This window comes from Oncorhynchus nerka, linkage group LG22 (genome assembly GCF_034236695.1).
Source record: "Oncorhynchus nerka isolate Pitt River linkage group LG22, Oner_Uvic_2.0, whole genome shotgun sequence".
NCBI classification, from domain to species: Eukaryota; Metazoa; Chordata; class Actinopteri; order Salmoniformes; family Salmonidae; genus Oncorhynchus; species Oncorhynchus nerka.
Genome location: NC_088417.1, coordinates 54,504,400 through 54,568,215, shown reverse-complemented (window position 1 = coordinate 54,568,215; position 63,816 = coordinate 54,504,400). Strand labels below are relative to the sequence as shown.

Below are 63,816 nucleotides of genomic sequence, written 5' to 3'. Positions count from 1 at the left end.
AAACCTTCTCCAACCTATCTCCTGATTCTGCCTCCTCAACCCTCCTCTCCTCCCTTTCTGCATCCCTTGATTCTCTATGTCCCCTATCCTCCAGGCCGGCTCGGTCCTCCCCTCCTGCTCCGTGGCTCGACGACTCATTGCGAGCTCACAGAACAGGGCTCCGGGCAGCCGAGCGGAAATGGAGGAAAACTCGCCTCCCTGCGGACCTGGCATCCTTTCACTCCCTCCTCTCTACATTTTCCTCTTCTGTCTCTGCTGCTAAAGCCACTTTCTACCACTCTAAATTCCAAGCATCTGCCTCTAACCCTAGGAAGCTCTTTGCCACCTTCTCCTCCCTCCTGAATCCTCCTCCCCTCCCCCTCCTCCCTCTCTGCAGATGACTTTGTCAACCATTTTGAAAAGAAGGTCGACGACATCCGATCCTCGTTTGCTAAGTCAAACGGCACCGCTGGTTCTGCTCACACTGCCCTACCCTGTGCTCTGACCTCTTTCTCCCCTCTCTCTCCAGATGAAATCTCGCGTCTTGTGACGGCCGGCCGCCCAACAACCTGCCCGCTTGACCCTATTCCCTCCTCTCTTCTCCAGACCATTTCCGGAGACCTTCTCCCTTACCTCACCTCGCTCATCAACTCATCCCTGACCGCTGGCTACGTCCCTTCTGTCTTCAAGAGAGCAAGAGTTGCACCCCTTCTGAAAAAACCTACACTCGATCCCTCCGATGTCAACAACTACAGACCAGTATCCCTTCTTTCTTTTCTCTCCAAAACTCTTGAACGTGCCGTCCTTGGCCAGCTCTCCCGCTATCTCTCTCAGAATGACCTTCTTGATCCAAATCAGTCAGGTTTCAAGACTAGTCATTCAACTGAGACTGCTCTTCTCTGTATCACGGAGGCCCTCCGCACTGCTAAAGCTAACTCTCTCTCCTCTGCTCTCATCCTTCTAGACCTATCGGCTGCCTTCGATACTGTGAACCATCAGATCCTCCTCTCCACCCTCTCCGAGTTGGGCATCTCCGGCGCGGCCCACGCTTGATTGCGTCCTACCTGACAGGTCGCTCCTACCAGGTGGCGTGGCGAGAATCTGTCTCCTCACCACGCGCTCTCACCACTGGCGTCCCCCAGGGCTCTGTTCTAGGCCCTCTCCTATTCTCGCTATATACCAAGTCACTTGGCTCTGTCATAACCTCACATGGTCTCTCCTATCATTGCTATGCAGACGACACACAATTAATCTTCTCCTTTCCCCTTCTGATGACCAGGTGGCGAATCGCATCTCTGCATGTCTGGCAGACATATCAGTGTGGATGACGGATCACCACCTCAAGCTGAACCTCGGCAAGACGGAGCTGCTCTTCCTCCCGGGGAAGGACTGCCCATTCCATGATCTCGCCATCACGGTTGACAACTCCATTGTGTCCTCCTCCCAGAGCGCTAAGAACCTTGGCGTGATCCTGGACAACACCCTGTCGTTCTCAACTAACATCAAGGCGGTGGCCCGTTCTTGTAGGTTCATGCTCTACAACATCCGCAGAGTACGACCCTGCCTCACACAGGAAGCAGCGCAGGTCCTAATCCAGGCACTTGTCATCTCCCGTCTGGATTACTGCAACTCGCTGTTGGCTGGGCTCCCTGCCTGTGCCATTAAACCCCTACAACTCATCCAGAACGCCGCAGCCCGTCTGGTGTTCAACCTTCCCAAGTTCTCTCACGTCACCCCGCTCCTCCGCTCTCTCCACTGGCTTCCAGTTGAAGCTCGCATCCGCTACAAGACCATGGTGCTTGCCTACGGAGCTGTGAGGGGAACGGCACCTCAGTACCTCCAGGCTCTGATCAGGCCCTACACCCAAACAAGGGCACTGCGTTCATCCACCTCTGGCCTGCTCGCCTCCCTACCACTGAGGAAGTACAGTTCCCGCGCAGCCCAGTCAAAACTGTTCGCTGCTCTGGCCCCCCAATGGTGGAACAAACTCCCTCACGACGCCAGGACAGCGGAGTCAATCACCACCTTCCGGAGACACCTGAAACCCCACCTCTTTCAGGAATACCTAGGATAGGATAAAGTAATCCTTCTCAACCCCCCTTAAAAGATTTAGATGCACTATTGTAAAGTGGCTGTTCCACTGGATGTCTTAAAGTGAACGCACCAATTTGTAAGTCGCTCTGGATAAGAGCGTCTGCTAAATGACTTAAATGTAAATGTAAATGTAAAATACCAACACAGATGATTAGCCAACAGCTCTTTTAAGTAATGACAGGACAACTTGCTATAGTAATGTACAGGTAAGTGCCAGAATAAAGGAAACACCAACATAGAGTGTCTTAATAGGTCATTGGACAGTGGTGTGGGGGCTGTGCTTTGGCAAAGTGGGTGGGGTTATATCCTGCCTGTTTGGCCCTGTCCGGGGGTATCATCGGATGGGGCCACAGTGTCTCCTGACCCCTCCTGTCTCAGCCTCCAGTATTTATGCTGCAGTAGGTTATGTGTCGGGGGGCTAGGGTCAGTCTGTTATATCTGGAGTACTTATCCTGTCTTATCCGGTGTCCTGTGTGAATTAAGTATGCTCTCTCTAATTCTCTCTTTCTCTCTTTCTTTCTCTCGGAGGACCAGAGCCCTAGGACCATGCCTCAGGACTACCTATGACTCCTTGCTGTCCCCAGTCCACCTGGCCGTACTGCTGCTCCAGTTTCAACTGTTCTGCCTGCGGCTATGGAACCCTGACCTGTTCACCGGACGTGCTACCTGTCCCAGACCTGCTGTTTTCAATTCTCTAGAGACAGTAGGAGTGGTAGAGATACTCTTAATAATCGGCTATGAAAAGCCAACTGACATTTACTCCTGAGGTGCTGAATTGCTGCGCCCTCGACAACTACTGTGATTATTATTTGACCATGCTGGACAATTATGAACATTTGAACATCTTGGCCATGTTCTGTTAAAATCTCCACCCGGCACGGCCAGAAGAGGACTGGCCAACCCTCATAGCCTGGTTCCTCTCTAGGTTTCTTCCTAGGTTTTGGAATTTCTAGGGAGTTTTTCCTAGCCACCGTGCTTCTACACCTGCATTGCTTGCTGTTGGGGGTTTTAGGCTGGGTTTCTGTACAGCACTTTGAGATATCGGCTGATGTAAGAAGGGCTATATAAATACATTTGATTTGATTTGGACCACCACGAGTCAGAATAGCTTCAATGCACCTTGTCTCGAACTCTATTGGAGTGATGTGACACCAATCTTCCACAAGAAATGTTACAATTTGGTGTTTTGTTAAATGTTGGTGGAAAGCGCTGTCTCAGGCATCGCTCCAGAATCTCCCACGAGCGTTCAATTGGGTTGAGATCTGGTGATAAGATGGCCACGGCGTAGTGTTTCCATTGTTTTCATGCTCAACAAACCATTCAGTGACCACTCATGCGGGTCATATACTTGACCCGAAGCATGATGGGATGTTAATTGCATAATTCAATATACTTTGTTTCCATAAATTTCTCAAGTGTTTCCATTATTTTGGCAGTTACCTGTAGATAATCCATACAGTACATAATGACTTTCACCTGTACAATACATTTACAACCACCTGTTTATCCCATGTACATTATGTAGGACCTATGGACTGCAATCAAGTTGTAGAAACATCTCAAGGGTGATCAATGGAAACATGACGCACCTCTGCTCATTTTAGAGTCTCATAGCAAAGGGTCTGGTTACTTATGTAAATAAGTTTTTTTTTTTATACATTTGCAAAAATGTCTATAAAACAGTTTTTGCTTTGGCATTATTGATTATTGTGTGTAAATAAATGAGTTAAAAAATGTATTTAATCCATTTTAGAAATGGGGATAAATGGAAGGGGTCTGAATACTTTCCGAATGTACTGTATAATTCTCATAATCAGTGTTTACTGTTTGAACTCACCTGCCCTCCACCGACATTTATTTTATTAAATCATTTGGGGGTGTAGATCAGCTTTAAATTCCAGAAAGATTTACGCTTCTATCAATGTAATTGTCTCCATCATTTCCGATCCCCTATATCTTTTCTTTGTAAATATATACAGTACCAGTCAAAAGTTTAGACACACCAACTCATTCCAGGGTTTTTCTACATTGTAGAATAATAGTGAAGACATCAAAACTATGAAATAACACATATGGAATCATGTAGTAATCAAAAAAGTGTTAAACAAATCAAAATATATTTTAGATTTTAGATTCTTCAAAGTAGCCACCCTTTGCATTGATGACAGCTTACTTTCTATTTTATTTTTTTATTTTTTTTTACTTTAGTTTTAGTAGATATCTTTTTTGTCAATTCTATTTTCTTAAAACTGTATTGTTGGTTAAGGGCTTGTACGTAAGCATTTCACGGTAAGGTCCACACCTTTTGTATTCGGCGCATTTGACAAATAAACTTTGATTTGATTTTAGTAGACTACTAGTGTAAAGCAGGACATTCAACCCTATAGGGCCACAAGTGCCCATGTTAGCCCATTCCGGATCTCAGCTAAGCATTCGATCTGTTAAACAATAATGTCACCAACTATCATTTTAGGATATGCCCTTGAGAGAATTTTAATGGACTTTATGACTGTAAAATCCAGCCTCCAAAAAGTTGAACAGGTACCAGGCCAACACCAGTCTTAACGTCAACATGGAAGAGGCAACTCCAGGATGCTGGCCTTCGAGGCAGAGTCGCAAAGAAAAAGTAATATCTCAGACTGGCCAATAAAAATAAAAGATTAAGATGGGAAAAAAAACACATACACTGGACAGAAGAACTCTGTCTAGAACGCCAGCATCCCGGGGGAGCCTCTTCACTGTTGACCTTGACACTGGTGTTTTGCGGGTACTATTTAATGAAGCTGCCAGTTGAGGACTTGTGAGGCATCTGTTTCTCAAACTAGACACTCTAATGTACTTGTCTTCTTGCGCAGATGTGCACCGGGGCCTCCCACTCATCATTCTATTCTGGTTAGGGCCAGTTTGCGCTGTTCTGTGAAGGGAGTGGTACACAGCATTGTACAAAATCTCCAGTTTCTTGGCAATTTCTTGCATGGAATAGCCTTCATTTCTCAGAACAAGAATAGACTAACGAGTTTCAGTAGAAAGTTCTTTGTTTCTGGCCATTTTGAGCCTGTAATCGAACCCACAAATGCTGATGCTCCAGATACTCAACTAGTCTAAGGAAGGCCAGTTTTATTGCTTCTTTAATCAGACCAACAGTTTTCAGCTGTGCTAACATAATTGCAAAAGGGTTTTCTAATGATCAATTAGCCTTTAAAAATGATAAACTTGGATTAGCTAACGTGCCATTGGAACACAGGAGTGGTGGTTGCTGATAATGGGCCTCAGTACGCCTATGTAGATATTCCATAAAAAATCAGCCATTTCCACCTACAATAGTCATTTACAACATTAACAATGTCTACACTGTATTTTTTATCAATTTAATGGACAAAAAAATTGCTTTTATTTCAAAAACAAGGACATTTCTAAGTGACCCCAAACTTTTGAATGGTAGTGTATATACACACTGGCAAGAAAAAGTTTATGAACCCTTTAGAATGACCTGGATTTCTGCATAAATTGGTCATAACATTTGATCTGATCTTCATCTGAGTCACAACAATAGACAGTCTGCTTAAACTAATAACACACAAACAATTATAATTGTTCATGTCTTTATTGAACACACCGTGTAAACATTCACAGTGCAGGTGAATGTAAGAAAGTCTATATACAGTGTGTGTAAATGGCATGAGGAGGTAAGGCAATAAATAGGCCATAGTAGCAAAGTAATTACAATTTAGCAGATTAACACTGGTTCACCAACTACTTCGCAGACAGAGTTCCGTGTGTAAAATCGGAGGGCCTGTTGTCCGGTCCTCTGGCAAAAAAAACATTTATTTTTATTTTTTATGTACAGCTGCAGCGATCGGTTAGCTGCTCAGATAGCTGATGTTTAAAGATAGTGAGGGAAATGTACGTCTCCAGCTTCAGTGATTTTTGCAATTAGTTCCAGTCACTGGCAGCAGGGAACTGGAAGGAAAGGCGGCCAAAGGAGATGTTGGCTTTAGGGATGATCAGTGAGATACACCTGCTGGAGCGCGTGCTACGGCTGGGTGTTGTTATCGTGACCAGTGAGCTGAGATAAAGCAGAGCTTTTTTTAGCATAGACTTATAGATGACCTGGAGCCAGTGGGTCTGGGGACGAATATGTAGCGAGGGCCAGCCGACTACAGCATACAGTTCGCAGTGGTGGGTGGTATAAGGCTATTTGGTAACAAAACGGATGGCACTGTGACAGACTACATCCAATTTGCTGAGTAGAGTATTGGAAGCTATTTTGTAGATGACGTCGCCGAAGTAGAGGATCCGTAGGATAGTCAGTTTTACTAGGATAAGTTTGGCGGCATGAGTGAAGGAGGCTTTGTTGCAAAATAGAAAGCCGATTCTAGATTTGATTTTGGATTGGAGATGTTTGATATGAGTCTGGAAGAAGAGTTTACAGTCTAGCCAGACACCTAGGTATTTGTAGCTGTCCACGTATTCTAGGTCAGAACCGTCCAGAGTAGTGATGCTAGTCGGGCGGGCAGGTGCGGGCAGCGAATGGTTGAAAAGCATGCATTTGGTTTTGCTAGCGTTTAAGAGCAGTTGGAGGCCACAGAAGGAGTGTTGTATAGCATTGAAGCTCGTTTGGAGGTTAGTTAACACAGTGTCCAAAGAAGGGCCAGATGTATACAGAATGGTGTTGGTCTGCATATAGGTGGATCAGGGAATCACATGCAGTAAGAGCGACATCGTTGATATATACAGAGAAAAGAGTCGGCCTGAGAATTGAACCCTGTGGCACCCCCATAGAGACTGCCAGAGTTCCGGACAACAGGCCCTCCGATTTTACACACTGAACTCTGTCTGCCAAGTAGTTGGTGAACCAGGCGAGGCAGTTATTTGAGAAACCAAGGCTATTCAAATCAAATCTATTGAGTCTGCCGATAAGAATACGGTGATTGACAGTCGAAAGCCTTTGCCAGGTTGACGAAGACGGCTGCACAGTACTGTCTTTTATCGATGGCAGTTATGATATCGTTTAGTACCTTGAGAGTGGCTGAGGTGCACCCATGACCAGCTCGGAAACCGGCTTGCACAGCGGGGAAGGTACGGTGGGATTCGAACTGGCCAGTGATCTGTTTATTAACTTAGCTTTCAAAGACTTTAGAAAGGCAGGGCAGGATGGATATAGGTCTGTAACAGTTTGGGTCTAGAGTGTCACCCACTTTGAAGAGGGGGATGACCGACCGCGGCAGCTTTCCAATCTTTAGGGATCTCGGACAAAACGAAAGACGGGTTGAACAGACTGGTAATAGGGGTTGCAACAATGGCGGCAGATAATTTTAGAAAGAGAGGGTCCAGATTGTCTTGCCCAACTGATTTGTACGGGTCCAGGTCTTGCAGCTCTTTCAGAACATCTGGGATCTGGATTTGGGTGAAGGAGAAGATGGGGAGGCTCGGACAAATAGCTGCGAGGGGTGCGGAGCTGTTGGCTGGGGTTGGGGTAGCCAGGAGGAAAGCATGGCCAGCCGTAGAGAAATGCTTTTTGAAATGTTTGATTATCATGGATTTATCGGTGGTGACCGTGTCGCCTGCCTCAGTGCAGTTGGCAGCTGGGAGGAGGTGCTCTTGTTCTCCATGGACTTTACAGTGTCCTAAAACTTTTTGGAGTTAGAGCAACAGGATGCAAATTTCTGTTTGAAAAAGCTAGCCTTAGCTTTCCTGACTGACTGTGTGTATTGGTTCCTGACTTCCCTGAACAGTTGCATATCGCGGGGACTATTCGATGCTATTGCAGACCGCCACAGGATGTTTTTGTGCTGGTCAAGGGCAGTCAGGTCTGGAGTGAACCAAGGGCTATATCTGTTCTTAGTTCTTCATTTTTTGAAAGTGGCATGCTTATTTAAAATGGTGTTGAAATTACTTTTAGAACGACCAGGCATCCTCGACTGACGGGATGAGGTCAATATCCTTCCAGGATACCTGGGCCAGGTCGATTAGAAAGGCCTGCTCGCAGAAGTGTTTTAGGGAGCTTTTGACAGTGATGAGGGATGGTCGTTTAACCGTGGACCCATAGCGGAGGCAGGCAATGAGGCAGTGATCTCTGAGATCCTGATTGAAAACAGCAGAGGTGTATTTGGGGTACAGGGGTATGGTGGGGTATGGTGGGGTGCAGGGGTATGGTGGGGTGCAGGTACAGTGGAGGTAAGCCCAGGCACTGAGTGATCATAAGAGAGGTTGCATCTCTGGACATGCTGATTATACTGGATGAGGTCACCGCATGTGTGGGAGGTGGGACAAAGGAGGCATGTACAGTGGGACTAGGGGCTCCGCAATAAACTAAAACAATGATAACTATCCTAAACAACAGTATACAAAGCATATTGACATTTGAGAGAGACATAAAGCGAGGCATAAAGCAATCACAGGTGTTGATTGGGAGAGCTAGCTAAGTCAACAACGGGTAAGACAACAGCTAAGTAGCTAAGACAACAACAACAGGTAAAATGGCGATGAATGGGCAGAGAGGGTCGGTTAACTACACACAGGGCCTGAGTTCGGGGCTAGGGCCGACAGATAAACAAAGGTAAGAGAGACACAGCGTTTAAAGTTAGCAGTCCGGGGTAAGTAGAAGTGTCTGCTCCGTTGTCCGGCAAAGGCTGGTTGAAGGCACAGCTGTTGGAATTACGTCTGCGGACCAGTTGTGGTGGTACGGCGGGGCACCATGTCGACGAAGGGACCGGGCCAGATGGTGAAAGAGGTATTGTAATTTCGTTTGCTAGTTGGAGATGCGCCTGGCTCAGGGCTAGCTTCGGGGCTGGTTCACTCAGTGGCAGCTAGCTAGCTGTGATGATCAATGGTCCAGGTTTTACGACAGGAATCTGGCGTTGTAGTGGAGATAGACAGTCCGAGGCTGGCAGGTATTATCCAAGCTAAAAAAAATGGCTGGTGCCTGAGCAGACTAAATAGCTAGTAACTTAGGTTGGAAAAAGTATGTGAGCCTTTGGATTTAATAACAGGTTGACCCTCCTTTGGCAACAATAACCTCTACCAAACATTTTCTGTAGTTGCGGATCAGACCTGCACCAAGGTCAGGAGGAATTTTGGACTATTCCCCTTTACAAAACTCTTGAGGTCATGCCACAGCATCTCAATCGGGTTGAGGTCAGGACTCTGACTGAGACACTTCAGGAAGATGTATTTTCTTCTGTTGAAGCCATTCTGTTGAAGATTTACTTCTGTGTTTTGGGTCGTTGTCATGTTGCATCACCCAACTTCTGTTGAGCTTCAATTAGCAGACAAATATACTTACATTCTCCTGCAAAATGTCTTGATAAACTTGGGAATTTATTTTTCTGTCAATGATAGCAAGCTGTCCAGGCCATGAGGCAACAAAGCAGCTCCAAACCATGATGCTCTCTTCATCATACTTTACAGTTGGGATGAGGTTTTGATGTTGGTGTGCTGTGCCTTTTTTCTCCACACATAGTGTTGTGTGTTCCTTCAAAACAACTCAACTTTAGTTTAATCTGTCCACAGAATATTTGACCATCTGGAACATCCAGATGCTCTTTCGTGAACTTCAGACGTGCAGCAATGTTTTATTGGACAGCAGTGGCTTCTTCCGTGGGGTCCTCCCATGAATACCATTCTCGTTTAGTGTTTTACGTATCGTAGACTCGTCAACAGAGATGTTAGCATGTTCGAGAGATTTCTGTAAGTCTTTAGCTGACTCTCTAAGATTCTTCTTAAACTCATTGAGAATTCTGCGCTGTGCTCTTGCAGTCATCTTTGCAGGACGGCCACTCCTAGGGAGAGGAGCAACAGTGCTGAACTTTCTCAATTTATAGACAATTTGTCTTACATGGACTGATGTACATCACGGCTTTTAGGTATACTTTTGTAACCCTTTCCAGCTTTATGCAAGTCAACAATTCAAACGTTGGAAGTGTTTTTTATAGGGTAGGGCAGCTCTAGCCAACATCTCCAATCTCGTCTCAATGATTGGACTCCAGGTTAGGTGACTCCTGACTCCAGTTAGCTTTTGGAGGAGTCATTAGCCTAGGGGTTCACATACTTTTTCCAACCTACACTGTGAATGTTGAAATTATGTATTCAATATAGACAAGAAAAATACAATAATTTGTGTGTTATTGGTTTAAGCAGACTGTGTTTGTCTGTTGTTGTGACTTAGAGGAAGATCAGATCTAATTTTATGACCAATTTATACAGAAATCCAGATAATTCCAAAGGGTTCACAAACTTTTTCTTGCCACTGTAGGGTTAAAGATCAGTAAGGGATCATCAAAGGAAAATATCTACAATTATATTTATTTAAACGAATATATAAGTTGGAAGTTGTATATATATATATATATATATATATATATATATATATATATATATATATATATATATTTAAGTTGGATATATATATATATATATATATTTTGTTTAAATATGTATAGTTTTATATATTTTCCTTTATTAATTTCCCCTGACCCTGCTACCCTTCCCCTAATTGGAGTACACTAATGGACAACAACACTTAGGCTTCCACTTCCAGCATATATATACTATATACATTTTATGGACACAGTATGTTTTTCATTAGGTATCTTTTTTGGTTTGTTTTTTTGTCCCTCCCCTCAACCCCTCCCATCTATTTCTGAACACCATCCAGTTTGGATTTCTATTCGCTATATATTTTTCAACAATGATGTGATGTTTCACAAAAGTTCTGAACCTTTCTATTCTAAAAGTTTATTTTACCTTTATTTAACTAGGCAAGTCAGTTAAGAACAAATTCTTATTTTCAATAGTGGCCTAGGAACAGTGGGTTAACTGCCTGTTCAGGGGGAGAACGACAGATATGTATCTTGTCAGCTCGGGGGTTTGAACTTGCAACGTTCCAATTACTAGTCCAACGCTCTAACCACTAGGCTACCCTGCCGCACCGGCAGATTGTAAAGGAAAGATTTTTGCTAAGAGTATTATTATATTATTGATCGATTGACAATGACTTTTCAAATCCTCCAGCAGTGCTATTTAGAGAGTTAGCTCCAGGTAAATGTTGCAATTCTTTAGCCATTCCTGAACCTGCGACCAAAAACAAGCTCAATACTGAATGGACAGTACCAAAACAAATGATCTAATGATTTGGTCTCTTTGCAGCAAAATCTGCAGAGCTGGGTTGGTTGTATCCCCCATATATATATATTTGAATTGTTTTTGGTATCTTTAGTTGTCACTGTATTAGACTAAGCATAGGTGATTAGATGATGTTGAAGTTGAAATGGAGCTGGAAGAGCGGAGGCAGCTCCTCTTTACTTTGCGACTTGCGGTAACTCTGCAGTTCTAAATTAATAGTTGTTTAGTAATATGAAAATGTCAGAAACATTACCTTGCTTGACCATGCTGTAGGTCATGTAACTGTTTGTTACATGCAATATGTTTTGTGGACTTCACCGGACAGATGTTGCTCTCCGGTTTCGTAATGAAAGAAATGTGTGGTTGAACATATTCTGCCACTGTGTCCTCTCATTGTCTCGGCCTTAGGCCTTTATATCACAGTGTCAAGGCATATGAACTAACAGGTTATAGGGTAAGCAACACAATTATCACAACACATAGGTTGTAATGTGGATTTTTGCTCACAGTTTAGAGATAGTTGGGATTGATCCCATTTTGAATGAGTTAAAACTACAGTTTGTGAACATTAGGAACAAATGCTGTGAAATATTTCAGCTTATTTGAACAATAAGTGAGTTTGGATTGAACTATTTGCACATTTTTATTTGTCGGATTCCAAAATGTTATTTTCAAATGTAATTTTACAATGCTCAGCTCAAATCTTAACAGTGATTGTTTCCTTAACTATTAGTGTGTTTCAGAGGAACACTGTGAATCCATGTGTTAAACCACTGATTAACATCTCAGTTCAGAATCCCAAAAATATGTACAGTGTATGAATATTGGATTGTGTTGAGGCCAATGTTCAGCTGGTGCAGACACATTGAACAGCAACACTGGGAGCAGGAGATTAGTTTCTAAACAAACACTGGACATTCTGCTCCCTAATAGTTTAGAAAATAACAGGAAATATAAGTAGTGTCTGTCTGTAGCTGGCTACATTATTTTATTTGACTAAAACACTTAACTATTTTAACAACTTGGTTTAACATCCAACTATGTCTATGATTTAATCACTTAAAATTCCTCCCTAAATTCAGAGTGAAATAATTGATGGGGTCAAATGGTTTTAGTGCCTGGTTGCCTGGGACACTAGCTTGCTGACACTGGATGTAAATTACATTTAGTACTGCAACCTACTATATAAACATGTTTAACCATACACTACATATACACTACAGGTATAGGTAATGTGGGACACAGAGGTTCTGTCCAAAAATAACATAATAATGAAAATATACACTGTGTACAAAACATTATGAACACCTAATCTTTCCATGACATAGACTGACCAGGTGAATCCAGGTGAAAGCTACGATCCCTTACTGATGTCACTTGTTAAATCCACTTCAATCAGTGTAGATTAAAGGTTAAAGATGGATGGTTAAGCCATGAGACACAATATCGAAGTGCCTTTGAACAGGATATGGTAGTAGGTGCCAGGCACACCGGTTTGTGTCAAGAACTGCAACAATCCTGGGTTTTTCACACTCAACAATTTCCGGTGTGTATCAAGAATGGTCCACCACCAAAGAACATCCAGCCAACTTGACACAACTGTGGGAAGCATTGGAGTCAACATGGGCCAGCATCCCTGTTGAACGCTTTCAACACCTTGTAGAGTCAACAGGGGCCAGCATCCCTGTTGAACGCTTTCAACACCTTGTAGAGTCAACATGGGCCAGCATCCCTGTTGAACGCTTTCAACACCTTGTAGAGTCAACAGGGGCCAGCATCCCTGTTGAACGCTTTCAACACCTTGTAGAGTCAACATGGGCCAGCATCCCTGTTGAACGCTTTCAACACCTTGTAGAGTCAACATGGGCCAGCATCCCTGTTGAACGCTTTCGACACCTTGTAGAGTCCGTGCCCCAACGAACTGAGGTTGTTCTGAGGTTGCAACTCAATATTGGGAAGGTATTCTTAATATTTTGTACACTCGATGTATAAATGCCGTTTAGCAGATGCATTTATCCAAAGCTTGCATACATTTTACGTAACATAGTAAGTAAAATATAAAGTAGTTGTTAAAGTCTTGGGAGATGGAAACATGAAATGTATATGGAAATAATTGAATTATCAGCCAAGTCTAGAAATATGTCATATTCATTTTTTCCCCAGAGAAAATCAGAACATGCGCACAGACCATCACACTATGGTACAACAAAGCTAACCTGAACATATGATGATTGTATAGCCGTTTAGAGAATTTGAGAAAGGACAGCAAGAGGTTCAGAAATCAGAAGTACAGCGTACGTCCCGCTTTTTCATAACATGAGAAATATCTGGATTCCTCTTACCTTGTGTAGTTAATGCACAGTGTCTCAGTGGAATGTCATCCCGATGTGTGTTTTATGTATGTGTGGCAGAGTGTGTGTGTGTGTGAGAGAGAATGTGTGTGTATCTCCTCTGTGGCTCGGCAGAGCACTGTGCTCACCCGGCTTCCTGACTCTGGCTGTATTGTAGCTGTAGATGATGCATTTTCCTGAGGAAATTCCCCCCCCCACACACACACACACATACACTCACATACACTCACAAGCATGTTCTGGGAGATTGCAAATTATACTAATTGCATGACTACTGGCAGCACATTCTTCTACAATAGCTCCTTCTTTTTTAATTCAGCACGTTTCTTTGTGTGTGTGCACGTGTGTGTGTGTGTGTGTGTGTGTGTGTGTGTGTGTGTGTGTGTGTGTGTGTGTGTGTGTGTGTGTGTGTGTGTGTGTGTGTGTGTGTGTGTGTGTAGATTCATCTCTGTCTGAGGGTCAGTTAATGTTGTCCGTTTTGTGCTTCTACATTCTGAGTTGACCTGAGTAACAGAGAATATTTCCAAGGGCTTCAAAGCTAATTTCCTATGTGAAGCTTTTCAACAATTGCCTTCACTACTCTGACATGAGGTCAGTCTAACATACAATACGCCAATTTTTTTGTTGTTGACTGTTTGTAATATAGACCTTGAAGAGAGCATGTGAACAGATTAAGGGCTGGTGTGTTTGATATCTTACATGACCAATCAAAAGTAGTTTGAGGTCCACAGTATGTCATGAATCAGAGATCTGGAACTAACATTTAGTTCATATTCAAAGATGCTAAGTACATTTTATAAGATGGTTGCTTTGCTTAGAAACCTTTACAGTGGAAAGAAGTTAACTTTAGTTTGTACTTACAATTTAGCATGACAAGACTATTAGGTTGATTCCATGGCAACTTGAACAGCAGTAAGCTTCAAACTCTTGCACCTCCAGTGATCAATTTTGTCCTCCTGCGCCCACTAGTGGTAGAATTGTGGACCATCTGGATAATTGCCTATATCCAACACAAGGGGGACGTCTTGAGGAAGGTGACGTCTGTTAGTTCAGGATGTTGATACACTACATGAACAAAAGTATGTGGACACCAGCTCGTCGAAGATCTCATTTCAAAATCACGGGCATTAATATGGAGTTGGTCTATGGAGCCAGATACCTGCCAAAAGGTTGAGCGTACAACAGGGAAGTTTCAGTTCGCTAGGTGTATCTCCACAGCATGGGCATATCTCTGGGTGACGTGGACATCCCTATGCATGCACCTTATCAAAATATGACTAATTCAATATTACACATCCCATTCTCTGGGCTCTGTCAGTAGTACATACCAGGAATAATGAAACATTGAATAATAATAATAGATGTTTGGTGAATCTATGAATTATGTATGAATCTATGCATTACTCCATACATTTTCCCTGATACTCAAAAGTACTCGTTACATTTTGAACGTTTAGCAGGACAGGGAAATTGTCTAATTCACACACTTATCAAGGGAACATACCTAGTCATCCCTACTGCCTCTGATCTGGTGGACTGGAAAACACATGCTACGTTTGTAAATGATTTCTGAGTGTTGGAGCATGCCCCTTGCTAGCTGTAAATAAAAAACAAGAAATGGTGCAATATGGTTTGCTTTATATAAGGATTTTAAAAAATTATTTATACTTTTACTTTTGATACTTAAGTATATTTGAGCAATTACATTTACTTTTGATACTTAAGTATATTTTAAACCAAATACTTTTGACTTTTACTCAAGTAGTATTTTACTGGGTGACTTTCACTTTTACTTCAGTCATTTTCTATTGAGGTATCTTTACTTTTACTCAAGTATGACAATTGGGTACCTTCCCACCACTGAGGAGGGGTTAATATGAATTTTAAACAATTTGACATGATTTGCATGAATCGGGTCATGAGCATATGGACTTGAAAAGAACACGGGAGAGGGCTCCCGAGTGGCACAGTGGTCTAAGGCACTGCATTTCAGTGCTAGAGGTGTAACTACAGACCCTGGTTAGATTCCAGGCTGTATCACAACCGGACGTGATTGGGAGTCCCATAGGTCAGCGCACAATTGGCCCAGTGTCGACCGGGTCAGGGTTTGGCCGGGGTAGGCCGTCATTGTAAATAACAATTTGTTGTTAACTGACTTGCCCAGTTAAATAAAGGTTTAAAATAAAAAGGTTAAATGTAGGCTAAGTCTGGCTTATTCCCACAATTTACAATAACTCTGTTGCAGTGGTTTTTAGGAAGTCTCCGTATAGGCTATTCCCTCCATCATTACACTGCTGCCCAGTTGAAGAGCTTGTGATCTCCATGCAGCACCATGCGTCTTCAGAAAAGCACCCCTCAGCCTCAGAAGATGTCCTTCTGGGGGCATGCAGTCATAGAGTTATATACCCTAATGGAGGCCTATTTGCCTGTTTGCCAAATAAAGTGCAGAGCATGCTTGATGTGTGCAACTTGTCATTCCAACATATTTGAACATTTAATTAATCCTCTTATTGGTCACACACACATTTTTCTTTACTAGGCAAGTCAGTCAAGAGCAAATTCTTATTTACAATGACAGCCTAGGAACAGTGAGTTAATTGCCTTGTTCAGGGGCAGAACAACAGATTTTTACCTTGTCAGCTCAGGGATTTGAACTAGCAACCTTTCTGTTCCTGGCCCAATGCTCTAAGCACTAGGCCACTTGCCGCCCAGATGTTATTGCAGGTGTAGCGAAATGTTCCATCTCCAACAGTGCAGGGTAGGACAGTCTTATCCATTTGTTTATTGAAATTCATGTGTGTTCAAAATGATCTAACATGTAATAATTCAATGTTTAATTTAGGCCTATCCAAAACTAAATAGGCCTTCAACTTGTAGGCATTGCAATCATTTTGGCTACTGGTGTCTTGTGGAATAATTTTAGAACTCTATTTGTGTTTTATAACTGTTTCTATTTATACGGCTCCAGTTAAAAAGAGACCCTAACTCACAGGCGTCTAAATATAGTCTCTAAATAAATGTTAAACAAAAATAGTTGAAGAAGCACGTGCAGTGGCTGATAGGCTAAACAGATCTGCCAATAAGAACAGGCTGTAGATATTCTTGACCATTTGGGACCCTTTGGCTATTTCGCTCAGGACAGGTTATAGCCAACACTTAATAAATATTTAGTTTTGTCTCATTCATTGAAATTAATTTAGCCTCTGTGTGATGGGATTGTGCAACACAAATTACTATAACAAGCCTACATACAGAGTGGAATTCGCAAACACAACAGTCAAATATACCTAATATAAAGGCCTACAGTCCATGCTCCCAAATACTGGAAAAAGTGTGATTCATTAGGTTACATTAGGTATAATGACTCCATGGATGCATGCCTCCAGAAGAGCATCTTCTGAGGCTGAGGGGTGCTTTTCCAAAGGCGCATGGTGCTGCATGGAAATCACAAGCTCTTCAACTGGGCAGCAGTGTCGCGATGGAGGGAATAGCCTATACGGAGAATACCCAAGACCACTGCAACATAATTATTATTAATTATTAAAGTGTGGGAATAAGCTCATGCCAGACTTAGCCTACGTTTAACCTCTCCCTACATTAAGTTCATATGTTCATGACTCGATTCATAGAAATCATGTCAAATTATGTTTCCCACAGAATACGTTTTGACTCGATTTTGAGTGATGAAATAAATTTCAAAATATTCTATAAAAGATTGACTGTCAGACTCCAGTGGTCATACATAATTCATAGATTTACCAAATATTATTCTGTTTCATTATTCCTGGTATATACTACTGGTTATGATTGCAGACAGAGCCCAGAGAATGGATTGTGCAATATTGAATTAGTCATATTTTGATTAAGTGCATGCATGGGGATGTCCACGTCACTCAAAGATATGCCCATGCTGTAGAGATACACCTAACAGACTGAAACTTCACTGTTGTAGGCATAATACAGTTAGTGCTATCTAGACCTGTGTTGGCAAACAAATCCATTGCATTAGCGACCTAAATGTGAAGTAAACTCAACTGAGGAGTAATAGAGAATGGAGACTTTTAACTTGAATACGTGCAGGATACCTCTTTCCGTTTTCCCTGACTTCCATCTTTTTTAAATACTGTGTTATGCTTGTTGAGTAACATTCCTCACAGACCGTTTCGCCGTACGTTCTTTTTTTGTTGATGAGATTAAAACTGATAAAACTCTGAAAGGTGTTAAGGTACATCAGAATTGCAACACAAGATTTGCCTAAAATGTTAGTCCGTAATCGTAACATGGTGATTATCTGTTCAAAGATAAAAATGTCAGGTTTACGTTTAATGTTTCACACATGACTTTTCTTACGACCCTGACAATAAGTACGTTCAACCTTTTGGCGGCTATCTGTCTCCATAGGAACCCCCTTCTAAAAGATGACATGCCTGACCCAGCCCTGGCCTGTCATGCAGACAAACCTGTACAAAAGAAGGACGGACGTACTGTAGGCTACGTCACATGCAAGAGCCCAGAGTAGTAACTCTGTCGCCTCTTTTTGAACTAGAGCCAAAGATAAACTACCTAGAACAGTGCATGTAAAGCATGACAACCATAGAAAGAGGAGTTGCCTAAACCACATACAGATCTCCAGGCCCATATTCATAAAGCGTCCCAGAGAAAGAGTGTTGATCTAGGATTAAGTCCCTCTCTCTATTTAATCTTCTTCATTATGATCTAAATGGCAAAACAATATCCAAGATCAGCAATGCTACTGAATTCAGGACCTGGGACCAGGCTAGACATGCTGTTCTGTTAAAACCTTGTCGAAGCAGCCTATCTACAGCGTCTTTTTGAATGAAAACAACGACAATACAGGCCCTATAGTGATTGACATATGTTTTATTTACCTCCATTTTAATATGATTAATTAATTAAATTAATTTAAATTCACTCAAAAATAAAGTTGACAGTACAAACAAGAGGGCAAACTGGCTGGGGGCCATCACTGCCAAGATGACTGGGATGAAATGGCGTGACAGGGAAACAAATTTACAGAAACATTCCCAAAATTCCCAGGTTTTCTAGAAATCCCGACTGTAGGATTCCCGGGAATACTTGGTTACTTGGTACCTGCTTATTCCCTCCTGATTCCAGAAATTCTCCAACCAGAATTTATGGAAAACGTGGGAATTTTGGGAACATTTTCAGAGTTTTACGATCCCAGTCAGAGGTCATATGTCAGGGGTTTGGTGAGCTCAGGGGGTCTGGTGGGTCTGGGTTCGGGGCCAGTGGGGTCTGTTAAAGTGGTAGGGCTGATGGTGGTGCTGGGCGTGGTTGTAGTGGGAGGGGTGTTCGATGCCCTCGGTAGCCAGCTCCTCCTGCTTGTGAAGGCCCTCCAGCTTGACCAACAGCTCTCCGATGAAGGCCTGGCATGGAGGGACATATAGTAGCATCATGTACAGTACTAGTCAAAAGTTTGGACACACCTACTCATTCAAGGGTTTTTCTTTATTTTTACCATTTTCTACATTGTAGAATAATAGTGAAGACATCATACTATGAAATAATCCATATGGAATCGTGTTGTAACCAAAAAAGTGTTAAACAAATCAAAATATATTTTAGATTCTTCATAGTAGCCACCTTTTGCCTTGATGACAGCTTTATACACTCATGGCATTCTCTCAACCAGCTTTATGAGAAATTATTTTCCATATGCTGAGCACTTGTTGGGAGCTTTTCCTTTTTTTTTGCGGTGCAATCTGAGATGCAGTTAACTCTAATGAACTAAGAGTTAACTAAAGCAGAGGTAACTCTGGGTCTTCCTTTTCTGTGGCGGTCCTCATGAGTGCCAGTTTCATCACAGCACTTGATGGTTTTTGTGACTGCACTTACCAAGTTCTTCAAATTTTCCGGATTGGCTGACCTTCATGTCTTAAAGTAATGATGGACTGTTTTTCTCTTTGCTTATTTGAGCTGTTCTTGCCATAATATGGACGTTTACCAAATAGGGCTATCTTCTGTATACCACCCCTACCTTGACACAACACAACTGATTGGCTCAAACTCATTAAGAAGGAAAGAAATTCCCCAAATTAACTTTTAACAAGGCACACCTGTTAATTGAAATGCATTCCAGGTGATTACCTCATAAAGCTGGTTGAAAGAATGCCAAGTGTGTGCAAAGCTGTCATCAAGGCAAATGGTGGCTACTTTGAAGAATCTAAAATATATTTTGATTTGTTTAACACTTCTTGGTTACTACATGATTCCATATGTGTTATTTCAAAGTTTTGATGTCATCACTATTATTCTACAATGAATCAGTAGGTGTGTCCAAAATTTGACTGGTACTGTATCTACCAGTGGAGGCTGCTGAGGGGAGGATGGTTCCTAATAATGTTGGGAAAGGAGCTAATGGAATGGCATCAAACACGTGTTTGATGTATTTGATACCATTCCACCTATTCCACTCCAGCCATTACCATAAGCCTGTCCTGTCCAATCAAGGTGCCACCAACCTCCTGTAATTTGTATTTTTCCCTTTCACATTAGATACATACACTGTGTCACACCTTGATCTGTTTCACCTGTCTTTGTGCTTGTCTCCACCCCCCTCCAGGTGTCGCCCATCTTCCTCATTATCCCCAGTGTATGTATACGTGTTCTCTGTTTGTCTGTTGCCAGTTTGTCTTGTCAGGACTTACCAGCGTGATTCCCATCTCCCTGCTTTCTCAAGTTCTGTTTCCTAGTTTCCCCGGTTCTGACCATTCTGCCTGCCCTGATCCCGAGCCTGCCTGCCGTTCTGTACCTGTCTGACTCTGACCTGTTTACAAACCTCTGCCTGTCATAAACCCCGAGTCTGCTTGCTGTTCTGTACCTGTCTGACTCTGACCTGTTTACAAACCTCTGCCTGTCATAAACCCAGAGTCTGCTTGCTGTTCTGTACCTGTCTGACTCTGACCTGTTTACAAACCTCTGCCTGTCATAAACCCCGAGTCTGCTTGCTGTTCTGTACCTTATTGAGTCTGCCCTGGATTACAAACCTCTGCCTGCCCTGATCCCGAGCCTGCCTGCCGTTCTGTACCTGTCTGACTCTGACCTGTTTACAAACCTCTGCCTGTCATAAACCCAGAGTCTGCTTGCTGTTCTGTACCTGACTCTGACCTGTTTACAAACCTCTGCCTGTCATAAACCCCGAGTCTGCTTGCTGTTCTGTACCTGTCTGACTCTGACCTGTTTACAAACCTCTGCCTGTCATAAACCCTGAGTCTGCTTGCTGTTCTGTACCTTATTGAGTCTGCCCTGGATTACAAACCTCTGCCTGTCATAAACCCAGAGTCTGCTTGCTGTTCTGTACCTTATTGAGTCTGCCCTGGATTACAAACCTCTGCCTGCCCTGATCCCGAGCCTGCCTGCCGTTCTGTACCTGTCTGACTCTGACCCGTTTACAAACCTCTGCCTGTCATAAACCCCGAGTCTGCTTGCTGTTCTGTACCTTATTGAGTCTGCCCTGGATTACAGACCTCTGCCTGCCTTTGACCTGTCTTTTGCCTGCCCCCTGTTTGGGTCAATAAACATCTGTGACTCCAGCTGTCTGCATCTGGGTATTATCCTGAGTTCTGATACACTGAACAAAAATACAAATGCAACTTGTAAAGTGTTGGTCCCATTTTCATGAGATTAAATAAAAGATCCCAGAAATTATCCATATGCTCAAAAATCTTATTTCTCTCAAATATTGTGCACAAATTTGTTTACATCCCTGTTAGTGAACATTTCTCCTTTGCCAAGATAATCCATCCACCTGACAGGTGTGGCATATCAAGCAGCTGATTAAACAGCATGACCATTACACAGGTGCACCTTGTGCTGGGGACAATAAAAGGCCACTCTAAAATGCCACAGATGTCTCAAGTTTTGATGAAGTGTGCAATTGGCATGCTGACTGCAGGAATGTCCACCAGAGCTGTTGCCAGAAATAGCCATGTTAATTTCTCTGCCATAAGCCACCTCCAACGTTGTTTTAGAGAATTTGGCAGTACGTCCAACAGGCCTCACAACCGCAGACCACGTGTATGGCGTTGTGTGGGCAAGTGGTTTTCTGATGTCAACGTTGTGAACAGAGCGCCCCATGGTAGTGTTGGTGTTATGGTATGGGCAGGCATAAGCTACGGACAATGAGCACAATTGCATTTTATTGATGGCAGAATGGACAGAAATACTGTGACGGTATTTTTGCCCAGATGCTGTATTCCTGATATCTGTATTCCAGGTCATGTGAAATCCATAGATTAGGGCCTAATAAATGTATTTAAATTGACTGATTTCCTCTTATGAACTGTAACTCAGTAAAATCTTTGAAATTGTTGCACGTTTGCATTTATATTTTTGTTCAGTATATATAATACATAGATAGGAATTAGAGTGGGAGACGGAAAATAGAGAAGTCTCAACCCCGCCGCTCTAGGTTTGGTGTCCAGAACACCTGGATTCACCTGGTGTGTGTGTGTGTGTGTGTGTGTGTGTGTGTGTGTGTGTGTGTGTGTGTGTGTGTGTGTGTGTGTGTGTGTGTGTGTTTGGAAGCGTGTGTGTGTGTGTGTGTGTGTGTGTGTGTGTGTGTGTGTGTGTGTGTGTGTGTGTGTGTGTTTGGAAGCGTGTGTGTGGAAGCATGTGTGTGTGCATGCCAGAGTATGAGAACGGAGCGGAGTTGGAGCGTTCCCAATTTGACTGGGGTGGGGAGCGAGATTCCCAAAGGCTGGAGCATCGGCTTTCTCGCCTGCTCCAATTTCGCTCCATTAGCACTCACTTCATGAACTCAGGGCATGCCCGCCCCAGCTTGTATTTGTAGTCTGCTTGTCGTAGACTACAAATGCATGTGCTAAATCAAGGTGCTAAATCAAGGTGACTTACAAAAAGGAGGACCAAGAGATAGAGAGGGAGTACAGTGATGTAGTGTCCACAGCTAAAGAATCATTGTGGAATCTGAAAAGACACTTATCCCAAAAGCATGATTGTGTACTTACTATGAACTTACATGCTAAAAGAAAGGAACGAGGTGGATAGATAACTAGGTGTGTCATTGTAGCAAAGTATTTATAAACAAAACTCTGATCTCTTAAACGTTGAATTCATTTTTGTTCTATTATCTATATAATAGGCCATAATTGATTTTGGCCCATTAAGCCTGATACCCTAACCCTTACCATACTTTCAAGGAGCTTTCAGTTTTGATTGGGATATTTTGATATACAACAGAATGTTGTTTAAATGCTGAGGGTTTTATGTCCTTACCAGCCTATTGTGTCGCACTTGCAAATGCTTCGCAATGTATTTCTTTGTAGGCTATAGCCTTGAAAACATTTAAATAATATAGCCTAAATAATTCATCTTCGTTCCTTCTTAGGCTCCCTGTCTGGCTGCTGACCTATTTAGTGTTTATATGCTGTTTAATATGACATGTAGCCTATTTGAAACTATGTTCGCTTCTTACATTCAGTCTTCATGTTTATTCAAATACTTTTCATTCAAATCCATATGGTTTGGTTTCAATACTTTAAAACCAATTGGTCAGTCCAGGTAGTCACACAAATAGATGGGTGTTGGTTCAATTGTGATTTTAATGAATGTAGTGATTTTAATGAATGTAGTGATTTTGGAGCGGGAGTTTTTTCTCCTGTGAGTGTGGAGCGTTTTTTAGCTGAGCGGTAGGAAAGGACAAGGAGCGCCAGAAGCACCACTCCATGAGTGATGAGCGGGATTTCCAACAGCTCAACTGTGCTCACATGCTCTGGTGCATGCGCATGCGTGTTTGGGCCTGAGCGGGCCAGTGTGGGCCCTGTCCTTTGTCAAAATAGGTATATTTTTGTTCAGTATATATAATACATAGATAGGAATTAGAGTGGGAGACGGAAAATAGAGAAGTCTCAACCCCGCCGCTCTAGGTTTGGTGTCCAGAACACCTGGATTCACCTGGTGTGTGTGTGTGTGTGTGTGTGTGTGTGTGTGTGTGTGTGTGTGTGTGTGTGTGTGTGTGTGTGTGTGTGTGTGTGTGTTTGGAAGCGTGTGTGTGTGTGTGTGTGTGTGTGTGTGTGTGTGTGTGTGTGTGTGTGTGTGTGTGTGTGTGGAAGCATGTGTGTGTGCATGCCAGAGTATGAGAACGGAGCGGAGTTGGAGCGTTCCCAATTTGACTGGGGTGGGGAGCGAGATTCCCAAAGGCTGGAGCATCGGCTTTCTCGCCTGCTCCAATTTCGCTCCATTAGCACTCACTTCATGAACTCAGGGCATGCCCGCCCCAGCTTGTATTTGTAGTCTGCTTGTCGAGACTACAAATGCATGTGCTAAATCAAGGTGCTAAATCAAGGTGACTTACAAAAAGGAGGACCAAGAGATAGAGAGGGAGTACAGTGATGTAGTGTCCACAGCTAAAGAATCATTGTGGAATCTGAAAAGACACTTATCCCAAAAGCATGATTGTGTACTTACTATGAACTTACATGCTAAAAGAAAGGAACGAGGTGGATAGATAACTAGGTGTGTCATTGTAGCAAAGTATTTATAAACAAAACTCTGATCTCTTAAACGTTGAATTCATTTTTGTTCTATTATCTATATAATAGGCCATAATTGATTTTGGCCCATTAAGCCTGATACCCTAACCCTTACCATACTTTCAAGGAGCTTTCAGTTTTGATTGGGATATTTTGATATACAACAGAATGTTGTTTAAATGCTGAGGGTTTTATGTCCTTACCAGCCTATTGTGTCGCACTTGCAAATGCTTCGCAATGTATTTCTTTGTAGGCTATAGCCTTGAAAACATTTAAATAATATAGCCTAAATAATTCATCTTCGTTCCTTCTTAGGCTCCCTGTCTGGCTGCTGACCTATTTAGTGTTTATATGCTGTTTAATATGACATGTAGCCTATTTGAAACTATGTTCGCTTCTTACATTCAGTCTTCATGTTTATTCAAATACTTTTCATTCAAATCCATATGGTTTGGTTTCAATACTTTAAAAACCAATTGGTCAGTCCAGGTAGTCACACAAATAGATGGGTGTTGGTTCAATTGTGATTTTAATGAATGTAGTGATTTTAATGAATGTAGTGATTTTGGAGCGGGAGTTTTTTCTCCTGTGAGTGTGGAGCGTTTTTTAGCTGAGCGGTAGGAAAGGACAAGGAGCGCCAGAAGCACCACTCCATGAGTGATGAGCGGGATTTCCAACAGCTCAACTGTGCTCACATGCTCTGGTGCATGCGCATGCGTGTTTGGGCCTGAGCGGGCCAGTGTGGGCCCTGTCCTTTGTCAAAATAGGTCCTTTGTTCCAACAGAGAAGAGGGGGCAAAACAGAAGAGAAGAAATAGGGACGAGAGAGAGAGAAGGCTAGGACAGACGGTCATTGTAAGGCATGTGGAGTGACAGTGGAAGGAGGTGTCAGACACTGCTGCCTCCTATCTGAGGCCTATACAGTGTGTGTGTGTGTGTGTGTGTGTGTGTGTGTGTGTGTGTGTGTGTGTGTGTGTGTGTGTGTGTGTGTGTGTGTGTGTGTGTGTGTGTGTGTGTGTGTGTACAGACTAAATAAAAGGTATGACTTAATATGCATGATTATTCCATATCATAAAACATACCTCTGTGTTGTTGCTGCACGTCTGAAGAATCTCCTGATGGTGAACAGAGTTTAAAGAAGAGAAAATTCCTTGTATCAAAATTCTGGCAGTTAACTTATCTGTCAAAGTCTGGTTGGTCTGAGTCCATGATCAGAACAACTTTGGGTGGGCGGGGCCTACCTTTAACTTTTTCACTCGCTCTTCATTGCTAGCCAGGTCTAACAGATGATCAATGTTTACCTCATCTGGCATGTCATCCTCCTGCAAAACACAAGTCGGAAGTTTACATACACTTAGGTTGGAGTCATTAAAACTCGTTTTTCATGCACTCCACAAATGTATTGGTAACAAACTATAGTTTTGGCAAGTCAGTTAGGACATCTACTTTGAGCATGACACAAGTAATTTTTCCAACCATTGTTTACAGACAGATTATTTCACTTATAATTCACTGTATCACAATTTCAATGGGTCAGAAGTTTACATACACTAAGTTGGCTGTGCCTTTAAACAGCTTGGAAAATTCCAGAGAATGATGTCATGGCTTTAGAAGCTTCTGATAGGCTCATTGACATCATTTGAGTCAATTGGAGGTGTACCTGTGGATGTATTTCAAGGCCTACCTTCAAAGTCAGTGTTTCTTTGCTTGACATCATGGGAAAATCAAAAGAAATCAGCCAAGACCTCAGAAAAAAAATTGTAGACCTCCACAAGTCTGGTTCATCCTTGCGAGAAATTTACAAACGCCTGAAGGTACCACGTTCATCTGTACAAACAATGGTATAATGTATAAACATCATGGGACCACGCAGCCGTCATACCGCTCAGGAAGGAGACGTGTTTTCTCCTAGAGATGAACGTACTTTGGTGTGAAAAGTGAGAATTAATCCCAGAACAACAGCAAAGGACCGTGTGAAGATGCTGGAGGAAACAGGTACAAATGTATCTATATCCACAGTAAAACGAGTCCTATATCGACATAACCTGAAAGGCCACTCAGCAAGGAAGAAGCCACTGCTCCAAAACCGTCATAACAAAGCCAGACTACGGTTTGCAACTGAACATGGGGACAAAGACTGTACTTTTTGGAGAAATGTCCTCTGGTCTGATGAAACAAAAATAGAACTGTTTGGCAATAATGACCATCGTTATGTTTGGAGTAAAAAGGGGGAGGCTTGCAAGACAGAAGAACACCATCCCAACCGTGAAGCATGGGGGTGGCAGCATCATGTTGTGGGGGTGATTTGCTGAAGGAGGGACTGGTGCACTTCACAAAATAGATGGCTTCATGAGGCAGGTAAATTATGTGGATATATTGAAGCAACATCTCAAGACATCAGTCAGGAAGTTAAAGCTTGGTCACAAATGGGTCTTCCAAATGGACAATGACCCAAGCATACTTCCAAAGTTATGGCAAAATGGCTTAAGGACAACAAAGTCAAGGTAATGGAGTGGCTATCACAAAGCCCTGACCTCAATCCTATAGAAACATTTGTGAGCAGAACTGAAAAAGCGTGTGCGAGCAAGGAGGCCTACCAACCTGACTCAGTTGCACCAGCTCTGTCAGGAGGAATGGGCCAAAATGCACCCAACTTATTGTTGGAAGCTTGTGGAAGGCTACCCGAAACGTTTGACTCAAGTTAAACAATTTAAAGGCAATGCTACCAAAAAAATAATTTAGTGTATGTAAACTTCTGACCCACTGGGAATGTGATGAAAGAAATACAATTTTAAATAAATAATTCTCTCTACTATTATTCTGACATTTCACATTCTTAAAATAAAGTGGTGATCCTAACTGACCTCAAACAGGGAATTTTTACTTGGATTAAATGTCAGGAATTGTGAAAATCTGAGTTTTAATGTATTTGGCTAAAGTGTATGTAAACTTCTGACTTCAACTGTATATTAAAAACGCACACACATGTATACTGTATATTATCAGAGTAGAAAAGTAATAGTAGCAATGTCCATGTATCCAACTCTCCAAACTGTATCAGTGGCCTAGCCAGACAGAACTGAGCTCTGTTGTTCCAGACCAGTTGAAGATCAGCCTCCTCTCCACACAACTCCTCTGACCTGCCGGCCTGGTACCTGCTCGACTTCTGTGTGGCTGGATTTTACAGTCATAAAATCCATTAAAATTCTCTCTTAAGGGCATATCCTAAAATGATAGTTGCTGATATTATTGTTTATCTGATCTTAATGCTTAGCTGAGATCAGGCATGGGCCAACAAGGTGCACTTGTGGACCTATAGGGTTGAATGTCCTGCTTTACACTAGTAGTGTACTAAAATCAAATCAAATCAAAGTTTATTTGACAAATGCGCCAAATACAACAGGTATTTGGCACCTTACCGTGAAATGCTTACTTACAAGTCCTTAACCAACAATACAGTTAAGAAAAAATAACTTACAAAAAAAAACGAAAGTAAAAAAAATACAAAATAAAATCAAACATAAGCTGTCATCAATGCAAAAGGTGGCTACTTAGAAGAATCTACAATATAAAATATATTTTGATTTGTTTAACACCTTTTTGATTACTACATGATTCCATATGTGTTTTTCATAGTTCTGATGTCTTCACTATTATTCTACAATGTAGAAAATAGTAAAAATAAAGAAAAACCTGTCACGTGTGCTCCCTCTCTGGCCTCTAGGTCACCAGACTGCTCGTTATGGCGCACACCTGTCACCATGGTTACACGTACCTGCACGTCATCAGACTCACCTGGACTCCATCACCTCCTTGATTACCTGCCCTACATATGTCACTCCCTTTGGTTTCTTCCCCAGGCATCATTGTTTCTGTTCCTGTGTCATTTCTGTGCGTTGTTCGTGGTTCTTATTTGATATTATGGTGTGTTTATTTATTAAAACACTCACTCCTTGAACTTGCTTCCCGACTCTCAGCACACATCGTTACAAAACCCTTGAATGAGTAGGTGTATTCCAAACTTTTGACTGGTACTGTAGGTCCTGGATGGCAGGAAGCTTGCAGTATTGCTACAAGGTTACAAGGTGCAGTATTGTTACAAGTTTTGTGTCCAAAATTGCAGCCTATTCCCTATATAGTGCATAACTTTGACCATAGAGCTCCGGTCAAAAGTAGTGCACTACATAAGGAATAGGCTGACATTTCAGATGCAGACAAGAACACGGAGCAGAATGTTACATTTTGACATTTTAATAATTTATCAGACACTTTTACCCAGAGCGACTTACAGGAGCAATTAGGGTTAAGTGCCTTCCTCAAGGGCACATTGACAGATGTTTTACCTAGTTGGCTTAGGAATTTGAACGAGATACTTTTCGGTTACTGGCCCAACGCTCTTTACCGCTAGGCTCCCTGCCACTAGGACACCTGTATCCCCAAACCATCACAGCAGAGCAAAACATCTGGCTAGTGATGTCACATGGCCAGCTGCAGTATGTTTACCCTACCTCAAGGAGTATTAACCCCATCCTCTGTACGTTCTCTTCCTGTTTCTCATCCTTCATCCCTCATTCCCTCTCTGTAAGGGAGGGAATGAGGGATGAAGTTCCATTTCTGTTCCTTTCCCTTTTTCCAAGTGGCCATGTAAGGCAGCGAGTTAGCATCCCCCAGCCACCATGTATACATGTGTCTCTGTCAGGAGGCGGCTGCTACAGTGGTGGCTCAAGAATTAGGCTACATCTGACATGGCACGTTATTCCCTAGTGCACTACCCATAGATCCCTGGTCAAAAGTAGTGAACTATAGAGAATATGGTGCCATTTTGGACAGAGCCTTAGTCCACAGTGCACCTTGCATCTTCTCCGGTCCTTTTATGGACACTGTGCCCTCTCATAACATACATATTGTATACGCCTTGTATATACATCTCATATACCACGCCCACAACAATGTGCAAGTCTGCTTAGTCCTGTTAAGGACGACGCAGAACAGCTGGTTTAGAAATGCCTCTGTAATTTCAAGTACAAGTTATTGTGTTGGAATATACTACAGTAGTTATTCTACATTGTTTGTGTCTCAGAGGAGTGTTCATTTGTCTGCCTGCTAGACATGGGTTATAAAGCCCTGTAATACCCTCAGTGCTGCGAAAAGTACACGTTTAATGTTGAGATCCATGTGTTATGTACAGTGTGTCTATACAGCGCACAAACCCAGCCCTTTTTATATGAATATCCAACTCAAAGCCTTGTTTTTAAACATAAAGTGAACTATTTTTTAAATCAAATTCTAATGATTTTGTCAAAGGTGAAAGAGCAAAGTTCTCATTCTTAAAGGATGGGAAACTTTCAGATAATATTGCCTGATTCGAAAGTTAACTTGCCATGATACCCCAAATCTCTTAACAGTCTGAAACCTATTGCCTGAGCACTTACAAGACACTTTGTGTGGTGACCATTATTATGATCCATAGGCTATGACGGCACTCACTTTGCTCAAGTACAGCTCATCCAAGCAGTCATCGATCCATTTCTCCACGTCTAGTCGTCTCTGTAGCTCTTTTCTGTTGTATTTCACAGTCACTCGAGCTTGTCTCTTCTGTAGTTTGACTCCGTGTTCTCGAGACGTTTCCAAATCTGATGAGTGGACTTCCTCTGCTCGCATCCGTCCGACCCTGTCGGCTGCCATGTCTGGTCTGACTGGTTCCCAAGCAAATGGGAGCTTGAAACACTGTGTGGTTTGAAGCGAGAATGTCATTGTGGATTCGACAACATTCTATGTAGCAAACCTAAAACAGTCTTCGGGTTCTAGTTTCAACTCTTTCTTGCGGAAGCGCACCGAAAAAAAGCGCACAGTAAAAAGTGACCGAAAGATTGTAGGTTGTTAAACCAACACAGACAGAAATTTGGACAGATTCTGGGAAGAAAAAAAAATATTATAGAAACGTGTTTGAGCAAGCGTTCGAATAATTGTGCTAATTGGGTAGGCCTACCTTGCGTACATTATGCAATGGCAGGTTACTTCTCACATTATATACCAATCGCTTTACATAAACCCCTCATTATAGGCTTATTTTCAACCCAGACAAATATGCATGTGTAAACAACATTTGAATTGAATGACATTTATACCTTTGTCTATAATAGGGCCAACTTGCTCTATGTTGATACTCAATCGATAGGTGACAAAAGCTGATGATTTTATAGTTTTTATTCAACACAAACACTCACAGCAACAAAAAACTTAAAACATGTTTTTTTTTAGCAAATGCCTGACAAACTAACTTTGGCATGAACATAAATTTACACTGGCTGTTCTTCAGAAACAGCAATACTCATAATCCGTGTATCAAAGTCACATGTTCATTGATTTCAAGCCATAAATAATTACCCCGGAATATTCCTGGTGTATTTAGATTACACAGAATAATCAAAGATGTAGAACAAGTTGTTTATTTAGGATCACATAAATATATCTCTGAATTTGTGACAAAAGGAAAACATTGTACATATAAACTCAGCAAAAAAAAAGAAACATCCTCTCACTGTCAACTGTGTTTGTCAGCAAACTTAACGTGTAAATATTTGTAGGAACATAAGATTCAACAACTGAGACAAACTGAACAAGTTCCACAGACATATGACTAACAGAAATGGAATAATGTGGCCCTGAACAAAGGGGCGGGGACAAAATCAAACATAACAGTCAGTATCTGGTGTGGCCACCAGCTGCATTAAGTACTGCAGTGCATCTCCTCCTCATGGACTGCACCAGATTTGCCAGTTCTTGCTGTGAGATGTTACCCCACTCTTCCAAGGCACCTGTAAGTTCCTGGACATTTCTGGGGGGGAATGGCCCTAGCTCTCACTCTCCGATCCAACAGGTCCCAGACGTGCTCAATGGGATTGAGATCCGGGCTCTTCACTGGCCATGGCAGAACACTGACATTCCTGTCTTGCAGGAAATCACGCACAGAATGAGCAGTATGGCTGGTGGCATTGTCATGCTGGAGGGTCATGTCAGGATGAGCCTGCAGGAAGGGTACCACATGAGGGAGGAGGATGTCTTCCCTATAACGCATAGCGTTGAGATTGCCTACAATGACAACAAGCTCAGTCCGATGATGCTGTGGTACACCGCCCCAGACCATGACGGACCCTCCACCACCAAATTGATCCCACTCCAGAGTACAGACCTCGGTGTAAAGTTCATTGCGTCGACGATAAACGCGAATCCAACCATCACCCCCAGTGAGACAAAACAGTGACTTGTCAGTGAAGAGCACTTTTTGCCAGTCCTGTCTGGTTCAGCGACGGTGGGTTTGTGCCCATAGGTGACGTTGTTGCCGGTGATGTCTGGTGAGGACTTGCCTTACAACAGGCCTACAAGCTCCCATACCAGCCTCTCTCAGTCTATTGCGGACAGTCTGAGCATTGATGGAGGGATTGTGCATTCCTGGTGTAATTCGGGCAGTTGTTGTTGCCATCCTGTACCCCTCCAGCAGGTGTGGTGTTCGGATGTACCGATCCTGTGCAGATGTTGTTACACGTGGTCTGCTACTGCGAGGATGATCAGCTGTCCGGACATTGCAATTTATTGCCCTGGCCACATCTGCAGTCCTCATGCCTCCTTGCAGCACGCCTTAGACACATTCACGCAGATGAGCAGGGAACCTGGGCATCTTTCTTTTGGTGTTTTTCAGAGTCAGTAGAAAGGCCTCTTTAGTGTCCTAAGTTTTCATAACTGTGACCTTAATTGCCTACCTTCTGTAAGCTGTTAGTGTCTTAATGACCGTTCCACAGGTGCATGTTCATTAATTATTTATGGTTCATTGAACAGGCATGGGAAACAGTGTTTAAACCCTTTACAATGAAGAGCTGTGAAGTTATTTGGATTTTTACAAATGATCTTTGAAAGACAGGGTCCTGAAAAAGGGACATTTCTTTTTTTGCTGAGTTTAATAAATAACATAAATAAAATGGTATAACGACTGATAGTTTCATCTTAGGAAATGGTATGTTGACAAAATAATAGTTAATTTTAAAATGAAAAATATATATGTTTTATCTTTTGGAATTGCTAATATCAGAGTTCTGGTGAAATGAGCTTACAAACAAAAACTGTGGAAAAAGTTGAATATATTTGCTGTATTCATCTCCTTGAAGGTCATTGACAACAGTCTATTGTCTTCCAAAAAAAGTACAGATCAGAGAATCAGGTCTTCCTGTATTTGGTTTAAATGGTTCTTCCAGAGTCATTTGGTCAATATCACTGTGTTGGAGCAAGTGCATTGATAGGTCAGTGTCCATCGTAAGTAGTTATGTGGAATTGGTAGTCATCTCTTTGGGTTATTTGACATGGAAGACCTTTCTCTGAGAAGATTTCCTAAAGTTCCCATACTTCAAGAGGTCATTTACTATTCTTCTTCATGACACAAGGTTGTTTTCCAACAATTTTTTTTGTCAAAATGTGTAGCAAACATTTTCAGAATGAGGGGAATCATTTCCAAACATTCAAGCAGTTTGTCTTTTTCTTCATTAACTTAACATTTCAAAAAGAGAGAAAAATAAGTGCTAATGATCCCCTGTTCTTCCTCCCAGTTTTTGTCTCTCCCTCCCCAGGTGTTTGGCTGTCCAGTCTCCTTTTTCTGTCCATCTTGGGTCCAGGCCAGTGGCTCATCTCAGCCCAGCCCCGCTGTCCCCCCTCCAGAGGTAGTCCTGTCCAGGGGAGAATGAGTGGCGCTCCCCCCCAAGTCCCCGGCCCGTCCTGTCATCTGTGGGTCTAAGCGATGCAAGTGATGCCATGCTGAGGCGCGGGTCGCTGTTGCTGATCTTGAACAGGCCACTAGCCGCCATGAAAGCCTCTCTCTCGCTGGGGAAGCGGTTGATCCCCATCTTCAGGTCGTTGAACACTGCCGTGTCATTCAGCTGCTTCCTGCCACTCAGCCGGCGCCGCCGCAGCACCACAATGCCCATCGCCATGCCAAGGGCGAGTAACGCCAGGACACAGGAGGCTGTCAGGGCGGTGGAGGAAGGTTTATTGGTCAGTCGGGGGCAGGATGGAAGCTGGGCTGCAGCGTGAACTCGCAGCTGGGTCCCATGAAACCCGGCGGGCACTGGCACACGGGCCCCGTGAAGTGGGTGAAGCAAGTGCCGCCATTCTGGCAGGGCTGGGCGCTGGCACCGCGGCCACAGGCATCTGAGCGCAGGCTACAGTTCTTGCCGGCATAGCCCAGCGTGCATGAGCAGGTGTAGTCGTCCACACCGTCCTGGCAGGTGCCAGCGTTCTGGCACGGCGCTGAAGCACAGTCGTCGATGTTGAACTGGCAGTTGGCGCCGGTAAAGCCAGAGTGGCAGCGGCACAGCACGCTTTGACCCAGGTCTAGACACTCACCACCTAGAAGACAACATATCACACGGCGCCAATTAGTACACTGCAGCCTACCACATTCTGAAGTAGTACAAGATGTGATATCACACTGTTGGCACTTCATGACATCATTAATTCATATACCCTGAAAACATGTATTAATTCATTGTTCTACCAGCCAAGTGAAGTACTTCATTATCAAGTACTTCAAGCAAGTGCAGGTGCGTACTTCAACCACTAGATGTTGCCAGAACCAAGGCAAGCTCCTCTCCATCCACTTTCACCTGTTTCCAGTTATTTGGGGAGCTGGTGGACTGTTTTAAATTCCTTGGCATAACCATCTCATTCGATCTGATATGGCCAGCCAACACAAACGCTGTGATCAGGATGGTACAGCAGCGGCTCTATTTTCTGAGGCTACTGAAGAAGTTTGGCATGAGTACCAGCACTCAAGTCAACTTCTACCAATGCACAGTAGAGAGCATCCTGACTGGATCCATCAATGTGTGGTATGGTAACAACAGTGCATAGACTGCAAAAGGTTTCAGAGGGTAGCACACACTGCAGAGAGAATCATTGGCACTACCCTCCGTGTCATTGAGGCCATCTATGCAGACAGATCCCTTCCTAGGGCCCAAAAGACCCCAGCCACCCTGCGAGTGCACTATTCTCACAGGAGCATCAAGACCTCCACTACCAGGTTCAAGAATAGTGTAATCCTCCTTTTAAACCAAGCAACCTGGCTGCTGTTTTTCTCCTACTTTTGGAAGTTTACATAAACAAGTTTTAATGACATCAACCTAAGTGTTTCAACCACTCCACATATTTCTTGTTAACAAACTATAGTTTTGACAAGTCGGTTAGGACATCTACTTTGTGCATGACATGTAATTTTTCCAACAATTGTTTACAGACAGATTATTTCACTGTATCACAATTCCAGTTGGTCAGAAGTTTACATACACTAAGTTGACTGTGCCTTTAAACAGCTTGGAAAATTCCAGAAAATTATGTCATGGCTTTAGAAGCTTCTGATAGGCTAATTGACATCATTTGAGTCAATTAGAGGTGTACCTGTGGATGTATTTCAAGGCCTATCTTCAAACTCTGTGCCTCTTTGCATGACATCATGTAAAACTTACAAGAAATCAGCCAAGACCTCAGAAAAATAATTTAGACTTCCACAAGTCTGGTTCATCCTTGCAAGCAATTTCCAAACGGCTGAAGGTACCACGTTCATCTGTACAAACAATAGTGCGCAAGTATAAACACCATGGGACAACACAGTCATAATACCGCTCAGGAAGGAGACGCGTTCTGTCTCCTAGAGATGAACGTACTTTGGTGCAGAAAGTGTAAATCAATCCCAGAACAACAGCAAAGGACCTTGTGAAGATGCTGGAGGAAACAGGTACAAAAGTATCTATATTCACAGTAAAAATGAGTCCTATATCGATAAAACCTGAAAAGCTGCTCAGTAAGGAAGAAGCCACTGCTCCAAAACCGCCAAAACAAAGCCAGACTACGGTTTGCAACTGAACATGGGGACAAAGATTGTACTTTATGGAGAAATGTCCTCTGGTCTGATGAAACAAAAATAGAACTGTTTGGCCATAATGACCATTGTTATGTTCGGAGGAAAAAGAGAAAGGCTTGCAAGCCAAAGAATACCATCCCAACCGTGAAGCACGGGGGTGGCAGCATCATGTTGTGGGGATGCGTTGCTACAGGAGGGACTGGTGCACTCCACAAAATAGATGGCATCACGAGGAAAATTATGTGGATATATTGACGCAACATCTGAAGACATCAGTCAGGAAGTTAAAGCTTGGTCACAAATGGGTCTTCCAAATGGACAATGACACCAAGCATACTTCCAAAGTTGTGGCAAAATGCCTTAAGGACATCAAAGTCAAGGTATTGGAGTGGCCATCACAAAGCCCTGACCTCAGTCTTATAGAAAATTATTGGGCATAACTGAAAAAGCGTGTGCGAGCAAGGAGGCCTTTACAACCCTGACTCAGTTACACCAGCTCTGTCAGGAGTTACGGGCAAAAAATTAACCCAACTTATTGTGGGAAGTTTGTGGATGGCTACCCGAAATGTTTGACCAAAGTTAAACAATTTAAAGGCAATGCTACCAAATACTAATTGAGTGTATGTAAACTTCTGAACCACTAGAAATGTGATGAAAGAAATAAAAGCTGAAATAAAATCACTCTACTATTATTCTGACATTTCACATTGTTAAAATTAAGTGGTGCTCCTAACTGACCTAAGACAAGGAATTTTTACTTGGATTAAATGTCAGGAATTGTGAAAAACTGAGTTTATTGTATTTGGCTAAGGTGTATGTAAACATCCGACTTCACAACATACTGTATGACTAAAAACATTTAAAATCTTTTTACTGTACATGTCTATGTACTGTACTATATGTGCGAGCGCTCCAACAAACAACTACTTTAATACCTGCAAATAAACTATAAACTTCAATTTGAGCTTGATCCATTGCAGTCAGACTCACCATTCAGACAGGGGCTGTTGCTGCAGCGGTCCAGTTTCTTTTCGCAGTTGGAGCCAGTGTAGGTGGGAGGGCAACGGCAGGAATAGCCCCCCGTCAGCATCTCCATGCAGGTGCCTCCATTGAAACAGGGCCCATCGGCACACGTCATGGCGATGATCTCACAGTTCTTCCCATAGAAGCCCTGGGGGCAGGTGCATGAGTAGTCGTTCTCCAGGTCCTAAAGAGAGAGATGATTGTCATTAGAGTATTTTTGATCATGTCGAGAGAATTGTCGTTAGACAGACACCTTGACCGAGCTTTGGCTTTCTACAATCCATAGATTAACCATGATTACTGATCATGTTTCTGACATTGTCTCTTATTTAAACATGTTTATTACTGTGTTATGTTACACTGTGTTTGTACCTTGGACACATTTCCATTTTACCTTCAAATGGAAGATTAAGAAAAAAACAATATAACATGGAATGCCAAATTAACTGAAATACAAAATTGTTTAATTAACAACCAATTGAACATATAAAAAAAAAATCTGAGCCAATATTTAACTATCCCTATTTCCTGTAAACTGTAATATTACTCACGTTGCAGCTGCCTCCGTTCTTGCAGGGGTTGCTGTCACACTCGTTTGTCTCCAGCTCACAGTTGGTGCCACCATAGCCCGGGCGGCAGATACAGGTGAAGCTGCCCTGGCCTGTGTTGGTACAGGTGGCACCGTTGGCACACGGCCGATGGTTGGTGCAGTAGTTTAGGTCCTGGTCGCAGAAGAGGCCGCCCCAGCCCTCCTTGCAGTCACACTGCCACGGCTGGACGCAGGTGCCATGGAGGCAGCCCGGGTAGCGCACACACTCGTTGCACGAGGGCCCCTGCCAACCCATTCTGCACTTGCAGTCCCCAGGGGCCTCGCAGTAGCCATGCCTCGCGCTGCAGTCTGCCGAACAGATGGCTGGTGGGAGGAGGGGGGAGGGGGGGGGGGGTGATTACAATGAATGGGCAGATTGGGTACGCATGCACCCACCCACCCACCAACTCTGTCTGAGCCCCCCCACTGCCGGCCCTCCCAACTGTTTGTTAAGTATTAAACCAAGCAGCTGGTGAGCACCCGACCGTAGGAACAGAAGCCAGGACTTTCTTTTCGCCCTCTGCCTCACACACACACACACACAGCATCTCCAACATGTGTCCCTGGTGAGGCATGGTTCTTTCTCCCTTTGTTATAGGGGAACAAAGGGCAGATCGAACTCCACAAGCCTTCCTTACTATAAAGTCTACAAAGCAACAACAGGAGGCTTTCTGAGATAAAAGTACATACTTAAGGCTCATGCAATTATGCCTGTCTAAAATAGTAGAGTGGCTGGTTATGGGATTAAATTGAAATCCTTGAGGCAGAAGAGTAATCTTAGTTTAGAAATAACTTGTCACAAACATTTTCATAAAATTGACAGTTAAAATGTGTTGCACATGCTTAAAATTGGTGTGATTATATGTAAGCCTGTATGTACACATTTTTGCCACCAATCATTCAGGTCTATATACTGCCCTTGTGACACCTTCAAAGAGCATTAATTGTTTTCACTAAGGAGAATGCCAAAATTAACATTTGCCTCATTTATCACTGAATCCTTGTGTGCACTGTGCAGTCTATTTACAATAGGCCTATACAGTGCAGACTGAGACAACCTGGTTGACAGAATCTGAGTCTGGACAGTAATGTAGCCTAAAGTCATTGACGTTGACCAAGTAGATTGAACTTACGATCAGAACAGTAGTTGCCCTTCCAGCCCTCCAGACATTGTTTGTTTCCCTCCACGTCACAGTTGTAGTGGCCCAGAGTGTCATCGCGGGGTCTGCAGTATTCGGCGCAGCTGTCGCCAAAGTAGTACTCGTCACAGAATGCGTGATATGAGTAGCGCAGCTCGCTCTGCTCTCCGAAGTGGACGTCTTGAGACCAGTCCTCGCCTATGGCCAGTCTTCTTCTGGTAGCCAAGCGGCTGACCAGGTTGTTTTGATTGTCTGAAAAAATATAAGAAAAGTAGTATTATAGTAGCCTATTGGCATACTGATTTGTTTTTAAGTAACAGGACGGCTGTTAAAAAAAAGTGCTATAATAAGCCTACTGCAACAACACCTTACCTGTGTATTCTGTAGGGATTTCTGCGTTCCATGCTTCAATGATCAGCGAAAATGTTCCCTGTAATAGAGGTAAATCCTGTATTAAAACGTTTATGCAAGAATGATAGAGTAACATAACATTTATATTTCCTTGTGTAACAGTATTTATGAATAAAATATTATTTACCGGCCACTTAAAATGGAACGGTATTCTAATAGGAGCGCTGCTGGAAATTGAGGTCTGATCTGCGCTTATGACGTTGGTGTGTCCTGTTCCAAAAGTGCATGGTGGCTCCGCATGGATGACGTCCTCTGAGTGTTTGAGACAAATTCTGAAAAAGATGTGACAGTCCCTATGCCTTCTGCATATGCGCTGAGCAGTGTTGAACGAATGGACTTTCAGCTCGAACACACCAGAAGATGATACCTGCCAAGAGAAGAGCGAATTGGACATTAGAGATATGCTGTGCATAAAGCCTGGCAATATTGAATGGTTCCTTATTGTTACACTTCGTACTTACCACTTGCACTACAGCCAAAGCAAAGACACATCTAAGAGGTAGCGAGGCCATTTCCGCCAGGTGTTTGGTTGGTAGCTATACAACAATCCGCAGGTGTTTGCATTCGTTGTGTCCAATAGAAATGTGACAGGCGCGTATTCCCAAAAACCAGGATAGAAAAAAATCCTTGCAGTCACACCATAAAATTAGTATGAAAAGGTATAGCAGTCCAAGCAAAGTCCTCGCTCTTCCCTATGTCCTGGTCGCTGGTCTTCACTTGTTTTGGTTCTGGTGGTTAATGAGAGTGAATGAATTTTATACCCCTGATGCGCGCCCCTGTCACGCGTCAGGAGGCGGGGCACGGTAAGACCCAAGGGACAACCACGACGCGTCGGAACATGTGTGTGGATTTGGTGCGGATTAAATTTATCAGCAAAAATAACATAAGGCCTATACTTAGAGCATAATCATATTTGAAGTGTGATTGGCACAATACATATTTTATACGGTTATACAGCTGCAACAAGCTGCAACAAACACTCAAACGGGACAGTTTTATTTCAATCTCTTCATTTAAAAACTCAATCACGGACACTCTTACTGACAGCTGTGGCTGCTTTGTGTGATGTATTGTTGTCTCTACCTTCTTGCCCTTTGTGCTGTTGTCTGTACCCATTAATCTTTGTACCATGTTTTGTGCTGCTACCATGTTGTGTTGCTACCATGTTGTTATGTTGTGTTGCTAACATGCTGTGTTGTCATGTGTTTCTGCCTTCCTATGTTGTTGTCTTAGGTCTCTCTTTATGTAGTGTTGTGTTGTGTCTCTTGTCGTGATGTGTGTTTTGTCATATATTTATATTTAATTTATGCATTATTTTTAATTCCAGCCCCCATCCCCGCAGGAGGCCTTTTGCCTTTTGTTAGGCCGTCATTGTAAATAAGAATGTGTTCTTAACTGCCTTGCCTAGTTAAATAACGGTTAAATAAATAAATAAAACATAAATACAACTAACTAGCCAAATGTTCACGATTTTGGAGTCGAGCTAGGAACTGTGACACAAGCATCGAAAACTGAATTGTTAGGCCTACATATTTAATTATTCAACTTCAATCAGACAAATAATAATATAGGCCTACAAAAGCATGCGATTTTTAACCAGTAAAATGAATAGGCTTCACAGCCTAACAGCTCTACAGTATCTATACCTACTGGAAACATGTAACAGAAAAAGTTGTTAATTTATTAAGCACTTTAGCCTACCGGCACAATGATGGTAAATTAAGTGTTAGACAGCATCACATGATAATAAGTGGTTATAACCTAGGCTACTATTCGATATCACCTATTCTTAGGTCTTTCAATTCTATTCCAAATAAGTTGTTTTCACAAAACGTTGGCATAAGAACATTTATTGTTCAGTATCAATTCATTGTTCCGTATTCATTAATTTGTGGTAAATATCGATCTGAAGGAAGTTGAGAAGAATAGCATGATCCGCCCTTTCTTCAGTCACAAAAGTGTAATTGCTCAGACGCGTGCGGGCAGGTTATGGATGAGACCTTTCATTGTGCGCTTCAGGGATATTCGGGGGTCTATTGTTGAGGTTGAGTCAGGGGAGGGGCACTCTCTCTGGACCCTGCAGCGGGCTAGAGTTTTTGCCTTTGTGTGAACAGCTGTGTGGTAATCAATGGCACATGATCTACCGTGCGGTCTTTCTCAATTTGTCCTTCCCAACTGCACACAACTTTCTTAATGCATATTGATTTAGGGGGCATCAACAGGGGTATTTCCAGCGTATGTCGTGCTTATTGCAATTATAGCCTATACACTTTTAGAAAAAAAGTGCTATCTAGAAGTAGTTTAGTTATAGGACTAGGCTACCTTACACCATGCACTTTAAGATCTTTGACCGCTTTCAGATCATGTGTCTTTCCTGTATTATTAAAATTAACTCTAATAAACCCAATCAATTACTATTGGATATATGGACTACAGTCAATTTAAAATATTACTATAAAATCCAACCAATCAAGTCTTAACAATATGGGTAGCCTGCTGAGTGCACTGTCGTTTTACGCAGAGTAGACTCATTATTCATGGTTTTAAAGTGCGAAGAGATGTAGAAGTCTCCTGATTATCAAGCAGCACCACTTGAAAAAAAAGTGCTTCACGCGAAGTGAAGTGTGTGTGAGAGAGAGATTTAGAGGGGAAGGGCCACCACTGCTTCTCGTTCGTGCATTGATATTCTAATGAGCGAGGGGCGCGTGCCGTCACTGACCCACACATCATTCCTGGCACACTTCTCTGCTACAACAGTAAATCAAGTAATTCCATGAAGTTGCGCACAAATAAGTCACAAGTAGAGCATAATGAAAGAAGTCCTCAATGGCAAAGAAATATAGAGAAATGTTCAACTGAACTATGTAAAATATAAAGGACACCATGTAAACTTGACACAACTGTTCAGAAGCATTGGAGTCATAATGGGCAACTCAATAGTAGGAAGGTTTTCCCAGTGTTTGGTATACTCAGTATATATCTATTTATTATGCATGGGAATAGTTTGGAACAGATTTCGAAAATTAAAATCACTTGGAGCTAATTTGCATGGTGTATTTACATTATTTGTTCAATTTGACTAGGCAAGTCAGTTTAGAACAAATTCTTATTTTCAATCACGGCCTAGGAACAGTGGGTTAACTGCCTTGTTCAGGAGCAGAACGGCAGATATTTACCTTGTCAGCTCTGGGATTCAATCTTGCAACTTTTTGGTTACTAGTCCAATGCTCCAATCACTCGGCTACCTGCCGCCCCATTTTATGTCAAAAAAATAAAACAAATGTATACAAAAGCACTACCATTCAAATGTTTTGGTCATTTAGAAATGTCCTTGTTTTTGAAAGAAAAGCATTTTTTTGTCCATTAAAATGACATCAAATTGATCAGAAATACAGTGTATACATTGTTGATGTTGTAAATGACTATTGTAGCTGGAAACGGCTGATTTTTTATTCAATATCTACATAGGCGTACAGAGGCCCATTATCAGCAACCATCACTCCTGTGTTCCAATGGCACGTTGTGTTAGCTAATCCAAGTTTATAATTTTAAAAGGCTAATTGATCATTAGAAAACCCTTTTGCAATTATTAAACTTCCGACTTCAACTGTACATGTGTAGTGGGGTGCACAGTGTGTTATTTTACATGTTCTTCACAGAAAATGAGCTAAGACCAATGAGTCTCAGGATGAAAAAATATTTCATTGTATCATTTTTCTTTTAGCAAACATTGAAAATGGGTCCCACAACCCGGACATCACACAAGGGTTAATCTAACACTGCATTTAATGTCAAAATAAATTGGCAGTTGTAGTGTAATGTGTCTAGGTGAAGCAGGTAAGGCGGAGTCAGGCGCAGGACACAGAGATGAGTAGTATTCGTAACTTTTCCTCAAACAAAACAACAAAATATTCCAAGAAGGAAAATATACCAGCTCACAATAAAAGACTTCTTTACAACGAACAAACACGCACAAAAGCATGGGGGAGCCAGAGGGTTAAATAGGGAACATATAATTAAGGAATGGAAACCAGGTGTGTGCAATGAAGACAAAACAAATGGAAAATGAAAAGTGGATCGGTGGTGACTAGAAAACCGGTGACGTCTACCGACGAATGCCGCCCGAACAAGGAAAGGGACTAACTTCGGCGGAAGTCGTGACGTGTAGCCTACCATCCAATGAGGCCTATGCACTGTCATGACGTCGGCCTGGGGGTTGCTTTATGACAGTCATAAATACCTCTTCCCCTATTTTTCCTCTCTACCCTACTGAGGTTACATTTTCAAAACCCTTGGTTAACATAGAGATTCTGGGAACATCAGAAGGTGGGGGGAAATGAACTATATTCTGGTAATCCGATCAATTGAACATATGCGATGGTACTTAATGAACATGATGTCAGTTCGGTTGTCATCTGAGACATTCGCATCAATGATAAGATGACATAAACTCTCAATTGGAAAGTCTACACATCAGAGATATCTGATTCACATGGAATTGTTGTTCAATTTAAATGTTTTGAATATGAAATTATTCGTGATGGGATGAAATGTGATTTTAGCTTCTAAAATGTGAGATTTGGGTTTTCATAAGATAGGGCTCTGCTCAATCAGTGGCCCGCCCCTGTGAAGGGACATGGGATATAAAACTTTTCAAACACGCCCTCCTCTCCCTTCCTATATAAGCCCTTGACAACAATATAACCTCCTGTTCCGAGGACTTGAGGACGACGGTCCTATGTCCGAATGGTTCAGATAATAACTACAGAACGAAGCCAACATCAGCGTGAGCTTTGGTTGCGAATGGTATGAACTTTGAACTCTTATTCACTACAGAAGTGATACCTCCTAGCCGTTGAGTTAGCAACAGCAGATGCAAACGAGGGTTAGGAAGGAACAGACAGAGTATCCCGTCCATCACCCAACGACGTTACTACAACGTATCCAATTGACAACCTGAGACACTCTTCAAAGGACTCGGTTGGGCAACATGGCCTTCCATCTACCACCAACCTACCGAAGCGCAGCTCAGAGTAAATATTTATTGCATTTTCCTTTTCCAAATGGGCGGTAATTTAGAATGCATAAGATACTGTATTTACGATATCACAGCTTCTTCCCTTTGTTCCTCAGTCTTCCCGCTCTTTCACTCAAACCCAGCCCCTTTTCTTTTGTGTAACCAGCTGTCATATTTGTTCCGCCCGCTAGGGACGTTTTCCTTTATGACGTAATGTATAATCAAGTTATGATTTAATTATGTGCATGTGTAATTCTGTGTGATTAGTTAGGTATTTAGTAAATAAATAATTAAACCCAATTTTGTATTGCTGATTCAAATTGTTAGCCAGGGTTCGTGCAGATAACCAAGAATTTACAACTTTCAGATGACACTGAATGAAGATGACGATTAATATTGACTGCTATTGATGTAAAATATTACTAGGTCTTTAAGAGTTTATTCGGAAGATAACAGCTCTATAAATATTATTTCGTGGTGCCCGACTCTCTAGTTAATTACATTCACATGATTAGCTCAATCAGGTAAAAAAAAGAAATTATTGTATAGAATAGCATGTCATATCACTTAATCCGGCATAGCCAACGACACGACAGCACTCACAATGGCCAATGTGCATATTAGCTCGCTCAACACAGCAGCAGGCCCCAGAGAAACAGGTACGGGGCAGGCGGGAAGACACTTTCATTACAGGAATCATGAGGATAATGTACTTTACTGTTTGACCAAATCATGGTTTTAGCCATATAAAAATAGGATGTTTTTATTGAGGTGAAAATATGTGCAGACCGCACCGATGCAACAAAACATTTTTTTACTCCCACCTCTGGGTGTCAAAGAGTCGCAAAATGTAACTAAATGTGACTCTTTTGAGGAAAATAAGTGTATGTCGCTCGTCACTACTTACTGGAGAGGCATTTGAATATTTCATTTTTTTAAATCAAAATGCGTTTTTTGACAGAAATGCATTCTGGAACATGTGAATTTTCATGTGCCTTAATAACAAACTTGTATGCCATCTGTAAATACAGATACAATTATTAAATTACGAGCATAGTTGTTTTAGCCACGGAAAAAGTTAGGAGCCTTCCCACTAGCCATGATTGGCTGAGATAATGGATGGGCTGGACAAGCCGAGAAATTTGTTCGGATTGGTCACGCTTATGTCTATAACATGAGCTTCTCAGTATTACACTGACATTTTGAAAGATATCAAAAAGAACTGCATAAGTGTTGCTAAGGCTCTCCACTTTCTGGAGGACAGTGTTTTGAAATCAGAAGAATGCCCGGTGGAAGCAGAGTATGAGAGCTAAGGAGATCTGCTGTTTGATTGCAAATAATGCAGAGGGAGTTGAAAAGAGAACACACAGAAGAAGGCTGTTGTAAGGAAGTTTGGATGAATGAGGTGCCCAATGTAAACTGCCTGTTAGTCAGGCCCAAAAGTTAGGATATGCATATAATTGGTAGTATTGGATAGAAAACACTCTAAAGTTTCCAGAACTGTTAAAATAATGTCTGTGAGTATAACACAACTGATATAACAGGCAAAACCCGAGGAGAATCCATCCGGAATTTATTTTTTTGGAGGTGACACCATTTAAAATGCCTGTCTATTGGGAAATCAAATCAAATCAAATCATATTTATTTATATATCCCTTTGTACATCAGCTGATATCTCAAAGTGCTGTACAGAAACCCAGCCTAAAACCCCAAACAGCAAGCAATGCAGGTGTTGAAGCACGTTGGCTAGGAAAAACTCCCTAGAAAGGCAGAAACCTAGGAAGAAACATAGAGAGGAACCAGGCTCTGAGGGGTGGCCAGTCCTCTTCTGACTGTGCCGGGTGGAAATGATAACAGTACATAGCCAAGATGCTCAAACATTCAAAGATGACCAGCAGGGTCAAATAGTAATAATTACAGTAGTTGTAGAGGGTGCAACAGGTCAGTTTAGTGTAGTTTAGTTTTCGACCAACCTTAGAGATGCCGCCTTCGTCATCGACTCGGGGAAACGGAAGTCTCATAAAATGTCTGTGTCCAGTTGCAGGGGGTCCGTTTGAATTTAGAAAATGCTCCGCTATTAAAATAAATACTTTTTTGGCTCCATAAAGTAATCAAACTGTCCCGCCTGCCCCCGCGCTTCCCCCCTGGCGCTCATGGGCGCCAGGCTCCCCAGCATTACGCACTCTTGCCTTACCCCGTCACGCGCATCAGCGATTATTGGACTCACCTGGATTCAATCACCTCTGTCATTACCTCCCCTATATCTGTCTGTTCCCCTGCTGTTCCCCACTTCAGCATTGATTGTCATATACCCGTGTGTATACCCGTGTGCGGATGCTATTCCTGTCTTGTTCCATGCCTGTTCCGATTAAATTTTGACTCCCCGTACCTGCTTCTCTACTTCAGCGCCGGTCCTTACACAAACAATATGTGCCTCGCCATCATGTCTATTTCAAGTCTTCTCACTCATTGATTGAGACAGGACCTTGGTGTGAACACCCACCTGTCGCGATGAGGGAAGAATTGAAATCGATAAGATGTCGGCAAAAATCTTTGGGCAAATCCCATTATCTGGTGTAACAATCTGTAACTACAGTTCTCTGCACTTATGAGTCTCTACACATCTGAGACACTGTACTACACTGTTCATAAAATTTGTTTTGGTATGTATATTTTACCATATAAAGTTGTTGAATACCCAGTTATTTTGAGTTAGCATTAAATAGTGTACACTATTTTAGATTTTGACAAATTAGCAAACATTCTTTGGATATCTGAATGTCTAGCATCTGTTTGACCCATCATTATTTTATGGTGGTTCAACATCATGGCTCTCCAACCCTGTTCCTGGAGAGCTACCATCCTGTAGGTTTTCATTCCAACCCTACTCTAGCACTATAACATGTGCGCTGGGAGTCGGGAAGCAAGTTCAGGGAGTGCATAAATAAGTTGTGAAAAGTCTTAGGAAAGCAGTTCTTACAGCATTAATTATTGTGTATTGGACATTGAGGAGAAATTGCACCTCAATCGCTCTCATACACAACAATACATTTACTGTCTAAGCACAACCCTGCACAACCAAAACCCCCTTCCTCATCTCAAAATACTGCCTGTTAACCTCCCTCAGCCTGTAGACTTTGACAGATCATTCTTGTCAATAGTAGCCCCTTGCAGGGGAATTTTCTAGCCATTTCTTTGTATTGTGTTTTGAGAATCTGCAGCGAGAATGAGGTGGTTGTGCCATTACTGTTGTAGTCTTGATTTTATACTTTTCAGTGTCCCACACAATCTTGTTGTGCTCCATAACTGGAAGGTGTGTCTGCTCCCTCATACTTGTGTGCCCAAAATGCCCCCGCTTTTGGGTATTTTTCAGCAGGGCACTGTGGAATGACTCCAGATAACCTGAGTTTTACAAAAAGAAAAAGTAAAAAGAAAAGAGGGGTAGACTAAATTGATTACATGGTCTGGAAGGTATTCTGTGGTCCTCAGACTACCTCTAACCACCTGCTACCCCATAACACAAACCATACAAACACTACCCAATTCATGTTTATACCATAGTTACTGTCAATTGAGCTAACTTAGCCATCAGCTTGTGAATATTTTGTCCAACCTGCCTTCACCTTGTGCAGAACTAGGGGTTGGAAGAGGTGGAATCAGATTCTGTACCACCTACAACTTAACAGACAACAATGCACAATTGAATCACCCCTAATTGTATTGTTTGATTGATTTTATTAGACAATTGTTTTAATACATACATAAGAGCGCTCCAGCCGGTGACGCCTCCACGTAAAATTTAAGAAAATCATGAAGGATAACACAATAAAGCTTATTTCCATTGTGTTCCTTTTGAAGAGGGAAGAGGTAAGAGGGAATGCAACATGGTTAGGCAGCAATTGTAGTGGCAACAGACAATGACAGACAAAATTGTTGTTGGTTTCATAACATGAGACAATTAGTACAATTCCCTTTCCTAATAAACAACTATGGCATGATGAAGCAGTTTTTCAGCGGCAGGAACTGGAAGACTATGATTTGAGTGGCCCCGCCAGAGCCCGGACTTGAACGAGATCGAACATTTCTGGAAAGATCTAAAAATAGCTGTGGAGCAACGCTCCCCATCCAACCTGACAGAACTTGAGAGGATCTGCAGAGAAGAATGGGAGAAACTCCTCAAATAAGGGTGTGCCAAGTTTGTCGTGTCATACCCAAGAAGGCTCAAGGCTGTAATCGCTGCCAAAGGTGCATCAACAGAGTACTAAGTACTAAGTAAAGGGTCTGAATACTTATGTAAATGTGATATTTCAGTTTTTTAATTGTTTAAAATTAGGAAAAAATTCTAAACCAATTTTTTGCTTTGTAATCATGGGGTATTGTGTGTACAGTAGATTGATGAGGGGGGGGGGACAATTGAAAACATTTTTAAACAAGGCTGTAACATAACAAAATGTGTAAAAAGTCAAGGGGTCTGAATACTTTCCGTATGTACTGTATACAAGACAATCACAATATGATAAACAGGCACCAAAAGGCCATATGCTATCCCGGGAATTTCCTTCTCAGCCACGTACTATAATCTTACGACTCACTTTTGAGACATGCTACTGAGAACTTGAAACTACCTATGGAGGTTATACGTTTCAAATCATTCGGAAGGCTATTCCAAAGAATGGCAGCTGAGAATAAAAAAGATTCTTTCCCCATACCACTTTTATATCTAAAGGGAACAATGTCAGTTTCACTACTTCTAGTGGAATAGTTATGGTTATCCCATACCAAGTTAAAGTTACATAGGTACCTGGGGAACATACTGTTGACATTCTTGTACAAGACACAATTTTCCACTTTGAGCCATCATGCGTAAATGCTGGAAGTTTAAGAATAATCTTGACTCATTTGTTCTGAGATGTCTGCAATTTGTTTGATTATCTTGGGGGCACTATTTTCCCAGTAAGAGCACGCATAGTCAAAGTGGCACTGTACAAGAGTCCCTGCCAATGCTCCTGTTGCATTCTTATCCAGATATTTGCAAGTTCTTGCCAGAAACCTAATTTTATGGTTCACTTTGGAGATAATGTTTTGTGCCATGTTCTCCCGTCAGATTATCTAGCAACTGATTTCCTCAGTTTCCCTTTGGACCTGAAAACGATGTTTCCAAAGTGAAGTGACAGCTTATTGTCATATAGCCATTTACTGACATTCAGAAGTTCAGCTCTTAAGGCTTTCTCAACCACATGTTTGTCTATGTGGGAAACCAACAGTGCAGAATTATCTGCATAGAAGAACATTTCACATGTACAAGCAGATTTCAGATACAATTTATAAACAATAGAAAAAAAGTGGACCCAGCACACTCCCTTGGGGTACCCTGCAGTTCAAGATGTTGGGTTTAGACAGGATCCCATCCCACTATCTGTTTTCTTCCTTGCAGATAAGAACAACCCATTTTACTGCTAACTTGTTAAAGCCCATGTGTCTTAGTTTGATTAACATAATCTCATGATCCACTGTAATCAAACGTCTTAACCATAACCATACCACAAAATGTCCTTCCATCTACTTCCTTGCTTATGTGGTCAGTTAGATATATCTAACATAATCTTTTCCAAGACCTTCGATAAAACACACAGGATTGAGACAGGCCAATAGTTTCCACGATCTAATTTATTTCCTTTTTTATATAAAGGAATGATCCTTGCAAGTTTTAGTTCAATGGGAAAACACCCTAGTTCAATAGACAGATTTACATTGTGACTTACACAGGGGGTGATAATTACCGGAGTATCCCTTCGAAATCTGGCAGGAATGTTGTCAAGGCCAGTTTCTTTGGAATGGTCATGTTCTTCTTTAGCACAGTTGACGGAGACACTTGAATCCCCTGCTATGAGTAAAACTGCTGGGCATGACTTTCCCAATAGCAACCTGATTGACAAGGTAACTTGCTAACTAATGTATTAGCTATAGTTCAGACTGTTCAGACTGTCTGCAACCTTGGTCTTGTCTGACGTAACCTTTCCTCTAATGTCCAAGCTAAAATGTCAAGCTTTGGTATTTAATCTGTTACTGTAACCTAACAGCTTCAGACACTTCCATAATTTACTCGGATTGATCCTATTTTCAATTATTTTGTCATTAAAATAATCTTTCTTGGCCTTCTGTATCATCCGGTTGACCCCATTTCTTAAAGTCTATAAATATATAATCTGCCCTGGATTTCCTGAACTCCAGAACATTTCTATGCTTAATTGCCTTTAACATGTTATCCATGGTTCTGTTTTTTGACTAATAAAAATAAATACATCTGGAGCTTGCTTATCTACAGCATCAAAAAACAATGATTTAAAATTGCCCCAGGCATTTTCCACCTCATTGCATTTCAATAAAGCAGACCAGTCCAATTTGCTCAAACAATTAACAAAAATATCTGACTATAATTCTCCACATACCACATTTTTATTGAGTCATGACAAATAAAAACTGTTTTCTGAACCTTCCTACGACAGACAATTATGGAATGATCACATTGAATTCTATTAGACTTGCTAGCTAAGCATACCTAACATGGACATTTCAATATTGCCATCTTGCTGTTAGCTAACTGGCATTACTAAATTGGCAGCAAGATTGCTAGCCAGCTGAGACTGGCTGAGTACAAACTAACCACTGTAAGGAAGTGCTATTTCTTATGCAAATGACCAGCTTACTGCTATTACATTGCTATAACTGAGACAACACATAACAACGTATTTTCACAGTAAAACATGTTAGGTCCCATACAGGATTGCTCTCACACCCACACACACAGCACACACACATACACTCACTCACTGCGAGGACACCTAGATAAGAACGCACACACATACACCCACGCATTGCGAGGAGGACACACAGCCTTGACTTGCCAAGACAAGAACGCACACACATACACACACGCATTGCGAGGACACACAAACTTGCCAAGACAGGAACGCACACACATACACACACTCATTCCCTCTCCTGGGGATGGACTCCAAAGACAAAGAACTCTTCCAAACTGCCAATGGGACGTCGACACCAGTCTGGAGGGAACTGCCAATCAACTACCAGCAACCTACCAGAGGCCAGATCTACCAGAATCTACCTACGTCATACCCATGAATAAAATGACTGTACACAATGTATTCTGGGCTCTTGTCTGAAGGTTCCCTATGGACTGGACGAACGAGAGTCCGTGCACGCTATGCCAGATATCTCTACACTATAAAATAAACTGTCTTTACTATATCTGATCCACCTTGTCCAGTGTTTCAACTTGTCTCCTGTATCGATTCATCAACACCACCCATAGATGATTTATACACATTCATCATTGCTACCAACACACAGTGAGTTAGCTATATTGACAATTCTATTTTTAGTAATGGAGCGTTTTCCAATCAAGGGTGGAATATATGGCTACCAAATTGAGATACTCTTTATTTGGCAACATTAGCTAGCTAACATTAGTCAAAGAACAGACAAACATGTTTACTCTGAAGGTAGCTAGCTACCAGTCTAGCAGTGACTATAATGGCATAGGCTGAATTGATTGACAGTGTGTATACCAAAATGTAGCTATATATGATTTAGCTAATGGCTTTCAGTTAAATACAGGACTAACGTTAGTTAGTTAGCTAGCCAGCTAACATACCGAACTAGGCTAGCATTAGCATTATCGTATCATTCTTGATAGCCGCAAGCCACTGGAAGAATCGGGGTGAATCTCTGGTAGGTAGAAGAGTGAAAGATTGTCACATCAGCCTTCGCTCTGGCTCCCCCTCCTGTCCAGCTGAGGTGTTCAGTGCCGCCGGCCTAGCTGCTGCCAAACCTGCTGCTGGCAAACGTCCTTCACTCATCAACCCCGGACTTGCCTCATCTTCATTACACACCTAGTTCCAATCCCCACTCTATCACTGTATATATACTCCCTCTGTCATTTGTCTTTGTACCTCATTGTAAATGTTGCTTGTTTTCCTGAGAGGAAGTATCTCCTAGTATTTCCTGAGTACTTTATTTTGCACTTTGGGTTTCGTCCTGCTTTTTTTATATATGGCTTGAATAAATTCAGCAATTCTAAACATTCGACTGCCTCCTGCCAATTCCTCTCTATACTTGTGACAAGGATAACTCATTTTAGATAACGACTTCAAAAAAATCTTGCCTAGCGAAGTTCTGAGGTTACTGTGTGTTTGTTGGTATTTTGAAGTAAACAATGCCATTATTCAAGTTTGTGGACACTACCTGGCAGGCTGTATCAGCATTCACTAAATGCCAAACTTGCTGGTTCACTATGAGCAGACCAATACAGAGTGAAACGTGCTAGTTTTAGCTTGTGGTTTGGATAATTGTGATGTTTATGATAAAAACGTAATGTTGACAATATAGCAATGGCTATATGCCGTGGCAGAGCCAGGGTGAAATTCCCCTTTTAACTCAAGGTTTTAATATATAACCATTACTTTTGAATGTTCTATATTTTCTCTGGTTATTATTCTTATCGTCCTATGGTCTTTAAATACAGTGTTTTTATTTTACTCTCCGTCTCATACTGTGTATTATACCTTTTCATAGTATAATAGGTCAAATCATCTTATCGCAATATCTCACTCTGTTCCCCAGTTATTAGCATACCCGTTGTCTTTGTATGCGAACCAATGTGGTGCATATCAATAGGTATATCTGAGAGGTCTTTGTGTCAAGGAGCAGATGGACTCTGTGCCTGGTCTCTTTCCCTCTCTGATGTTGTTTCATCTGTATTCCCTTGAGTGATGTGACACAAGCCTGCCACAGGGCATGGGAACCTGGGAAGAGGAGTCACGCAGTCACCCAGTCCCTCCCATCACTCCCATTAAAATGACCAGCATCTGTTTGGTTCACAATACAGCCGTCCAGAGATCATTACCCCCGCGAGGGAGAGGGGAGAGCTGGGGGAGAATCAGGCCCAGAGCCCCAGACCCTCAGGGGAAAAGCTAGGCTGCTTCGGCCACCGCTCCTAGCCCCTCCTACCCCCCAGCCTGCAGTCTGACTGTGTTACAGGACAAAAGGAGGAGTGGGGATTGTGCTGGAGCATGTGGCTGGGTGTGGTCGGTTGTGCAATTGATATGCTGCTCATGTGTCAACGTGTGGATTAAGTATGTGTGCGTGTGTAAGGACATGGTACATGTCTTATGACACTGTAATGAAACGAGTGAGAAGTACAAGGTCCCTAGCTGGCCACAAACTCTGGTCGCCTGGCCCTAAGACAACTGCCTTAACCACAATCCCAATAAGGATATCTCTTTTGTCAAAGATTGTAAGTCGTGTATCAACTAGGGTCATTACAATACGTGCGTAGACGTGTTTAATAAGTCCCCACAATAATCATAAATTAACAAAAATTTGACCAACTGGGGACATTTTGTTAGTTCCCACAAGGTCAAATGCTATTACCAGGGGGTTTAGGGTTAAAGTTAGAATTAGTGTTGGGGTTAGAATTACGTTAGGGTTAGGAGCTAGGGTTAGGGTTAGGGTAAGAGTACAGTTTATTTTTATTTATTTATTTATTTCACCTTTATTTAACCAGGTAGGCAAGTTGATAACAAGTTCTCATTTACAATTGCGACCTGGCCAAGATAAAGCAAAGCAGTTCGACACATACAACGACACAGAGTTACACATGGAGTAAAACAAACATACAGTCAATAATACAGTATAAACAAGTCTATATATGATGTGAGCAAATGAGGTGAGATAAGGGAGGTAAAGGCAAAAAAAGGCCATGGTGGCAAAGTAAATACAATATAGCAAGTAAAACACTGGAATGGTAGATTTGCAGTGGAAGAATGTGCAAAGTAGAAATAAAAATAATGGGGTGCAAAGGAGCCAAATTAAGTAATTAATTAAATACAGTAACGAAAGAGGTAGTTGTTTGGGCTAAATTATAGGTGGGCTATGTACAGGTGCAGTAATCTGTGAGCTGCTCTGACAGTTGGTGCTTAAAGCTAGTGAGGGAGACAAGTGTTTCCAGTTTCAGAGATTTTTGTAGTTCGTTCCGGTCATTGGCAGCAGAGAACTGGAAGGAGAGGCGGCCAAAGAAAGAATTGGTTTTGGGGGTGACTAGAGAGATATACCTGCTGGAGCGTGTGCTACAGGTGGGAGATGCTATGGTGACCAGCGAGCTGAGATAAGGGGGGACTTTACCTAGCAGGGTCTTGTAGATGACATGTAGCCAGTGGGTTTGGCGACGAGTATGAAGCGAGGGCCAGCCAACGAGAGCGTACAGGTCGCAATGGTGGGTAGTATATGGGGCTTTGGTGACAAAACAGATTGCACTGTGATAGACTGCATCCAATTTGTTGAGTAGGGTATTGGAGGCTATTTTGTAAATGACATCGCCAAAGTCAAGGATTGGTAGGATGGTCAGTTTTACAAGGGTATGTTTGGCAGCATGAGTGAAGGATGCTTTGTTGCGAAATAGGAAGCCAATTCTAGATTTAACTTTAGATTGGAGATGTTTGATAGTTTAGGGTTAGGGGAAAGTGTATTTTCAATGGGACTGAATTGTGTGTCCCCACAAGGTTAGCTGTACAAGACTGTGTGTGTGCAATGCTTAATTTGTAAATGAGCCCGAGAGGGAGGTGACCCGGGGTGCTCTGAGGTACCAGAACGCTTGAAAGAATATCACCTTTTATTATAAAGCATTGAATCATGCTTAATCATGCTTTTGCGTACTAGCATAGATCACTAGAGTAGAGGCGCTTGCAAAAGTTGCGCACACACATGGGGAACATGTTTTGTAGCCTAGGGTTCAGAAAAAATGTGGCCTTTATAAACACATTTCATGCAATTCTATTATACCTCACAAAGGCCTGATTTTGCTGTATGATATTCACTGACAGATCCTGTTCCTGGTGTAGTATTAAGAATAATTGTATTTATTTCTGAACAGACAGCAGTAATTCTATAACTTTGGCAAATGTAGGCTATTTCAATTTATATAGGGTGCTGCGGCACCTCCAGAACCATTTGCTCGGATATGATTCTATAAGGAATTCTTTTTTAAATAATCTGACACAGCGGTTCATTAAGGAGAAGTTTATCTATATTTCCATGTATAACACTTGTATTTTCATCAACATTTTCATCAACATTTATAATGAGTATTTCTGTAAATTGATGTGGCTCTCTGCAAAATCACCGGATGTTTTTGGAACTACTGAACATAACGCGCCAATGTATACTGAGATTTTTTTATATAAATATGAACTTTATCGCACAAAACATACATGTATTGTGTAACATGAAGTCCTATGAGTGTCATCTGATGAAGATCATCAAAGGTTAGTGATTAATTCTATCTCTGTTTCAGATTTTTGTGACTCCACTCTTTGGCTGGAAAAATGGCTGTGTTCTTCTGTGACTTGTCTCTGACCTAACATAATTGTTTGTGGTGCTTTCGCTGTAAAGCCTATTTGAAATCGGACACTGTGGTGGGATTAACAACAAGATTACATTTAAAATGGTATAAGATACTTCTAAGTTTGAGGAATTTTAATGAGATTTCTGTTGTTTTGAATTTGGCGCCCTGCACTTTCACTGGCTGTTGTCATATTGATCCCGTTAACAGGATTTCAGCCCTAAGAAGTATTAAGATCTCCTCAATTTAAAGTAAGGTTTGTCCCTTGTATGATCTTTTCATATTTGTGCAAATCTTTCTAAAATGGATACAATTCAATGAATATCAACCAACAGAGGTAAAAATATGTAGGCTATAATAATATGTTGAAGGCTAGCTGTATTGGGTGCAGATGACTGAACTGCTCACTTTGTGTCTGTCTGCAGGTATACATACCAGAAGGCATACAAAGGTATGTTATGCAGATCACATTTACCATCCTCCTCCCTTACCTCTTCAATGAATATCCCATAGGCCTCTACATTATGGACAATGTATGTGTATGAAAACTTATCAAAACAGTTTTTTTCATTCACATTTACCACAGGTATGAATGTTGTCGTGTGCATGTTTTGTTAAACATCGGTTTAATTACTATTTTTGGATTCACAGACTTCACCCTCCCTACACCTCTGGATATAACAGGAAACCTAATTTCTTTTTACAGTGCATATTTAGATTTTTTAATTCTGCTTTGCCACTAAAATCGTAATAAACACTGACAACTAAAAGATTGAGTTATTTTTATGCTAATTAATAATAATAATAATAATCGGGCCCCCATAAATGTACCGCAAAAGTTTATTTGAGAAACTATTAAAGGGGGTTCTTTGAAGAACACATAGAGGTTCTCCCACAGATTCAATTTGAAGAATCCCTAAAAGATCTTACAGGAACCTTTTCATTTTACAGTGTAGGCTACAATGTTGCACAAATCATAAACCCGGGTCGGCCCGACACAAATCAATTATCAGCACGTTTTCACATTACGTTTTTTAGGAGGCAGCCAGGAGAATTACAGATGAGTCAACTTCAATTAGCCTAACATATAATTTGCATATTGCAAACAGTGAACATGTATTTGCATGCCACAAGAGATAACAGATCCTCGCAAATGGGTTCCAGAAGGACACTGAGGTGCCGGATCCTGTTCCGGCACAAATTAAGCACTGTTACGTTTGTGTGTGTGTCATGGATGTGGTTATTTCATTTTGTATCTGCCATGTCCAAGAAAACAATGCCTAAATACATTGATACCCTTCCCTGTCTTTAAATGGTTTTATAATAAACTATATTTTGATCTGTTCCCAAAGCCTAAACTTCCACACTCCACAGACAAATAATTTACTGGAAATAATTTTTAAATCAAACAAATGTGGTGAAATACATAACATTAAATGGTTTATCAGCTTGAAAAAATATGTAAAATTGGGCAGTCCGAATCCCCGTTGTCTGGTTACTTGGTGGCATGATGATAATTTGATACAGGCCAAGCGTATAGAGAGATCTCCCTGTCTTCACACCTACCTCTATCCACATCCCTCCCTCTATCTGCCTGTCCCTCACTCCCCATATCCCTCTCTCCCCTCGTGGAGCTACTCTGGCAGATGGGAGATGAAAGGGGGAGCAGGGGGGATGGGAGAACAAGAACAGGTGGGCATGAAGAAAGAAAAGGGCTGAGCCGTCAACAGGGGCTAAAAGAAAGGGGGAGGAAACTCCAACTTGTACTTGCAGAGGAGGAAATAAGCCTCCATTTGAGCTCATTTTTCAAAGTAAATAAGTATTGAACATATTTTCACAATCCAGTTTAACAGAACAAGTCATTAATCTTCCTTTCCCCACTCTGATTCGATGTCTAAACCAAAGGAAAGGCAGAGAGGTAAAAATCAAACCCAATAAAATTGTATTTTTGGTTGCGGACACATATTTTGTAGATGTTATCGCAGGTGCAGCGAAATGCTTATGTTCCTTACTCCAACAGTGCAGTAATACCTAATAATACAATACGATACACGCAAATCCCAAAAATAAATATAATCGAATTAAGAAATATAGTAATATTAGAATGAGCAATGTCCAGAATATAAATATACAGTGCCTTCAGAAAGTATTCAAACCCCTTGACTTATTCCACATTTTGTTGTGTTACAGCCTGAATTCAAAAAGGGAATTCAAAAATAATCCCATCTCCACACAATACCCCATAATGACAAAATGGAAACATGTTTCTAGAAATGTTTGCACATTTTGTGAACATGAAATAGAGAACTGTCTCAGTTACATAAGTATTCACAGTAATGAGTCAATACTTTGTAGAAGCACCTTTGGCAGCGATTACAGCCGTGAGTCTTTCTGGGTAAGTTGCTGAGAGCTTTCCACACCTGGGTTGTGCAACATTTGCACATTTTTATTTTCAAAATTCTTCAAGTTCTGTCAAATTGGTTATAGAATTTAAACATTAACTCATGTTCTCTGGAATGCTCTTTAGGTTATATCACCCAAAGACATCGTAAATCTCCTCGGTCAGTGTTATCTCATACAGGCCCATCCTCAGTAGAACACACACAAAATAGTAAACTCCCATTTTAATGCAATACAAGCATTTCAACATAATCTTGCAATTACCCTGACATTTCCTCCAGACGTGACACTTGGCATTCAGGCCAAAGAGTTCAATATAGGTGTCATCATACCAGAGAATCTTGTTGGTCTAAGAATCTTTAGATTTCTATTGGCAAACTCCAAGTAGACTGTCATGTGCCTTTTACTGAGGAGTGGCATCCGTCTGGCCACTACCGCAAATGCCCGGCTGGTGGAATGCTGCAGAGATGGTTGTCCTTCTGGAAGTTTCTCCCATCTCGACAGAGGAACTCTTGAGCTCTGTCAGAGTGACCATTGGGTTCTTAGTCACTTCCCTGACCAAGGCCGTTCTCCCCTGATTGCTCAGTTTGTCTGGCAGCCAGCTCTAGGAAGAATCTTGCTGGTTCCAAACTTCTTCCATTTAAAAATGATGGAGGCCAATGTGTTCTTGGGGACCTTCAATGCTGCAGACATTTTTTGGTACCCTTCCCCAGATCTGTGCCTCGGCACAATCCTGTCTCGGAGCTCTATAGAGAATTCCTTCGACCTCATGGCTTGGTTTTTGCTCTGACCTGCACTGTCAACTGTGGGACCTTATATAGACAGGTGTGTGCCTTTCCATATTAAGTCAAATCAATTGAATTTACCACAGGTGTATTCCATTTACATTACATTTACATTTAAGTCATTTAGCAGACGCTCTTATCCAGAGCGACTTACAAATTGGTGCGTTCACCTTAAGACATCCAGTGGAACAGCCACTTTACAATAGTGCATCTAAATCTTTTAAGGGGGAGAAGGATTACTTTATCCTATCCTAGGTATTCCTGAAAGAGGTGGGGTTTCAGGTGTCTCCGGAAGGTGGTGATTGACTCCGCTGTCCTGGCGTCGTGAGGGAGTTTGTTCCACCATTGGGGGGCCAGAGCAGCGAACAGTTATTCCAATCAAGTTGTATAAACATCTCAAGGATGATCAATGGAAACAGGATGCACCTGAGCTTAATTTCCAGTGTCATAGCAAAGGGTCTGAATACTTAAGTAAATAAGAGTTTTCTGTTCATTATTTTAATACATTTACAAAAATGTAATTATGGGGTATTGTGTGTAGATTGCTGAGGATTTAAAAAAATTGAATCCATTTTAGAATAAGGCTGTATCGTAAAACAAAATGTGGAACAAGTCAAGGGGTCTGAATACTTTCCGAATGTCGGAAGATTACATACACCTTAGCCAAATACATTTAAACTCAGTTTTTCACAATTCCTGACATTTAATCCAAGTAACAATTCCCTATCTTAGGTCAGTTAGGATCACCACTTTATTTTAAGAATGTGAAATGCCAGAATAATAGTTGTGTTTTATTTCAGCTTTAATTTCTTTCATCACATTCCCAGTGGGTCAGAAGTTTATATACACTCAATTAATATTAATATTCTCACACAAATGATCAATGAACCCACCAGGTACAACCCCAAATCCGTAAACACAGGCACCCTCATAGATATCATCCTAACCAACTTGCCCTCCAAATACACCTCTGCTGTTTTCAACCAAGATCTCAGCGATCACTGCCTGCATCCGTGATGGGTCTGCGGTCAAACGACCACCCCTCATCACTATCAAACGCTAATTAAACACTTCAGCGACCAGGTCTTTCTAACAGACCTGGCCCGGGTATCCTGGAAGGATATTGACCTCATCCCATCAGTAGAGGATGCCTGGTCATTATTTAAAAGTGCCTTCCTCACCATCTTAAATAAGCATGCCCCTTTAAAAAATGTAGAAACAGGAACAGATATAGTTCTCTTCAGACCTGACTGCCCTTGACCAGCACAAAAACATCCTGTGGTGTTCTGCATTAGCATCGATTAGCCCTCGTGACATGCAACTTTTCAGGGAAGTTAGGAACCAATATACACAGGCAGTTAGGAAAGCTAAGGCTAGCTTTTTCAAGCAGAAATTTGCATCCTGTAACACAGACTCAAAAACGTTCTGAGACACTGTAAAGTCCATGGAGAATAAGAGCACCTCCTCCCAGCTGCCCAATGCTCTGAGGCTAGGAAACAATGTCACCACTGATAAATCCACTATAATTGAGAATTTCAATAAGCATTTTCCTACGGCTGGCCCTGCTTTCCACCTGGCTACCCCTACCCCGGTCAACAGCCCTGCACCCCCCACAGAAACTTGCCCAAGCCTCCCCATTTCTCCTTCACCCAAATCCAGATAGCTGATGTTCTGAAAGAGCTGCAAAATCTGGACCCCTACAAATCAGCTAGACAATCTGGACCCTCTCTTTCTAAAATTATCTGCCTGAAATTGTTGCAACCCCTATTACCAGCCTGTTCAAACTCTCTTTTGTATTGTCTGAAATTCCCAAAGATTGGAAAGCTGACGCGGGCAGCTCAATGTGAAAGACACAAATGACTTATTCAAAATTTGTCACAGGCACACGAAAAAGTCCACCTTTTAGTGTGTATTACATGATTTTCATCACAACGCATTGTGTGTATTACATGATTTTCTTTCTTCATAACACGTTCATGTACATTACACAAATTCCATTTTTTATGTTATCTAGGCTAGCTAGGTGGCTAACATTAGCTTGGCTAGGGGTTAAGGTTAGGGATAGAGGTTAAGGTTATGGTTAGGGTTAGGGAAGGGTTAGCTAACATACAAGTGGTTGCAAATTAGCTCAAAAGTAATATTACTTCATTATTATCAAATTAGCTAATTTGCTCAAATTCTAAAGTTTTCCAAATTCGAACACACAACCTTTGGGTTGCTAAATGTTCACATTACATGCCCACCCATCCTTCCCGACCAACCTCTTTCCTCTCTCCTACCAGGACCCCTATATATAAATCAGCCGGCTAGACAATGTGAACACTCTCTTTCTAAAATGAAATGCTGAAATTGTTGTAACCCCTATCACCAGCCTGTTCAACCTCTCTTTCATATCGTCTGAGATTCCCAGAGATTGGAAAGCTGCCGTAGTCATCACCCACTTCAAAGGGGGAGACACTCTAGACCCAAACTGCTACAGACCTATATCTATCCTACCTTGCCTTTCTAAGGTCTTTGAAAGCCAAGTTAACAAACAGATCACCGACCATTTCGAATCCCACCGTACCTTCTCCGCTATGCAATCTGGTTTCAGAGCTGGTCATGGGTGCACCTCAGCAACGCTCAAGGTCCTAAATGATATCATAACCACCATCGATAAGAGACATTACTGTACAGCCGTATTAATCGATCTGGCCAAGGCTTTCGACTCTGTCAATCACCACAATCTTATCTACAGACTCAACAGCTTTGGTTTCTCAAATGACTGCATCGCCTGGTTCACCAACTACTTCTCTGATAGAGTTCAGTGTGTCAAATCGGCGGGCCAGGGTTCAATTCTCAGGCCGTCTCTCTTCTCTGTATACATCAATGATGTCGCTCTTGCTGCTGGTGATTCTCTGATCCACCTCTACGCAGACGACACCATTCTCTGGCCCTTCTCTGGACACTGTGTTAACTAACCTCCAGAGGAGCTTCAATGCCATACAACTCTCCTTAAGTCGCCTCCAACTGCTCTTAAATGCAAGTAAAACTAAATGCATGCTCTTCAACCGATCCACTGGCTCCAGGTCATCTACAAGCCTCTGCTAGGTAAAGCCCCGCCTTATCTCAGCTCACTGGTCACTATAGCAGCAGCCACCCGTAGCACGCGCTCCAGCAGGTATATCTCAACCCCAAAGTAAATTCCTCCTTTGGCCGCATTTCCTTCCAGTTCTCTGCTGCCATTGACTGGAACGAACTGCAAAAATCACTGAAGCTGGACGCTCATATCTCCCCCACTAGGTTTAAGCACCAGCTGTCAGAGAAGCTCACAGATCACTGCACCTGTACATAGCCCATCTGTAAACAGCCCATCTATCTACCTCATCCTCATACTGTATTTATTTATTTACCTTGCTCCTTTGCACCCCAGTATCTTTACTTGCACAGTCATCTTCTGCACATCTACCATTCCAGTGTTTAATTGCTATATTGTAATTACTTCGCCACCAGGGCCTATTTATTGCCTTACCTTCCTTATCTTACCTCATTTGCAGACACTGTATATACAGTGCCTTGCGAAAGTATTCGGCCCCCTTGAACTTTGCGACCTTTTGCCACATTTCAGGCTTCAAACATAAAGATATAAAACTGTATTTTTTTGTGAAGAATCAACAAGTGGGACACAATCATGAAGTGGAACGACATTTATTGGATATTTCAAACTTTTTTAACAAATCAAAAACTGAAAAATTGGGCGTGCAAAATTATTCAGCCCCCTTAAGTTAATACTTTGTAGCGCCACCTTTTGCTGCGATTACAGCTGTAAGTCACTTGGGGTATGTCTATCAGTTTTGCACATCGAGAGACTGACATTTTTTCCCATTCCTCCTTGCAAAACAGCTCGAGCTCAGTGAGGTTGGATGGAGAGCATTTGTGAACAGCAGTTTTCAGTTCTTTCCACAGATTCTCGATTGGATTCAGGTCTGGACTTTGACTTGGCCATTCTAACACCTGGATATGTTTATTTTTGAACCATTCCATTGTAGTTGTTGCTTTGTTTTGGATCATTGTCTTGTTGGAAGCCAAATCTCCGTCCCAGTCTCAGGTCTTTTGCAGACTCCATCAGGTTTTCTTCCAGAATGGTCCTGTATTTGGCTCCATCCATCTTCCCATCAATTTTAACCATCTTCCCTGTCCCTGCTGAAGAAAAGCAGGCCCAAACCATGATGCTGCCACCACCATGTTTGACAGTGGGGATGGTGTGTTCAGGGTGATGGGCTGTGTTGCTTTTACGCCAAACATAACGTTTTGCATTGTTGCCAAAAAGTTCAATTTTGGTTTCATCTGACCAGAGCACCTTCTTCCACATGTTTGGTGTGTCTCCCAGGTGGCTTGTGGCAAACATTAAACAACACTTTTTATGGATATCTTTAAGAAATGGCTTTCTTCTTGCCACTCTTCCATAAAGGCCAGATTTGTGCAATATACGACTGATTGTTGTCCTATGGACAGAGTCTCCCACCTCAGCTGTAGATCTCTGCAGTTCATCCAGAGTGATCATGGGCCTCTTGGCTGCATCTCTGATCAGTCTTCTCCTTGTATGAGCTGAAAGTTTAGAGGGACGGCCAGATCTTGGTAGATTTGCAGTGGTCTGATACTCCTTCCATTTCAATATTATCGCTTGCACAGTGCCCCTTGGGATGTTTAAAGCTTGGGAAATCTTTTTGTATCCAAATCCGGCTTTAAACTTCTTCACAACAGTATCTCGGACCTGCCTGGTGTGTTCCTTGTTCTTCATGATGCTCTCTGCGCTTTTAACGGACCTCTGAGACTATCACAGTGCAGGTGCATTTATACGGAGACTTGATTACACACAGGTGGATTGTATTTATCATCATTAGTCATTTAGGTCAACATTGGATCATTCAGAGATCCTCACTGAACTTCTGGAGAGAGTTTGCTGCACTGAAAGTAAAGGGGCTGAATAATTTTGCACGCCCAATTTTTCAGTTTTTGATTTGTTAAAAAAGTTTGAAATATCCAAAAAATGTCGTTCCACTTCATGATTGTGTCCCACTTGTTGTTGATTCTTCACAAAAACAATACAGTTTTATATCTTTATGTTTGAAGCCTGAAATGTGGCAAAAGGTCGCAAAGTTCAAGGGGGCCGAATACTTTCGCAAGGCACTGTATATATTTTTCGTTGTTTCTACTGTATTATTGACTGTATGTTTGTTTATTCCATGTGTAACTATGTGTTGTTATATGTGTCCATCTACTGTGTTTTATCTTGGCCAGGTCGCAGTTGGTAATGAGAACTTGTTCTCAACTAGCCTACCTGGTTAAATTAAGGTGAAATAAAAAATAAATAAAACATATTTGGTAGCATTGGCTTTAAATTGTTTAACTTGGGTCAAACGCTTCAGGTAGCCTTCCCACAATTTGTTGGGTGAATTTTGGCCCATTCCTCCTGACAGAGCTGGTGTTTTTGTCCCCATTGCACAGTTGCAAACCGTAGGCAGGCTTTTTTGGAGTAGTGGCATCTTCCTTGCTGAGCAGCCTTTCAGGTTATGTCGATATAGGACTCGTTTTACTGTGGATATACTTTTGTACCTGTTTCCTCCAGCATCTTCACAAGGTCTTTTGCTGTTGTTCTGGGATTGATTTTCACTTTTCACAACAAAGTACATTTATGTCTAGGAAACAGAACACGTCTCCTTCCTGAGCGGTATGACGGCTGCATTGTCCCATGGTGTTTATACTTGCATACTATTGTTTGTACAGATGAACGTGGTACCTTCAGGCATTTGGAAATTGCTCCCAAGGATGAACAAAACTTGTGGAGGTCTACAATTTATTTTCTGAGGTCTTGGCTGATTTCTTTTCATTTTCCCATGATGTCAAGCAAAGAGGCACTGAGTTTGAAGGTAAGCCTTGAAATACATCCAGTGGTACACCCCCAATTGACTCAAATTACGTCAATTAGCCTATCAGAAGCTTCGAAAGCCATGACATCATTCACTGGAATTGTCCAGTCAACTTAGTGTACGTAAACGTCTTACCCACTGG

At 42.0% G+C, this 63,816-nt stretch overlaps 2 protein-coding genes across 2 annotated transcripts; both read right to left on the bottom strand.

Moving 5' to 3' along the window:
* Positions 1–18,410: 18,410 nt before the first annotated feature.
* LOC115105355 (protein phosphatase 1 regulatory subunit 14A-like) lies at positions 18,411–29,936 on the bottom strand. Its single transcript, XM_029627297.2, has 4 exons — positions 29,566–29,936; positions 25,320–25,400; positions 25,161–25,193; positions 18,411–18,955 (listed from the first exon to the last, which is right to left on the bottom strand). Exons 1-4 carry the CDS (start codon positions 29,830–29,832, stop codon positions 18,785–18,787), a joined length of 552 nt encoding a protein of 183 aa, XP_029483157.1. The 5' UTR covers positions 29,833–29,936; the 3' UTR covers positions 18,411–18,784.
* Positions 29,937–30,269: 333 nt separating this feature from the next.
* LOC115104638 (delta-like protein B) lies at positions 30,270–40,930 on the bottom strand. The gene is given in 8 exon segments (XM_029625994.2): positions 30,270–33,133; positions 33,136–33,471; positions 35,972–36,188; positions 36,556–36,917; positions 37,727–37,984; positions 38,105–38,162; positions 38,271–38,510; positions 38,605–40,930. Coding segments are annotated over 8 exon segments (1,905 nt in total). The 5' UTR covers positions 38,656–40,930; the 3' UTR covers positions 30,270–32,750.
* Positions 40,931–63,816: the final 22,886 nt, after the last annotated feature.

Coding starts and splice junctions, on each gene's coding strand:
- LOC115105355 (XM_029627297.2), bottom strand. CDS start 29,832: ATGACATTCTCGCTTCAAACCACACAGTGTTTCAAGCTCCCATTTGCT. Junction 25,194..25,319: donor AGCGAGTGAAAAAGTTAAAG/GTAGGCCCCGCC, acceptor GTTCACCATCAG/GAGATTCTTCAGACGTGCAG. Junction 18,956..25,160: donor CGTGCAGCAACAACACAGAG/GTATGTTTTATG, acceptor CCTCCATGCCAG/GCCTTCATCGGAGAGCTGTT.